Consider the following 60,948-nt stretch of genomic DNA (forward strand, 5'->3'; position numbering starts at 1 on the left):
TCTTATTACTTTAGTAAAACATAATTTATTCGATAAGGGATAAGAAGACATGTTTGGCTGCATGGGACTTAGCTATGCTCCCTCTTTTAGATGCTGTAGAGGCTCGACATGGAAGAGGAGAAATAACGCACGCCACACCTGACGACATCGCAGCGGAGAGTTTGAACGCATCTGACAAAGCGGACGCTGCACGCGAAAAGAGCCCCCAATGCCAAAACACAGGCAAGTCGAGGTCCAAATCGAGGCGAATCCGGACAGCATTCACACTGGAGCAGCTGCGCGTTTTGGAGCACAGCTTCCGCACCAGTCATTACCTGTCCGTGATGGAGCGCTACGGTATCGCTACGGCCCTCCGTCTGTCAGAAACGCAGGTGAAGATCTGGTTTCAGAATCGCCGCACTAAATGGAAGAAGGAACGCGAGGGCAAGACGGGTGCCGATCAGTATCAAAATGGACACATGTACCCCTCTCCCGAGGGCTTGTCGTGCGCTCCTCCGCTACCGTTCTACAGGACACTTCCTTTCTGCCCGCAACCAACGTTTCTGCCTTCCTCGTTTAATTGCCATCGATTTTAACATTGTCGCAATGTCCAGTCCCCACCGCAACTACCTGTATTACACACAGGCAGCATTTGTTTTTGAAGTCTCCATGGTTTCATTCGAGCTCTAATGTATTAAGCAATGAGTTTGGGTGGACGACTGACATGGAAATGATTTGGAATCAAATACTGTAAAACAGAAGTTACTTTCCATTCACTTTGCTGTCCAATTAAATGGAATTTAATTTCCATTCCACTTTTTAGCCAAAGAAGCATGAATTGTATGAATTCCTCCAGATTTGCCTTAAAACATATTTGTATATTTTCAGATTAATATAATTTTTATAATGAATTAATTACGGCTAATGATGAGATTAGGATGTTATTTATGACATTAATTTTATTGAATGGGAGAAAAAAAATTACTCATACACCTGATTGACAGGCCTTGTGAGAACAAGAATTTCCTGGTCCAAATTCAGACTGTCTATTCATGATGTCATAAAATATAAAAAAATCTGATTTCACTTTAGATCAGAATTATGTGAAATAAAGTCACGAATATTTTTGTATCAAATACTGTACTTTTTGACAAATAAACATTTGCTAAAATGATTCCATTTGCTTTTATGATTGACAAATTGAAGAATAAAAAATAAAAAACAGTGATACTAGGTTATGGTGCAAGACTTAGTCCTGGGGTCCTGCGGCACTAGTGGGCCCTTCCAAAGTAGGGTAGCACAATTCAATACAATTCCATACAAGAGTTTGAGTAAAGGGGGGGGGGGGGGGGGGGGGAAGATTAAGGAAGAGGAATCCTAAGTAGAAATTACATTCACAGAAGAATTTGAGTGTTATAAACACAATTCTATATATGGTGCACATAAGACTTTACTCCCCTTTATTTTTGCCCCCTTCCATTGATTAAAATATTTTTTTCTTGATGAGCCACAGTACCAGGCATTGTTTCAGTTGCTATAATTAAAGTACAACATGTGTATTAGTGCTTGGTTCAGACCAGGGAACCATTGCCCTTGCACCTTATTACAGTATACAATAGCTTAGGTACTTTGAGTGCAATCGGCAAAGTATGGATGTATGTAGATTAATTTCTCTGCATAAAGAGAAGCAAAAGAAATCACTTCCAGATTGTCAGCCCCTTTGAAAACAGGAAGAGCCTTTGTTCTTGTGCTTGGAAAAAGCACATATGTCATAATTGCTTTCATTGAATCCAGAAAGACTGGATGAATATCGAGAGTGTGAGTGTGGAACAGAATGGGTCTGAAGTCAATGCTACATAATCTTATAACACCAATATGTGCAAATGTAGCTAAATATCAAATGACTACTGTAATCAATGCTGAGTTTAAGATAAACTTCCACTCTGTACACATTTATGTGATATACGATGCAAATGAGTACCAGTTGTTTTGACATTTTGGAATGGGCTGCTAGCCAGAAATTATGATCTTGATAATGACCAGAAGATGGTTGAAAGAACATTTAAATGTGCCTGCCACTCTTTATCTTAAAATGACCACATTCCTCCTGTCCTTCTATTCTGTTCTGTTTGAGTAATTTTTACAGAATTTATTATCATCCCAGTTTCAGGCCTCTGGTATCACATCAAACAAAAAGCAGCTGTAAACACAAATGATTCATTTTTCCTGATGCAGACAAAAACTACAACCTTCCAAACACACCCGCAAACAAAACAAGATCTACTTTTAAAAGCTTACACAAATTTCCTCTCTGTAAGGTTCATTGTATTTCACTTACACTGCATAACCTCTGGCATCCACTCCTGAAGTGTCTGGCCAAGAAAGTCTGAAATTCTGGTTATCGTATCCGGCTGTGACCATTTGCAGATTTAAGACAGGTTGTGTGCACATGCCTCACCATCAGTTTAATCTTTCTAGAAAGCTGGGGAAATATATTTTCTTCTTCCCCTCTTTGTGTACATCCCTATATAAAACGTATAGATCTGACCATTTACACTCAGCTAATGTGAGTGTAGTGTATTCACTATGCACTGTATTGGGACGCAAGTTGCGTGACCTGACATTTGTTTGATTTAAAACAAGACAATGCAGACACATGAGACTGAGTTGTCATGCCTCAAGTAGTTTTATATCCAAAGAGTCATCAGCCAATAAGAAAATGCATAATGCAACACAACACAATGCATTGGCATTCACACAATAGTCACATAAGAGCCCACACATGAGTGCATTCACAAGCTTGTGTGCAGTCATTTCAATATTTACACATGAGCTGAGGAAGCTGATCCAGACAGGCTGTGAAATTTGTGCCACAAGTGGAGCCAAATAAATATTTTACTGGATGCAGGCCATATTGTGTATAATAAAATACAATTTAATGCTACCATTAAAAAATTACCCACATGTGGTTTGACACACCTCTATAAAAGTAAATTATTACATCTGACACAAGGCAATGTTGGCTGTATGAATTGCTCAAATATATCCAACAGACATTTAAAATGTAAGGATACAATGAAAAACAACTTCAAATGTAAATATCCATCTTTATTAGCTGTGAAAATACGAGTCTGTTTTGGACAGTCAGTCACTGGACCATTCATAATTCAAGGCAACAGCATTAGAGAGCAGAAGTCTACCAATTTTAAACCAGTCACTATCCGAGAAGGGATGTATAAATGGCTTTGATACAATTTTTATGAAGTGTTTTCTTTTACAATAAACCACAATGCACAATTTGAGTCCTGTTATTGTCACATGCATTACACACAAAGCAAAGCAGGTCCTACAAGATGCTGTTGACACTTTGGAGCATGGTGCGCAGTTGATATCCTGTACAGCCAAAGGACTTTCATAACCATGTGCCATTAATGTGCCATTACATTAGAAAAAAGAAAAAGGCATACATTCCTGGAGTATTATGTTATTTAATAAAGACCAATATCTCAAGATAGATATTTTTAACTGATGTCAAAATGGTATCAGACCCTTTTTACATTGTAATCTCTTACCCGTACTTGATTTAAGCTTGCTGGACTTTCACTCTCACTTATCTCATGCCCTGTGCATTTAGACACTCGCTTATCTCACTTATCCCTATGTCCTGTGATAGACATTTGGGGAAAGCCAGCAACAATGTGCATTAGAAAGAAATCTGTAGGAAATCTTATCCAGAGACTGAGCTCTGCTTGTGTCTTCCCAGAACATTCCAAAGAGGTCAATGTATCTGTGTCTTGTGGTGAGGTGAGACGGTGGGACCGGGAGTGGATTTACTGTACACTCATTGCTGTGGATTCTCATTGATGACGCATTACTCTCTGCAAACTGCATATTGCAAATGATTCCTCAGAGAATAGACACCTTGATTTGCTAACCCCTTCATCTCCACCTGGAGCCCCCCACAAGAGATCTCATGAAATACAACGATAGGGCAGGGATCTGTGGGACAGTGCTTATTTGTGGAGAGATCTCAAGAAAGCCTTTCAAGACCTCCAGTAAGGAAAAACAAATTCATTGATAACATGAATGATGAACTTTATTTCAGAAAAACTGAGAGTCATATTTATTCATACCCCACTCTTTTGTATTTTACACCTCCCCCTGTGGCATGGATTATACTGACAAGACACATCCTATAGTATTTCAGCTTCTGGGGCTTCCGAGGGGGCATTATGGACCATTCCTCTGGGCAGAGGGGGTGGTTAGACCGCACCATGGATGGAGAGTAGACTAATGCTGACATGCAGCTGTTTGCTCAAATGGGACCAAAGGGAGCAGCAAGGCCATCACTGTCCTTGAAATTTTGGCACCATGCCCACCAGTGTCTTTCCTCCCCAGAGCAGTTAAACATGTTCACTGTATTAACCAACCTATGAACCTATGCTCAAAACTGCTTAAACCTGATGGTCTGGAAAAAAGGGATGACAAGGTTGCAACAGCAGGAAAATAGGACTAAAGGTGAGGTCTGAGATTACATATTTGTATTTGATTTTATTTGGCTGTGTGAGACCCACATGAGACCCTCTCGTATTATGAAAAAGCTCACAAGATGGATACATAGTTTGCCAAGATAGAGAGCAGGCCTACTACAGAATGAGCTCAGCTGTGGACATGGACATGAAACTTGCTTTTTTTCTACAATGGACCTGTGTTTTTTAGATTCACTTTGAAATGAAATACTGACATTCATGCTGAATTAGCCTAGAGGAAGCACAGCTGTATGCAATCAAACATCTGGTTTGCATCCTCTGGAGGTGTCAGTCAAGGATAGCCAAAAAATAGTATCAGAACAGATGCGGCATTGCTTGTTAACCTCCAGGAAATAAAATTTTGCCTGTCAGCATAGCAGCATGCACTGTCCAATCACTGTTCTACTCCTGTAAGTAAAGGCGGGCCAACTGAACCCAATATACACACACACACACACACACACACACTAATGCCCTTGGTGTTTTGATCAAAACCACCAGTCATACTTCAAAGTATTAGAGAAAGAAAAGGGATTTTTGTTTCTCTTAGCAAAATGGTAAGCAAACACAGACCTATGTCCACATGCAGAGAGCTTATCCTCTCAGTGACCAAAGTTTGGCTCTTTAAAGATGTGTATGTGTTGCTTGAAAGAGTTTTTATTATGTTATTTTACTATTGCCTTCCCAGAAATGATTGCTGTAGTTGGATGGGAGTTAGAATTCCTCCTCAGAACTTTGGCTGTTTTAAATGTTACAGTCAAACATCACTAAAAACACATTTTCAGACTTTTCATGCACTGTGCCTTAGGCAATATTCAGCTCAAAAAGTACTCTTTTACACTAAAATGCAGGAATGCTCTAATGAAAAACATGATTAATTTAATATCACAACATGAAATATTCCACCAATATCTATTTCTATGCTTAGTTCTACAATTTGTGCCAGAGTATGACTCTTTAAATGAATGTTTTCCATGGGAGAGCACTTCATTATATTTGTTTATGTTCCAGCTGAGTTCTCAATTAACTAGGTTTCATGTAGCAGTTAATTGAATTCTTATGTTTATTTTATGTCTTTGCTGTAATTTATTTGTGAATGAAATACACATAAAGATATAATCAGGTATTGTTTGTGCTAATGTAAAGAAAAAACTATTTATCACATTTAGTTAATATTTATTGCTGTGAACAATGTTGGGCAGCTGTCTCAAGTTTAATTTTTTGTTCATTTTATTGTTCCTGGCCCTTCTGAAGAACTAATTACTTAAAGTTGAATTGAACTCCATGAAGTTGAATACTTGTCTCAATGCTGAATATTTGTCCTGGCTAATACTATATGTTTCAAGTGCAAGCATGCAGACACACCTTGACTTGTATGCTTCTGTTTGACCAAACATGCAACCAAGAACCCATACGTACAATGAAAAACTAGCAGCAGTTTCTTGTTATGTGATGTCAAATCCACATTAGCAGCAGCTCAGTCAAACCTTATTAATCAAGAGCTCAGTGGGAAAGAAAACCAGATAACACAGTGGATCCCCAGGACCAGGTTAGGGAAACACTGCTTTTAACTTATAAACTAACGTCAAGTACAATGTCTCCTGTTCATGTTGAGTGCTGACATGAGAGAAGAGCATTGGTTCCAAATGCACCTGACTCCTAGAGCCTAGAGGCAAGGGCAACCCTTTTCAATACCCCCTCTCTGTGGTTAGTCTCCGTCTCTCCCAGCCAAAGTCACGGTATAGTCAGATCCCCCTCTCATTATTGTGCACTGCCTGGAAGGCATGCTAATGAGGGGGAAACATCAATGAAGTTTTCAATGTTGCATACCTGGGAGGGAGGCCAAAAACACACCCCCTAAAGAAAGGAGGAAAGCCAAAAATAAATCCCATCAAGGAAGAGATGAGATGATTTAACAAAGTCTGCCTCCATTTGTGCCCAGAGAGCCTTCTGGTACAAAATTTCTCTCCCTCCCTCCATCCCTCCCTCTCTCTGTTTCTCCCTTTCCCTCCAATCCTGATCTCATTTACCCTCCCCCCTGACCCCCAGCCAGTGGCAAAACAGCAGTGGTGACTGCTCCCAGATCAGGTGAGAACCTGTTCTGAATAAATTAAAGGAGAGTGAGAAGCCTTTCTGATGCAGCACCACAGTGACAGCAGATGAGGTATAGGAACTTTACTGACTTTAATATTAATTCTGTCAGCTTTCCTTACAGTCCCTGTTGATCCAGCTGTTATTGCCCTGCACTTTCAGATGAGGTCCCTGGAGGGGTTGTTGACATTTGGACCCTTCCTAAAACTAGGCCAGAGGCACAGTGTACTGCAAAATGTTTTTACGAGATTATTCAGAGAAGGCAGTGTATGACATAAAGAGGACAAAGTGGGGCGAGTTTGATATTAAACATGGCTCATTGGTGTGCTGTGAGGACAACATGTGTGTTAAACCAGGCTCCGCGCCAGAAGAAAATACAGAGGGGTGCAATTGCAATCCATGGGGACACACAAGTCATAAATACTATGTAGACATTGGGATATAAGGAGAAAAGCGGGTGCACTGAGGTCTGCCTGGGGGGTGCAACACACCCCTAAGCATCCCTGAGATGTACACCTGGCTGCTGGCCTTCCAGTGCAAGTGTGGACCATCACCTCCATAAATAACTTGGATCTTAGATTGGTCTCTGAGATTCTGACCTTCCATATGAACATAATGTAACAACGAGGGTCACATGACTGTAGTGGCATATGCCTCAAGCTTAAATCCATCACAGCAGTGAAACTATTGCTACAAAATGTGTTTTTTTTCTGTTGATGGGGAATTTCAGATTCAGATCAAATTATGTTTCTCTTTATTTCCATACTGAACTAAGCTCATGCTGTCTGTGTACTGTGCTGCCAATCTTTCCTGCCCCATTTCACAGTACCTTTATGATGACTGGCATATTTTCCAGTTTTATATCTTTAGGGTAAAACAAGTTGTGCTCCCTCTCCACTCCTCCACAAAAGGGGCCTCAGGTAAACAGACTGGTCTGCTCCATATTCTGAGACTCCACCCCCTTTCTGAAAGGTGTCTGTGTATATTCTCAGCATCTAGCCTGTTAAAGCCACTTGTCATTCTGCAGACATGCAGCTTAAAGCTGTAGGACTGCAGGAGCTGTGGTGACCTGTAACTGTTGCCATTTGGTTGCCGCTAGGAAGGACTCCAATCTAAGGACCAAGCCATATTCTGTAAGCTGTTATATTCTGTCAATGTTTCCCTGTAGAGCCATAAACATTGAGAGGGCTATGTAATAAGGAAGATGAAATGCAAAAGAAAGACTCTTTTATCCCGCCCAACCAATCCCGCAGAGAAGGCCACGCCTGGCTTAACGACAGAGGCAAAGCACTCACCGCGCTTTGACCACCCTTTAAAAGTTTTAGCCCCTTTTCAAGACGTCTTCTGCACTGCTTTTTAAGTCACGTCGTGTCCAGACACGCCTGAGCCTGTTAGCACCTCACCCCTTCTGTTCATGTTTGATTCACCTCATGTCCTCTGTTAAATGCTGTCCCCCTGAAACAGAGGTGCAGAAACAGTGTGCTGTAAATATGTAATTGCTGTATTTAGTTACACAGAGTCTGAGAAGATCACAGTTCTTTGTGTCTTTGTAGGAGAAGAAGAATGGCAGAGGAATGGAGGGCCAGTTTTATTACATGTGGCAGCTTTCAGTAGCACTGTATAGCCCTTTGAGAACCACTTGCTTATTTTGCTTGGAAATTTATTGTTACATATCCTTGACCTTCACTGAAGGACAGAGGACAGAAGGAAATGCTAGGCCCCCACAATATAGGGAGGACCAGCACAGTACCTGCCAGGAGTGAGAGTGATGAGAGAGAAAACAAACAGATCAAATACGTCAAAAAAGTCTCTCTCTTTCCCTTTCTCTCATTTTTGCCAGTAAAGAAGGGATTCTTTTTTTTCAGTGTAATTCTGGCCCTCTTTGAATGTGATGCAGGGCAATTCTGGAGGTCTTTGCTCTGTCTGTACTGCTTACACATTATTCATGCACAGCAAGACTTTTCTTGGTGGATTTACATGAAGTACCTTAAAACAGCATCCAAGCTATTTGTGAAGAGGAAAGGTTATTTGGAGAGCCTTAGATGTAGGCAATGAAACTGAAAGATATTCACAATGAGATCACAACCTTTGTAGCCAGTTCTCCCTGGACGGGGGGCGACATAAGGGGGATGTGTGCACTGGTGGAACATATGGAGTTTAGATGTGTGAAGAATACACGGAGAGCATGGAAAATTAGACGAACACAGCAGTCCATCTTCCTGGTATTTCATCACATGTATGTACGTCTGATCATAAACTACTGCTCTATACAAGACATTGCGCTGTAAACCTGCACACATGGAAAGCTGAGAAAGTGCCTTGGAATAAAGTATCTCTACGGTTATATGCATTTCTTAATAGACTAATAAACTGCAGACATCACATGCTGTGTTTATTATATTCTTCATGGGAGTTTTGTGAGGCTGGGTTATACCTGTGGAAAAAGGCATGAGAAATCTTCAGTGTTGTGCCGTACATTTGGCCCACCATGATGGTCTAGGTGACAGAGGAAACAGCTGTTGGGGTGCCACAAAGTGCTGCACCAAATCAGTTTACAATCGTTGTTTTCAAGTTCACATTCCTTTCTTTAATTTACAGGTATGTGCCGGCTATCGTTGTGTGCTCATGCAGCAGTTACTTTTCATGATTAGTACTTTCACTTCGTAGATGACAGATATGTTGCATTTGTTTGGATGCAAGTGCTTCTGCAGTAAAAGAGTGGCCCTTTCGATCACTACTAATTGAGCAATAACTGCCACTGTGATGCATTACTTGGAAGTTTGAACTTGAGATTTAAAACATGACATTTTTTTTTCTTAAACAGTAAATTCTGGCATTGGAACACCCTTGTTTTGATGTCAGGGGCTAAATTTTATAATGGAGCCAGAAACAACTGGCCCATGATTTATTGCAACACTTATATAAATCCAACATTGTCTACTTAGTTGGCCTGCAAACATCATCACCATTTCCCAGCTTATAAACCATATGCTTTAGTGTCTAGCCAGGGCTCGTCCATTAGGGTCTAACCTCAAGCTTTTGCTCATTATACCAAAAAACTATGTGCCAGATTTGTCAGAAAATACACAAAGATATTGTAAGCCTACAGGAAAGGAATATGATTAAATTTTCTGAATGAATGTTAAATGTGCATCTCTTATTTAGAATCATATATGTAATTATATTAATTATATTGTGTAAAAAATAAGTCAGAAAATAAAGTATATTGTTGTTATGATTATGATGACGACAATGACAACAACGATGATGATTATTATTTGTTGTATGTTGTTTATTATTATTATTGATATTCCTCATAGGTCAAGAGCAGTTCATTGCTTATAGAACACAATACCAGCGTTACAAGAAGATGCAGCACATACGCTATCTATGCACAGAACTCCCCGTATGGCTTGCCACAGTTCTCAGCATCCCACAGGCTGCAGTGACAGACAGTTAGCTCTCAGACACAAACACGTCTGCCCAAATACCCTACTTTGCATCTGGACACCATTAGCAGCTCTATAAAAGTAGCATGGGTGAGTAATCAGAGATTACTCAACTCTAAGATACCATGTAGCTTTCACCACTCTTCTAGTGCTCTACTTATGTGCTGGAGCTAGCCAATAACTCTACGTGTACCTTAACCATTAGAGTGCAAGAGTAAAGATTTTCTTTGAACATCTGTTATGGTGCTTGTTAACTATTGACTATTTAAAGCTTTTTATTTTGCACATATTAAGTCAGAATTCCACTCTGCCCCTGATTTTATCTATCAGTCAAAACCGTATTTGGTTATGCTGCAGCAGAGTCCAGAGGTCAGGATAAGGGGAAAGGGAAAAAAGATGCCTCACTGTCTGCTAATGCCAGCACATTTCATTGTGGTTCCATTTAAGGAATGCTAAGGAGTAGGTTTCCATCTGATTTTAATTATTTTGGCTTTTCCTCTGCTCATTTAGATCAATCTGGCTTTAGGGATTGATGTTTTCTTAGGCGCACATCAGTTTACAGGTCTGTCCCTGAAATTAAGCCTTCATATGATTCTGCCTCCTGGGACATGACCTTGACTCCAGTCAGGTTTGATTCTTCTTTTCTCCTCTCTTTTTTTTTAAAATTTTTTTTTCCACTCTATACTGCAGAGTATGGGGCAGAGTTTAGATTTTGTTTTAAAATCCCTTGCACAGTTTCTAGAGATTTTTGGGGTGGGATTGCAGGCTGAAAGAGTACAGAGAGAGGGAAAAGGAGGGAAGCCCCTTCCCTCATCTGCCCAAAGCATTTACCGCGCTGCTGTTTGGACTGCCTGGCTCTTAAACACCAAAATGAGTTTTCCTTCCAATGGGACAAGCTACTAGGCATTTTCTGGAAAATTACTTTTGCCCTGACTGAGAGGAGAGCTTGGAGAAGGAGGTAAAAGACACACCGAGCCAGCTGCTCTTCGTTTCCAGTGCGGGCTGTTGCCGTGTCACTCTCCTTCCTGTTTAGACTCGGGATCATTAGTTGGAATTCCTACGTGTGTGGGTGACAGCGCTTAACCGCTGTCAACAGGACGCCGCTTCTTTCTTCTGTCCTTTCTCTCTCTCTCTCTCTGTCTGTCTCTCTCTCTCTCTCTCTCTCTCCTCCTCCTCCTCTCTCCCCCTCTCCCTCCCTCTACTCTCAGTCTCCACCTCTGGAATGTGACGTCCCGGGAGGATCCCCCCTCCTCTCGTGATAGACGAGGGGATTGTGGAGGAAATAAGAATTACGTTGGAGGAGAATCTCAGACACAACGGGACAATTAAGCTCCTGATCTCTGGAGGGGAGGAGGGGGAACTGCCATCAACCTTCTGGCGGGAGTTTCCAACCAGGGTGTCAGTTTTCTTTTTGATCTCTGGAACGAGGTGCCGTTGCAGCCACTACTTTAGACTGAAGCTGGAACATTCCTCTTTCTTTGGCGTGGAGAGAGCAGAGGACCTACAAGTGCTCTGCTGCAGCTAGGACCCATGCACCTGCTTCTTTTCATTTTTTCTTACACCAGAGAAAACCTGACTCTCTCTTTTTTCTGGAATCTTTTTTTGTTTTCATGACTGGCCATTTGTGTCTTCCCTCTTCTTGTAAGTTCATGTAAAACAAGGGAGAAAGCAAGCGTAATTTTGTTTTTCAGTTCCCCTGTAAGTAGAAACTCCTGGAGCACTGGAACCAAGGCCAACCAAGGAATTCATCATTTGATCTTTGAGCATCTGATCCCTTTTGGATGTAGTGTTGATTTTGACCTAATAAACTTTTGCAGATTATTGATTTTTTTTTTTTATTTGATTGAAAACAGAGCTGCTCTTCCTGGAACTCCGTCTTGGTGTGTGGTCAGTTTCAAAGATTCCTGCAGGGAAGTGCAGTGTGTGCATGCTGAACATGAAGGGGAGTGTGGCGGTGCTATGCGCCGCTTTGCTGCTCCTGTGCGGTGCCCTGGAGTGCGGGGGTAGCACGGGTTCAAGCACCGCGCTTTCAGGACGTGGAATCACAGGTGTCCAGCCAGGGCAGGGCAGGGGTCCGGAACAACGACGGAAAGAGGAGCCGCTGCAAGATCGGAGGGATGAGGGGGTCATGGATGACCCCAACGTAGAAGGGGAGGCTGACAAGCCCAAACCAAAGACCAAGAAGTCCCCTGAGGAAGTCCTGGCAGGTAAATGGGAAGCTGACTTAATCGTGATTGCTTAAACCCCTCTGCTACAATACAGGCAGAGCCCCAATGTGAACAGCAATAGTTGGCTTTCAGTGAGGCGTGCATTAACTTGAAGGGGGCATGCGGCATGCTGGTGTTAATGTATTGACAATGTAAAATATACTACAGTGGAACCTTCAAGAAAAGGTAATGAACCTCACACTCACACCAGACCCATCTCAGTAGATCACATATGGGTCCACACTTCGCACTTAGATGTAATGCATACTGCAAACTTGAGACATAGTAAACTGTGTTTCAGTTGGTCCTCACTGCTGTTCTATTGCTCTTACTGCTATTCTGTTCCAAATAATGATTAAAATAGCAGGTTAAGAAGGCCAGGAGTAAACAACAATCACAGCTGGCCCTCATCATGAGCACAGTGATAAGCGGGGTTTATGTGTTCCTCTACCCCTGCCTCCCCTCTCTGTCCTTCTCTGTTGCTACAGTCAGACTAAAGGATCTCTGTGGTTAAATCTGCACAGGCAAGCGATGGAAAGTAAACCAAGCATTTGGTTAAAATACCACACAGCCGTCTGCGTGTTCCAGCAGCCCTTGATTTAAGATACCCCTTGGAATTATGCCGCCATCCCTGCAGTTACTACATCTTTCTTCACTGGTGTTTAACAGAGATGTTTTTTTAATAGTGGAAAATGTGTGTGTGTGTGTGTGTGTGTGTGTTTTCAGTCTACATAGAAAAGTCTCCATGACCTGACAACAGTCTGGAGTAACAGGAAGGTTTAGTCCCCAGACAGGTCATTGTAGTCTACAATATTGTGTGAATGTATCTCCTGTGAACATCTCTGAAACTGGCACAGTCAGTCAGGAGTATTTTTCCTGGAACAGTCTCTAAACAGGCGGTTTCTGATACAGTGCATTATATAACTTATTACTATCTGGAGATTGTTCTTGAATTACTGTTTTTACTGGCCACTGAAAGTACTTTCAATTTTGGCATGCAATGCGCTGACACAACAATTTTGCATATGAGTTCAAAAGCATTTCCAATACCTTCTCTTTGAATTGTATTTGAATTGCTCACAGCATGGTGGGAAGTAAAATTACTACACAATACAATTAATATGTAAAAGAAAATATGAGCAAGAGAGACATTTTCTAACATATCTCTCCCCATTCTGTCTGTGGATATGTTTGTTTTCAGATGGTCCCTGTTAGAGTACCAGCAATTAAAAAGACTGGGTGCAATTATATGCAATTAGTACAGTACATCTGCTATTGTGTGCACCCTCTGCAATGCAAGTGAATAGGACACAATTCTTCTGTGCTGAAACGATGCGATTTTTTTCATTATAATGAGAACACCCCCAGGAACCATAATTTACTAATTAAAAGAACATGAATCCCACAAGCTTCTCAGTGTTATACATCAGAGTATAAAACGTCTCTGGATGAGCAACAAGAAACAGGATTTATGTGGCTTACAAGCACTAATGATGTTACAATGTTTCTGGGCTATACGCTCATTGTAGTTAATTAGAGCTCAGGGGAAGGAAAAAATTTTCCATGAAAACAAAATGACTGCCACTGGTCTACAGTGCTTTAAAAGAAACATTAATCATTAATAGTATTAATCACGGCAACTATGGAAAATGAAAAGGGCCAAAGCTGCAAAACCCACAGAATATTGAATTTCGTCTGGTCTAGAAGGAAGTGTAATGGGAGATTGCCAAGTTTGATTCACCGTAAATTAATATTGGATGCCTTGTTATGTAATAAGCACAAAATCCATAGATATTTGTTAGTAGGTTTAGGGGAAGAAGGGAGATCAGGTTCGCAGGCACCTGAAATTGTCTTTGGGGGTGGGGGGATGAAGGAGATTACATTTGCCATCTGATTCGGTCAACATTTGTCCTTAAGTTTCTCTCATTTAAATGCACAAACAAGCTTCGGTGCATTCGGTGATCACAAAAATAATGTCCATATTGACATTATATTACTATACTTGCATAAAGTAAAAGTGTTTGTTGTGATTAATTCCAAGCATAAGTGATGTTTTGGCTTTTCACTGCTCCACAAAGCTGTATTCTGCATGGAGGGAGTTCATTTGGGGACATGAGACAGGGAGGCAGCTCACAGAGCAGGTCTGTTGACACAGGATGTCACGTCAACAGCACAGGCCCGATAGAAAGCTAAATCACTGTGCTGATGAGGAGATTGTGTGTGTGTGTGTGTGTGTGTGTGTGTGTGTGTCTTCCTCCAAAGAGGCTGTGTGTTTCAGTGAAATGGAGCTGCCTTGTGAGGACATCTATGTATCTATCAATCTGTATCTATCTGAATTAGTGCAATTTACCTCAAATATGTAATTGTCTGCATATATTTTATATATGAAAGTGGCAGTAATTTATAATTGTTGTAATATATGCATCATATATTTTAATTTAATTTCTGTTTCAGCAATCCTAAATAAAATGGGAGGAGGGGTAAAAAAAGAAGTCTGGTAATACTTGGGGGTATATTATGCCTTTTATTCAGGCTGAAGTAGCTCTGGTCACTTTGTCTTCAGGGCTCATGCAGCACGACTGCTATTGGTCTTTGCCATTGACTTTGAGCAAAATGTATTCACTTAATTTCAGTGTTTTTGTGGATTCGTGCTGATGTACCAGACTAAAATTCTATATATCCATTAGGACAGACCACAATTGCAGATTGCCACTTTTAGCCCTGGCCCTTAATTTTGAAGGGGATCTCTCACCCCAAAGAGACCAGTGCAGTCAAACCTAGCAGGAGAGGGAATGGAAAAAGGGTGTCTAGTGAATAGACTGGAGCCTCTGTTCAGCTTTGCAGGGAAGCTGACGTTAGAGAGCTGAGTAATCCTGTGATGGCCTCATGGAACTGTTTCAGAGCTGCAAGAGCTGTTCCTTAGAGAGCACAGGGTGGGACTTGTGTGTGGGTCTGTCTGTGAGTGCGTGTGTGTGTGTGTGGATATGAACATGATGATGCGGTGTGATGATGAAAAATTATAATAATAATAATAATAATAATAATAATAATAATAATAATAATGGACAACACAAATCCATCATTGCCAGATATACAATGTGTATCATGAGGGCAGTCGGAACAGGGGTGTGGGTAGCTGCTGCAGCAGAGTTCAGTAACTGTAATGGTGAGCAAATGAATGTTCGCAACAGGAGGTGATGTCACCCCCTCGAGCGAGAGCAAGCTTTGGCTGGGGATCTTGGGCTTTGGCTTGGTGGAGTGTGCAAACAGTGAGGGGTGCGGTGCAGAACCCACAGCAAAGCCACCCTTGTTAGATCAGTAACAAATCAGTTATAAAATGCCAAACTGAAAAACAATACTGAAAGCTGCTCCAAACATGGTGCTTGAAATCACCATAGAAGAAAAACTTCTCATGTCATCTCATAAGATATATGGAAAAATTAACACTTGCATGCATTTGTAAGTTGGGCTTAAGGACATTATGTTGGTTGAGTCCAGGGGATAGTGCCTGACAATGGTCCAGATGTCAAAGGCTAACATTAACTTATGGTCAGCAGTTGTCAGACAGGACTATAGCACTGAAGAAAATACCACTGTGGAAAAGGCTAACAGGCTAACTGTCTGGAAACGTCTTGCTGCTACAGCTTTGTTATGTGGAGTGCCAAGGACACCATCACAGCCCAAAACTGAGAGGAGACATAACTTCTGGCTATGCAGCATGGTTGTTTTTTTAAGTGCCTGTGTTAACAACAATGACCAATTTTTTCCCCTCCGAAGGGGAAATATATAAAGCCAGACAACATGTGCAGTCTTTGACCTACTCTCTCTCAGAGGAAAGTTTACCCAGGCCTGCCTGTTCTTGCCTGTGGGCCTCTGTCTCTTGTGATGTGACAGGTAGAACACACAAATGTATGGATACTGCAGGTTGCCCTGGGGGGGAATGAGCTGTGTTCCATCTTCAAGGCAGACACAGCCCAACCTCCCAGAGGCCCTCTTCTTACAGGATAGGGTCCTGGGTTTACAGGTTCAACTCCTGAGATGTTATCACTGTGAGGTTAAGTTGTCAAGCAAACACACATGAATGCCCTGCAGGTTATGAAAGCAGATGATGCTGAGAAGGTTGCCATAGCCATCACTCATGGCAGAGAGGGATTAGTTGCCTTTGGTGACATTAGCATGACTGATGTGGTCTCCCTGTTGTTCCCTCCCCAACCCCCCGACTTACACTTACTACTCGCCAGCCAAAGCTAAGAAAGCAGCTGAGAAGGAGGCCAAGGCCAAGAAGCAGAAAGCCCCCAAGCCCACCAAGAAACCAAAGCCCCCGAAACCCACGAAGAAGCCCAAGCCCACCAAGAAGCCAAAGCCACCCAAGCCCACGAAGAAACCAAAGGAAAAAGTCACCAAGGACAAGGACGAGGGCAAGAGGGAGGAACGGCCCCCAACCAGGCAACCCAGCATAGAGGAGGAGGAGGAGAGGCTTTTGATTGAGCTTGGCTGGGACAAGTGTATGTACCACCTCCCCCCACGACACATAGACACACACACCACACCCCTTATACCCTTTGCTCAAAATCATCCTTGTGCCACGAGCTGCACAGGAGAGAGGTAAGAGGTGACCTTGAACATCCACTGTCCTCAGCTACTGAGGCCTGAGCAAACGCCACTTCTGTGGCTATTTCCTCTGTCTATTTTTGCGTATCCACAGAAAGCACACCCATTTATACCTTAGTGTTCGGAGACAGTGCTGAATTCACAAGTAATGACGCTGACTCTCATGGTAGTACAGTATAAGAAGGTCAGGCTAACTAGTGTTACCAACACCCCAGGAGGGACAATGCTGTCTGCTGCTTGTTGGGAATGATAATATGAACTAAACGCCTTGAATGTAATTTAGATTTATTTTCCAAAACATGGTAACACACTATAATCAACTCATAATTAATAGTTTAGGGGTTTGAAAGGATCTGCCAAAACACAATGGAGGCTGCTGTGTGAATGATTATGTACCGCAGCTGGCTATAAGGGCAAACCATTTTGTAATCACTGTGATCTGAATAAGCCATCAGAAGTATTCCCCATAAATTGCTGTAAATATAGTTGTAATCTACAGCTGTAATGCTGATACTTTCCAAATGAGCCAACTGTGAGGTGAGATGAAAGACATGAAAGTCATGTTAATGTTGAAACTAAAGTTGTGATACGAGTCTCTGCATTGGGTCATTTACTGATGTGTTCTGGAAGACTCTATGCATTCATGACACATGCTGTTTTTTCTCTATAGTGATTCCCACAGTGACACACAAGGAACCTGAAGAGGAGAAGCCTTTATACCCAGAACCTGGTGAGAACAGACATCCAGCAAACTCTCAGTGGCACCCTGTCCGACTTTAGTGTTCTACAGGGAAAAAAAGACATTTAAAAAGATAAATCTCCCTAATAGATTACAGCTGCTTTCAATCACAGGCAGAACAGGAGTGGAATGCAGTGACTAATCAGTGTTCTCAATTCAGATGTGTTCTAGAAACAAAAAGACTTGTATTCTCATTCCCGTGCCTTTTGAGGCATGCACACTTCCTTTTACACCTCATAGAGGGCAAAATGCCTTTAAACAGAGCTCTCTGTTCCTTCACCAAAGCAAATGTGAGTAAATGTGGTGTAGTTAATTAGCAATTAACTGATAACTGGTGAGTTCCATATTTGTAGGAAAAACTGAATGAATGCTCCATTTTGGCTCCTGATGACCTACCTTGTGGGAGCTAAAATGGTGACCAGATTTTGTTATCATCATGCCATAATAATAATTTACGCTACAGTAAAATGCTTGAATCAGATGTCTGATGGTGCTGGCGGTAACCAAGAAACCACAATTGGATGCATATTTTTGACTCTCCTCGGCGCTAGAGCACCAAGAACTTGCACAGCGGGCTCATTTTGCGCTGCTGTGGTCACATATGGCATCGTTGTAAGACTTTGTATTTGTTTTGCAGTGGAGCCAACACCACCAGCCACTGTAACCAAGATGCTGAAGGAGCATGATGAAGACTACTGGGATGCCAGATGCAAGTTTGAAACCATTTCCTTTTTAATGTTACCTCTAACAGGACAGTGTTGCATTCTGGGAAGCAGACAGCTGTATGAAAGGAAGGTAAACTGCAGCTTTTAACAATCCATTTATCCAGGTCCCATTCAGAAAGTATTGCTCTTACATAAAGGAGTGATTCACAATCTGGACACAACGATGTGTTTCACATTAGAAGACAATCAAACATTCCAAGATATACTACAAAACCCATCAGAAAATGTGTCCACTAATTGTCCAAGCTTACTGGACTAAATGCAGTTCTAGGGCTGCATGTTGAAAGAATAACATGCATATCTTCAGAAACTGGAACAAACTCCACTCTCTGCAGCATTTGGCAATGGCAGGTCCTCACAGTTCCATGTTGAGCCATTGAGACATAATTCTAATGTGAGCCCCCAGTTTTGAGCAGGCATTGTACTCTCACTTTCTGCCAAAAAAGTTACAATGTCCTTATTCCCCTCTGACAGATGAGGTGCCAGAACCCTTCCCTGACCGCAAGAAGGCAGTCCCAACAGTGGACTGGCACCAGCCTGTCCCAGGTAAACCTGTGGAGTTTATATGTGTGTGTGTATGTGGGTTGTGTTGATGTTTCACTTATCACTTGGAACTTCATAATTTTAGAGAAGCATCCACTTTAAACATTTGCTCACAGCAGAGAGTTTAGATTGCAGGGTTTGTGTAGTTTACACAATAGCTTGTTTGGATGAAAGCTATGTGAGCTCTCTGGCCTGAGGGACGAGGTGGGCGGTCTCATCACATTACATTTCAGATTGAGGGTATAGAGAATGTGCTTGCAAATCAAAACCTGTAATTATGATAGAAGGAGACTGGCAAAAACACTGCTGTGATCAAGTCACAAACTAACTGGTGCAACTACAGTCTTCTGCTGTGGTAGTCGTCATGAAAGACAGTAATGGTACTTATGGTGAACTCCACTTACTGTATGACGTCCATGCATAAATTACCTACTGTGGAAAACAGACGTTTCTGGACGCCACATTCATAACTGAACAACTGAAAAAAAAAGGGGTAGAGGAGGGTGCAGAATCACAAACATGGTGACACAATGGTGAAAGCATAGCGGGTATTAAATTTCAGTTTTGGTGCATTCAAGTTTAAGTTGTTGCTTTCTGAACCTCAGCAGCAAACCTATTTTAAAAACTGGTAGCAGTATAGAGGAGCAGTTAATGGTGCTGGCCTGGTGAGGGTATGAGTTTAGTGCCTCATGTGAGGGAGAGAAACATTCATAGGAAGATGTACCAGCAATCCCCCATGTTAAAGAATGTGCGTAGATAAAGAATCCAGCATGCTTCAGAGTGCATTCAACTCTTTTCCTGGAGGAGGTACTGGCAGACATACATGCAGACATCTCACTTGCAAGCTAGCACTTCTCCAGCTACTTCAAACATGCATGCATGCATGTGCAGATCTATAACATTATGTGAAATGTATCACCCAATAGGAATAGCTAAACAGGTAAAATAAATCTTACACTCATTTGCTGCTGGGAATGTTCTGCTGCTCAGATGACTATCAGAGGGTGTAATACATATACTATATACTGTATGTATGTCTTTCCTCTGTTGAAATGGTAACCACTGTCATTATTAATTCTCCTGTATACCATAATTATGCCAAGAGAATCAATCGCCTCACGTGTGCCATCTTCAGTTTGATTTTAAATTGTTCTAAATCATGTATTTTGTAGTAAAATTCACAATGTGATTATTTACATGATGTACTGACACTGACAGAGATCGCATTTAACGATATGCTGATATGCCATTTTTTCCATAAGGGATTCTGATGCTTTGCCTTTTATTTGATCTAGCAGGGTCAACTCCCCCACCCTATGAAGTTCCATGGTATGAAGAATATGACTATGGAGAAAGTATGTAAACCTCGCCTGTTCTCCACTCTCCTGCCTGTCTTTGTCTTATACCATGTGACTTTCATGTGAATACTGAAAACACTGCTTGAAGTAAAAATCAAAGAAACAAGAACACATATTGCAGAAAATTAGGTTAGAATTCTCCAGACAATCCGATCATGCAAAAAAGTATACCTGAGGGTTGTTGGTCAAAGACAATTTAGTGAAATTGATTCGTTTTGGGGCATTATCTAATTAATATACTGAAGAATGAATTGACTTTTAATAATAACCAAAGCACACACAGAGGATATAAAGTCTGACACCAGGTCAAATATGTCTGTCAAGACTGAGCTATTAAATGTTAAAGCCCAAATACAATTGTCAAGATTTATCAATGAAAAAATGCAAGAAACTCAACTTCTGCATTCTCAATAAATCACACTGGTGTACAGTACACATTAATCAAAGGATTTCTGGGACAAATTTTCAGTTATGGAATGTGCATTATGTGTGGGGTGTTATTGACTGCCTTTCAAAAATATTCCTGTTTTCTGAACACTTACCAGTCTCACTTGTCTGTGTCCACAGTCGCTGCAAGGAAGATGGAAGAAGAGAGGGAAAAAGCAAGAAAAGAGAAGGAGGAAAGAGGTAGTTTCTTTTAAAATGTGCCCGAATTTTAGGAAAACCTGCTTACAACACAACAAGCTGAAAAGAGGGAACAAGAGGGAAAAACAGACATCTATCTGAAGTTACTAACATCTGTAAGAGGCTTTTGGTATGAGGGACTTACTGCTGATCTGACTACACAGAACCACGCTGTGCCTGCACATTAGAGAAATATGGGGTGTGCTATTCACTGTTTAGACTTGGACAGAGAACAAAAGTGAAAACACTGTCAATTAGGGGAAAATATCACAGCATGTTAGCAGGAGTGTGAGGTGGTGTCTCAGGGTTATTAGGGAGTGGGAGAGGGGCTGGGGTTTCAGATTGTTTGGAATGTGGATGGCTGGATGGATGTGAAACTGTAAATGCTGCAGAAGGGAGAGGGAAGGAGAGAGACAGATGGAGAGCAGGAGAGAGAGAGAGAGAGAGAGAGAGAGAGAGAGAGAGAGAGTGGGGTGAGAATGTGGAGTGGCAGAGGGAGGAGAGGATATGTGTGAGAGAGAGACAGAGAGGAAGAGAGACAGAGAGAGAGAGAGTGGGGTGAGAAGGCGATATGAGAGAAAGGGGGGTAGAATGTGGAGTGAGGGAAGGAGAGAGAGAAACTGAGAAGATGAAAGATCTTAAAAAACAACAGCTGCTGCCACGTGTTGAGTCCTCACGGCAGTCAGTGAGAGGCAGAGAGAGGGCTTCATTTTGCATCTTTCAGGATTTCCTGTGTGGAGCACAGAGTGGTGGCTTTATAGGAGATATATGGTGTCTTCTGTAGGTTGCGGAGGGTAATAGAGCTGGAAATAGTGTCTCACTAAACAGAACTGCCAAAAAAGACCACATTTATACACTCACAGAAAAGATATAATATACAGTCACACTTTTTTAGCAAACAATTTATTGGATCTTCCACACAAGGCTGTCACATATATTTTGCAATCTGTTGTACATTTACTGAGGAAAGACCTGATCTGTTCTCCACATTTCTTAGCACAGAAATATTAAATTAATAGCATTAATATTTGAAACAGCCACCATACTCTACCAAAGTGCTGCTCACAGGAGACTGTTTTATGATCCTTATATTGCGCTTGGCTCTGCACTATAGTCAGCTGGTCAACTCTGCTACTTATGCCCTAATGCTGACTCAAACAATATTCTCAGAAATGCGCTTATACACTTGTGTTTTCATCAGGTGTGTCCTATGCAAGACATCAATGCATCAATTAATCAACCACTCAATCATAAACAGTTCATACAGTCCCATAGGAAAACCTTGATATATAATACAGAAAACCTAAATATTTTAAGACATTATGTAAGAAGTATTGTATAAGTGTCAGATTAGGGGTCAATTTCATTTCCATTCAAGAAACTGAAATTCAGTTCATTAATACATTGCAATGTATAAATGTAAACAATGTAAATTGTCCTTGGTATGGACATCAGTTTAGAAACAACACAATGTAATACAGTGAATATTAGGCACTGAATGGCATTAATTTTAAATCATTACTTGGAAATCCAGGGCACATAGATCCATTTTGTAAATACATCCACTTAATTATGATTATTATATATAAATAAATTATATATAGCAGGTCTTCTATCATTCTTCACCAACATATACATCTTTCACTTTAACCCAGTGAGTGTTTCCTCTGAGTTAAATCTGGAATATAGGTGTGTTTGCCCATGGGTACAATAGCAGTGGCCCACATGGGAATCAAACCAGTAACCTTTGGGTTATGAACCCTGCTCCTATGAAATCCACCACACTGCTGCCTTAGACAAACATGTCTACTTTAGGTGACAAGTTGGAAATCTGTGGGGCAGCATGCGGACTCACCTTGTTTTATGGCCATTTTCATATAGCGGAGAAACAGAGGAAGCTGTGGGAGGAGGAGGAACGTGCCAGAGCTAAGCAGACGCCTGTCCTGACTGAGCCAAAGAGTAAGGGCACCACTCCCGTTGCAACGGCCGTTGACCCCCAACTTCATTTTGTAATGCTGATAAGGTTGACGCATCTGCAAATGTTGGCAATCCAGTACACATATGTTCCTGGTATTTTGTTAGTTGTTAGTACCAGCCTCACTATATTAATATATTACTGCATTTTGTGTCAGTGCTATCAGCCTTTGACAGCAGGTTTTTAAGTTAGGTGGAAAACAATAGATGTGATGGACCTCTGCTCCTCGGACCCAGCTTGCTGTGCTTACAGAACAGGCTCTGAGTCACAGCGTCTTCGCAGCAGAAATTCTCTATCATTCCCAGCTGTGCTGAACATTCCAAAGGGGGAAAAAGGAAAAACACTGAGTCACCCTGCAGGGAGTGTGGTGGAAGAGGCGCTGATCTGCCGCAGACTTGCCAGCGATGCTGGCGTCTCTGTGATGCAGCAGCATTTCCTGTAGAAATCGGCACAGGCAGTCTACTGAAGAAAGAACACACCAGTGGACAGCAAGCTGAATACAAAGCAACTGACTTCAACTGTAAACACATACATAAAAAATGCATCAGCAGAGGTTCAGGTCTGGAGCTCATTAAGAGAAAATCTATCCCCCACCCCTACTGTATTTCTGGTGCTTGGAAACCATGTCCCCGTACAAACTGGGTTATGGAGCTCTAAACATGGTACATAATCTGAACCAATGAAGGTTTTTATCTAGACTTCTTTGCCAGGCTGCCCCCAGTTCACCCCAACAAATTCTTTGATAGACCTATTATGACCTCATCGATACTTTTACAAGTAATTTGAGATTACTTGTTTTGAAAATGGGACCCAATTTACCTGTGAAATCAGGGGTATGACAACAAGGACCTTCTGTGGCTTACAGAGACAGGTTTTTACTTAAGGAAAGAAAGGCCTTTTTTGTCTTGATGTCCATGTGTGATTTCATGTGAAGGAGCTGAACCACTGTAGGATGTCTGGGCCTCTTCTCAAAGCGAAAGAGAGTCAGAGAGAGAGAGACATGTCTTTAAGCATTACCCTAGTCCTTTAACGGTCAGCTCTGGAGCCGTGGTTTGGAAGAGCCTGCTCTGTTTTTGGCTCCTTCTAACCCAGATCTTGATCCACTTCTACAGTGGAAGTAAGGGCTGTAAAACCAAATGCAGCGAACACATAACATGTTCTAAGCTGTAACGACAAGTCTGGATGTCTGTGAGACCCATTTTATTGCTCATGTGCTCTTGTAAAGGCACAGAGTGTCGTGCAGACACACGAAACAAAGAGAGCCATGGCTCAACACAACAAGAAACCCGCAACGTCATATGAGCATAATTTCAGCTCGCGTCTCGACTGCCTTCAAAACCAACTTCCTCATTTTCTTTTTAAGATGGAGAACACCGTGGAATGCCAGCATTTAAAGTAATTTTGTTATCCGTTTAATGAGGAAGATGAAGAGCTTCTCACCAGGGCCATGGACTCACTGCTCTGATTGGCATCTCCTACGGTCTGCCTTACAGAGTGCCCCCCGCTTGGGTTGGAGTCTCACCGGGTGGAGAATGACCAGCTGCTGGCCTCATCCATGTCCCATCACGGCCTGGGCCCACAGAGAGGACGCCTCAACATGCAGGTGCACAGCCACACCCACACACACTCCACACGCTGGTTTCCTGGAGACAAGCCACACGCGCTGGTTACCAAGACGCCTTACACGTTGTTTGCCCTGACACATGTAACACACACTATTTTCCTGGAGTTGGAGTACACACAGTCGTCTCCTAAACATGTTCCACACACTAGTCACCAGGACACATGCAACACATGCTGGTTTACTGGAGGCAGGCAGCACACACTAGTCACTTGGATCTAGGTACTCAGGTTAACAGGACCTGACCAGCATTGCTACCCCTTAGCTGGTCACTGTGATATGGAAAGATTGTGATAACGTGTGCATGGCTGTTAACAGCCCTCCGGGGTTAGAGCCATTTTTCCATAGCTCACTGAAGTTTGAAAAAGATTTTTTTGGAATTCTGAGCATGAAAACTGCAAATAGCTATTTTGCCCAGATTTCAGTAGTGCTATGGCACACTGCATCTTGGTAAGACTCTGTAGACATCTGCTCTGCTCTGCTCACCCTGTGATTGACCTTACGGAGATGGGAATCTCCCGCAGGGTTCAGACGATGAGGATGATGTGTACGGGGGAGCCTGGTGCGCTGATCCTGAGGAGAGGGACCACTGGTTTGAAGTGGATGCTCGGCGTGAGGTCCAGTTCACTGGCATCGTTACCCAGGGCAGGGACTCCCAAATACAGTAAGGACCCCCTCTTCCCCCTGTTCAGAACAATACGGGCTGTCTGCCACTGGATGACTCCCAGAAAAAGCATGCCATTGTGAAAGATTGAAGGTTTTAGTGATGCCACGCATCAGTGCTAGATGAAAGGAGTGTTTGGTATGCATGAATGAGGTGGAGCTTAATCTAAGCATAAATTTTTGTCAATGAGAAATGAGACATGGAAGTATGGAATTGCAAGGCTGTAATGCTGACAGTTTGTGGTAACGTGTTTGTGTACGGTTCTGTTCTCTTCAGTGAAGATTTTGTCACCTCGTACCACGTGGCCTTCAGCAATGACAGTCGAGATTGGACAGTGCTTCATGACGGCTATGCAGAGTGGGTGAGTCAAAATCATCCAAGTTAATTTCCCCAATGACTACTCAAAACTGCTGAGCATATGTATCACTGTGCTGTTTCAGTGTATACTACCGGATGGAATGATTCAGTGATTTCTTTTTTAGCCATGTGATTAACATTGTTGATAGAGGAATTGTTTTGCATGCCAGGTTAATGTCCACACTCCACATCCTTGGTAATTATGGGATGAAGTAGTCTCTGGTTTTGGGAGGGGTGGTGGTTGAGTGGCAGGATTCAAAACCCCTCTCCCTTGTCCCGCTCCACAGCTGTTCTTTGGGAATGTGGACAAGGACACGCCAGTGATGTCACAGCTGGCTGAGCCCGTGGTGGCCCGCTACATGCGCATTTTACCACAGAGCTGGAACGGCAGTCTGTGCATGAGGGTGGAGGTGATGGCCTGCCAGCTGACCAGTGAGTGTAGCCTCTCCCCCATCAGTCATGGGCCAACAGCTCTACGCCCATGAGCACTGCCTGTTCAGCCCCACCCTTCAGATCCAGTCCTGAGGCTCTGCCTCCATCAGCCTGCTCCTATTCCTTTCCCCCACCTCCACCCACAGCACCAAGAGCAGTGCTTCAACACATTCCCCACAGTGTGATGCTTTAACGCTCCCTCTTAACCATGTATTCCCATCCTCACAGGCCGCTTTCAGAGCGAGAATGAGGTCACACCTGCGGATGACTTAGACTTCAGGCATCACAACTACAAAGAGATGAGACAGGTGAGTGTGACCTCTTCTCTATTCAATCTATACACAATGTGCTTTGACCTAAACTTTGCTTTGTTGTTCAGTGAACTGTTGTTTTTTTCAGTTCTTATCCAGTATCATGACTAATGCGGTCATGTTGTACAAAGATAAGAAATAAAGCATGTGTATACAATTTACTCAAAGTTAAAGAAAAATGCATAGCGGCTAGGTTCAATAGAGCCATAACTGTCATACAAACCATTCATTCCCAACAGTTCCAGCATGGGTTCAGGGGCCCAGCATCTTAAGCAAAGGGTTAACAATAACTGTGTGTCAGTAGCTCAGTTTCAAATTCAAGAAACCAAATTCTATCAGCTCGGCCTTGATTAGAGAAGAAACTGCTCTAACCTTTTCCTCCTGCTCCTTTTCCCTCCCCCCTTAAAAACCCAGCTGATGAAAGTGGTGAACGAGGAGTGCCCCAACATCACCAGGATTTACAACATAGGGAAGAGCTCCCAGGGGCTAAAGATATATGCCATGGAGATCTCCGACAACCCCGGGGAGCATGAAACAGGTGGCCGGGAGATGCCGTTACTCTGCTGGGAATACTGTGCGGACAATTGCATCCATCTGTCTTTCATTTAGCTTCATAGAGATCTGAACAGCACTGACATGTCTGTGATAACTCTCCATTGCTGTTATGAAAACAGCAATATGTGTTTGGGGTGTCAGATACAATCGAAACAGAATCGCATCTGAAATCTGTAGAAAAGAGCAGATGAAAAGAGAAGTGCAGATAAGTGGTGGTATTAACCCTGCCGTTCACAATACGGGACCTCTGTCCCATTTGATTCTTCTGAGACAACTCTGAGCAACATTCCTCTGTCTCCACCAGGTGAGCCGGAGTTCCGCTACACGGCTGGCCTCCACGGAAACGAGGCACTGGGGAGGGAGCTGCTGCTGATGCTCATGCAGTTCCTGTGCAAGGAGTACAACGATGACAATCCGCGAGTGCGCCGCCTGGTGGACGGAGTGCGCATCCACCTGGTGCCCTCGCTCAACCCCGACGCCTATGAGCTGGCTTACGAAATGGTCAGGGACAAGTCGTTTCTGCCCATTCAGGCTTAAGCATCATAAACTGTGGGGTTTTTTTTGTTTGGTCATTGTGACGTTCTTATGTACTTTTGCCTTTGCTAGGGCTCTGAAATGGGCAACTGGGCTTTAGGCCACTGGACAGAAGAAGGGTATGACATCTTTCAGAACTTCCCTGACCTCAACAGCATCCTGTGGGGGGCAGAGGACAGAGGCTGGGTCCCAAGGATCGTACCCAATCACCACATTCCCATTCCGGAGAACTTCCTGTCCCCAAATGGCTCGGTAAGCCTTGGTCAGAGAAGCACAGATCAATAGTCCTGTTAAGGGCAGACCCTGAGTCAGTTTGGGCGTTGGTAATGGTAGTGGTTAGGATAAGGGCTGCGTTAGCAGATATGAGGTTGCTACTTGGGATGACTGTTTGCAGAGAAAAAAAGGAAGTGGGACGTTATTCTGCGATGGACTGACAGTTTTTACATTAAATCAGGCCTGAAAACCAGACCCACAGACCGCATGCCTCAGCTTTCCATCAGACTGCTCTTTTAGTCACATCCACAATGATTCAGTGATTCAGACAATTCAACCAATTCTTTCATAGATCTAAATTTAAAGTCCAACCAATGCGTAGTTAACAAAAAACAGTGGTCAGCAAAAAATGGCATATTGGTACTCTCAGACATACATATGATAGAGCAGAGCTGAAAATAGACCAGAGATGCAGATGTTAATTAGCTATGTTGTAAATACTTTAGGCACGCTAAAGTAAGAGCATCTGCTAAGTTACTAAATGTAAATGTGAAAAGGTGTATATATATATGTGTGTGTGTGTGTGTGTGTGTGTACGTGTGTGTGCTTGCATGTGTGCTTGCGTGCTCGTGTGTGTGCATTCCAGGTTGCTGTGGAGACCCGCGCTATCATTGCCTGGATGGAGAGGAACCCGTTCGTCCTGGGGGCCAACCTCCAGGGAGGGGAGAAGCTGGTGGCGTACCCCTTCGACATGCAGCGGCCCGCCAAGGCAGGAACGGACAGCCGGGCGGGCCGGCGCAGGGGGCGCCAGGGCGAGGAGTACGAGTTCAACGAGGAGACGTGGGCACGGATCCAGAGGCAGAATGAGGGCGAGCTCCGGGAGACAGCCGACGATGCCATGTTCCGCTGGCTGGCCACGTCCTATGCCTTCAGCCACCTCACCATGACCGAGACATACCGCGGATCCTGCCACACTGACGACGTCACCGGCGGACAGGGCATCATCAACCGTGCCAGCTGGAAGCCCGTTGTGGGCAGTAAGTGCAGGATTAAAAGGGTTTCTTTATTCCAAATATTAGCTTGTCTTACAGCAAAAGCACTGGCCACTGCGATATGGATCAATATTTTTCTGGTCCTAATGATTTTATTTTTTCTCTATATGAACCATTGTTGTCACATTGAATACAATGATTTCATGGTAAAATTTAAAAAATGATTCAGCTGTAGGTTTTGTCATACTCTCTAGGCCCATAAGGTGCGTGACCCTCAGGGACATAAGAATTTAAAGATCTCCAGGGGAGAGACACTGTAGACGCATGCTGCATACTGTTGAAAAAAGAACTTTGTCCAAATGATGAGATATTGATTGGAATATCCATGTTGCCTCTTGTTCATTTTAGTAAGTGCAGCACATGCCCCTTCTGTGCTTTTTGCATTCATTTCAATAATATGCAAGTCTAACTAGACAGTCCTCAAAGAAATTATTTAAAATGATTCAAAACTCACAGAGCTCCACCGACTCGCCCAATGAATGGTCTCATCCCAGGTGTAGCTCTGGCACTATTTTTTCTCACCTCTCATTGGCCTGTTTTCATTATCCCTTCCTGTAGGCATGAATGACTTCAGCTACCTTCACACCAACTGCTTTGAGCTGTCCATCTTTGTGGGCTGTGATAAGTTCCCCCACGAAAGTGAGCTGGCACAGGAGTGGGAGAATAACCGTGAAGCCCTGCTGGCCTTCATGGAGCAGGTGAGAGAAATAGGCACTGATCATAGAACAGCCTCAGCTTGTTGGAAATAGCGGCAGGACTCTGGAGGAGTAAGGTAGGAGTAACCTGATCCTGGACAGGCATTGTGGACAGGGGGCTGGAAGAATCCAGAATTCTTTCACAGTTGATTGAAGCATCATTACGCATGTAACACACAGAGCCATCATGTACCACCAGTTACTCACCCATTTAAAACAAAGTTCAGATCAGACAATGATTGACAGAAGACTTAATCTCCAGCTATGAACTTTTGCCTGCATATCTGAAAATGTGTATTAAACACAGGACCTTACGTATCAATGAAGAGACTAAAAACATTGTACTCAGGTAATATTTGGTGGAAAGGAACACACAGACATATCTTTGTTAATGCTGATTATGCTATAATTAACTTATAAGTAACTAATTAAATAAATAAATAGTAATAATTCTGTATGTCGATGTGCAATAGTTGTGTTGTGAGCCCTGGATGTCTTCTCTGTCCTTTTGTCAGGTCCATCGTGGGATCAAAGGCGTTGTGAGAGATATGGAGGGGAACCCTCTCGCCAATGCCACAGTGTCTGTGGAGGGGATCAGGCATGATGTCAAAACAGGTGAGCGCCCCCTGGGCCCAGTCACAGCACTTGCAAGGTACAGAAGTCAGAAGTGGACACAAGCAAGGACTGCAGTCCAGTTCCATCCCTCTTCCATCTTGTGCAAATGTTAATTGCGGTGAGCTTTGTATATATGCCATAAAAAATTGCCTTGATGCTTGCCTGTTCTGATAACTGTGTATTATGGGGGAAGACTTCAGTCAATACCACCTGCAAGACTGTGTATCTGATGAAGTCCATCCACATGCTGTTGATAGCTATGAGAAAATTAAAGATTAAAGTTGTGAGTACAGATCCATGGAAGGCATAGAAATGTATAAATGTAATCCACTAGTAAACGTTATGTTATTATGTATGTTATTTAGTGTTGATGGTCACCCCCTATTCCTCTACCCCACAGCACCCACAGGTGACTACTGGCGTCTCCTGAACCCAGGAGAGTACCGGGTGACAGCACGTGCTGAAGGTTACACCCCCCAGACACGGCTGTGCATGGTTGGCTACGAAGCAGGGGCCACGCCTTGCAGCTTCACCCTGAACAAGTCCAACTGGGAACGCATACGGCAGATCATGGCCCTCAACGGGAAGAGGCCCATCCGACTGGTCACCCAGAGTGCGGGCAGCGCAGGAACCGGAAACAGGGGTGGAACTGGGAACACGAATGCGAACGCAAACGCGAACAGGAACGGGAATGGGAACGGTAACGGTAACGGGCAGGTCGTCAGGGCAGGCACCGGCGTTGTCCCCGGCTCCCGCCAAGCCCGTCTGCGTCGTCTGCGCATGATGCGTTTACAGCGACTGCGGCTGCAGAGGCTGAGAGGCAACCTCACTACGACCGTGCCACCAACCACGACCACCACCACCACCACCACCACCACGCCCATCCCCTCCACCACCACCACCACCACCACCGAGCTCCCAACGGAGACCACTACTTCCTGGTATGATTCCTGGTTCCCCGTGGATGATCCCGTAACCACCGGCGATGCTCTACTCCCTGAATCCGAGCCCACACAGGACTACAACTTTGAGTACAGAATAGACGACTATTAAACTCCCAATTAACAGCACACCACCTTCATGCCATGGCGGGCGTGCAACAGGGCCGTCCCGTCAAATGCCCGTCACATTTGTATATGTATGTCTTAAAGCGTGCCCTGCCTCCAGATCTTTGAGCAAAAATACTTTTCCCACTGGCCTACACATATGTGAGCACGTTCTTGTAAAGAGCCTGTAGATGTGGTTCCTCCTTTCTGTTGAGCAGAAAAGAGACATCTAAATTCCCTCCCAACCCGGTCAGATGGTGGCCTCTGAAGAATGAACTGAAACTGAAGTGGACTCTCGTTTCAGGCATTGAACAAAGGCCTAACCCATGAATGTAGTTTATAGAGACTAAAGCAGCACAGTTGATATAAGAAGATTTGTCTAGTAACAGACAAGAGGAAATCTTGATACAAATTTGAGAATCTCATTACTTGTGAGTTAACTCCAAGCAAGCCAAATACACAAGCAAAAAAAACAAATCAACAGCAGGGGAAATGCATCATTTGCAATTGATTTAAATAACTTTTCCTTGTTTGCTTCAAATTATCTTCCATTAAATTCCTTTTTCTAGGAAATTCTTGGACTACCAAAACCATGAAAATGTTTATTTGGTTTTTAATAAAAGCAGAAGTTTTAATCCAACTAATCTCATTTACCGTTTTACTTATTCTATTAGAAAAACAGAAACGATTGAGAGTAGATTTCTGAAGCTAAAAAGATAAAAAAAACACATTTAATGCTTGCTTTTCAGCAGTCACACAACTATAAAAAAACTCATGAAATTACTAAGAGGAATTTCACTATTAATAAAGGTTGGGTTTTAGTCTGGGTTTGTGTCACATAGTGACACAGTCAGAAGCTCTAACAAATAATGAATCTAGACAATTACAGGAGGTAACTGATAGAGAGGAATTCTGGAGATACAATATATTTAATTATAACAAAAGAACATTACAATGACAAGAACATGCCTTTCACCCCTTCATCTTGACTCCTTGTTTTGCCTATTTCTAAAAAACTATAACATAAAGGACATTTATATATCATAAAATAATCTGAATCAAGACAAAGAGAGACAAAACTGTCAATGTAGAAATGTGCAGATTAAGACACCACACCAAACACAACACACTCCTACCTTAGGGGCCTCTTTTTAAATGGAAAAAGCTGCAATGCTGACTTAGTCCTGATCAAAGCACCAGATGGATTTCTACAGAAACTGGGCTCCTCCTGCTCTCCTGTTTCTGATGGATCCACATTGGAGGTAGAGCCCTCTCCAGCCTTGGGACTGTTCATCATGCTCTCTGACTCAGACCTGTTAATCACACCCTTTTGATCTTTTTTTGTCCTAATTCCTAAATTATGGTTATTGCTATGCCAAAGTGTATTCCATATGATATATAAGCTGACACTGATAGCAAAAACACAAAGTATCTGCCTCCAGCCCCCTGCTGTCTGAAGAATCTGTCTGATCACATGTGGAGCTCAACGGACTGTAGCCTCATGCCTTATGCCTAACTGCCCAGTTCACACTAACACAAGTAGCACACACCGCACTTAACAAGTGCACTGCTGCAGGGGGCCAGATGTTGCCTCCAGAGAAGTGTCCGATTTGGTGAGCAGGAGCGTTTCCTTTGAAGTCACTATAGGAGCCCCCTCTTCCGGATTACAGGGTCTTTCCTGTGGAAAGGGCAGCAGTGCTAGTGGTATGAAGGAAGCAGTAGAGATTGGCCATGGAACCAGGCACATTGTGCAGCAGTGGCGAGGAGCTTACTGTGAATGCCTTTGGGTCTGGAACTCACATTATCTCAGCAGCGGGGATAATCGGAGAGCATATCCTCTTCCCCCTTCCCTGATTTGTGCTTCGAGGTTTCTTTGGGTTCCTTTGTGTCCAGAGCAGTGGCCTCACTGTTGTGCTTGGTGACATCATTCATATCCTGCTTGGACATCCCCTCCAGATGTCCCCTGACAGCAGGCGGTGGACAAGATTGATTTGCCAGAGCTCCAGAACACGAAGAAGAGTCAGTTTTGACTTGTTTATGGAATTACACAGTCAGACTGGCTCTGTTTCAGGAAGGATAGCTCACTGCCTCCACACCTCCCTCTTTGACTATGCCCACCTGAGTCGCCGTGGCATCTTGTGGGACTGGCTGACCTGCTGCAGGGAGGACAGTGGGCGTGGAAAGCAGCCTGGGATGTGCTTGGGCTGGGTGCCATCGGTAAGGTCATCTGCGGGGGCATAGATTCCAACACCAAGTTTTGAAGGAGGAAGGGATACAGGAGCATCAGCTTAGATGTCAACTGCAATTTTTTGCAAATTGACTGAGTAAGGAGAATTGGCTTGATATTGATCCACCTCCACTTTCTTAGCTGATGTCACCTAGAGTACCCTCCCACCTCATCCTTATTTCCCATTATTTAAAAGACACAGGATTTTTTGACCAGTAGGTTGGACATACCTAGGTAGTATATGAGCCCTGCGAAGGAATCGGTGTGCTTAGAGTGTCCATCTAAAAGACTTTGCCTGGGGTTCATTTGCAAATACCTCATAACTTTAAAAAGTAGCGCTAACATTAAACTCAAAATGACATAAGAACAAGAATAAATAAGAACTGTAAATGCAGCTGATTCGTCATAAAACAACTCAGCTGTCCTGTAGTGGTTCACAACCAGAATGAACCAGAATGGGAACCAGGATGCCCCTGATTGTAGTCACACTTCTTATGACTTCATTGGGTGAACTAACTGAGTGATGGAGGTATTTAAAGCTCTTCTTTACAGTTCTCAGATCAGCCTATACTGACCCGATAAAGAATAAGAATAAGGGTACTGTTCTGGGGTCAGGGACTGCACTTCTGCCACCCTGACAGTAGATGTCTTTTGCATTTTGTATTAAAACTAGAGAAGTAAGTGAAAACTGTACATACTGCACTGGAAACACTGCATTTCAGTTGAAGTCAAGGCAAGTATGCAAGGAGCAAACCAGCAGTTTTTTTTAATAAGATTACAACACAATTTCCAGGCTCAGAGGATGCACATGCAACACATTACAACACTGTAAAATTTACAACATCACATTATGGACTTTACACAAATGATTTCTCACTATTGACATACATTTTACAGTACAAAACACAACTGTTGCTTAGAAAATGAAAACAGCCTTACATATTTAATCAATCTTCTTCTCCCTTGACAAAGTTTGAGTGTAAAAAACATTTTGTTGCTCCAGCACTCCAGTGGAATCACAATGCTGAAAAAATCACTCTCAGATAGAGTACATTGGAATTGACTGGTGACTGATTTTTAGATGACCAAATTCAGATGTTTTGATTTGTGCGCTTAACACCTTTTCTGTACATCAGACGGGCTGTTTTCTGATAAAGCAGGATTTTATAAACCCGTAAATCTGTAGTAAAGTGCAGTAACTACTCACTGAAATACACACGCAATAAATAACATGAAACCACCAGCATGTTAGCTAAACTGTGTCTGGCTTGGCTGAACTACCTCAGCAGAGGATTGCTTTAGTATGGCAGGATCTGTCTGCCTGCAGCTGACAGCTCTTTGAGTGTCCCAGCTAATCCTCTCGTGTGGTACATGGCTCTCATTAGCCGCAGGGATTTCCTTTCTGCTACACCCCAGAATACTGCTGAAAGGGTGAGGGAGTCCTCGCTTGATGAGAAGCTGCTGATGAGTGGCCCATTACATGCCAGTCCAATTAGATGCTCTGAGGCTCCCCCTTGTGGTGGGAGGCTGCAAAACACCCTTCACTGGCTAAGCATGCTTGCAGCCATTTTGCAGGCCACAGCAGAGATCAGCGCTGCTCCCCGTCCACTCCCTTCTTCAGAATGGATGAAGGTGATGTCACAGCGAGGGGTCAGTTCCCGAACTATGTTGTGAAACTTGTCTTGGAAACTAAGGATAGAAAACAAGGAACAGAAAAGACCGTGAAAAAAACATCAAAGAGGGCAGTGCAACATATTTCTATGGACCTGGGGGGAAAACAGAGGCATGCGGGGAGAGCATTCTTAAAAATGAAAACTGGGCTTGCATATGTGCTGGAAATGTCTTACAATGTTTGCTGGTGGGAAATTGTTTTTTTCCTGTGGTTTTACCCCTGAAAAGAGCTCCCCCAAAACCCTCACCACTCCTCCCGTCTCTCACCAAGGGTGCAGCTTGTAGACAGAGCCATCGACACCCACGGTGATCTTCAGGGCCTCCTGGTTGCGGTGCTCTCTCATGCGGTTGATGATGCCAGCGAGCCCTGCCCCACACATGTGGGCGGCCCTTGTGGACACGCTTTCACAGGCCAGACGCACAATGTCGCAGTCAAGCTCCGAGGGCAGCACCCCCAGCGTGGTCAGGATGTTGTAAATCTGCTTCCTGTCCCCAGAGTCACTGCCGAGAGAGGAGGGCCATGTGCCGATTGAGCTCGGCGCTGGTGGCTAATGGTACACTATCTATCCTGACAGGTGCTTGACTTTTCAGCCAAATGTGTAACTAGGGAACATTTCCTTTTCCTTTTTTCAGCCTAATATTGCTTGTGAAATCTCATAGATGTTAGGGGTCAATGCCATTTTAAGTCCATTAATTCAGGAAATGATTTCAAATTCAATTCATTAACTGAAAAATCTTTATTGAAAATGAGACAGTTTTCAATTCATGAACTGTGTTGCTTTAAAATGGAGCCATACTCAGCTTAACTCAATGTATATGACATGTATATACTATGGATTATGAAGGTCTATGGTAGAGGTTCTTACCTCTCGATCTGGGAGACGAAGCGGGTCTCGAAGCTTCCCCGGGTCTTCAGCAGCTCGGAGGCCTCGCCCTGGAAGAGCAGGTTCTCGTTGACGAGCTTCAGCAGCACCAGACGCACCAGCTCGCCCATGTACTTCCCGCTGATGAGCTTCTCGTAGCTTCTCAGGGAGGAGAGGGGGCGAGAGCAAAAGGAGTGTAAATATGTCATTTAAGCACATGGATCTGCGTCAGACACCTCTAAAGCGCTTGGAGGTTGGGGGGGTGGGGGAGCAAGAGAACGCTTCCTGCTTGCTGTGTGCTTTATCAGCAGCGGGTCTATGAAGGTCTAGCCTGGCCACTGTCTACAGTAAACATCCATTAGAGCAAGAGCGCTAATGATGGGCATTAGTCTGCATCTCTGGGCCAGATTGATGGGTGCTTTATGGTGGCAGTGACGGGGCACAGCAGAAAAATAAGGCGGCTGCCCGGAGACAGCACAAGGGCCCTGAGGGGTGACGTGAGCTCAGAGCCTGGGAGATGGGCACTCTCTCCAGTGTGGCACTTCCCCACTTGCTCACGAGACCCCGGGACACAGAGGGACATTGCTTCCTGTGTACTATGCTTTAACCTGCTGTACTGTACAAAAGTGAGCCCCAAAAAGTAATACAGCCAAATGAGAGAATGCATTTTCACATACGGCAAAATGCACTGAAGCACTATCTGAGCAGACAAGCAAATCGTTTTTACTCAATAAACACACATATAAAACAGGAAAGGGATAGATGGCTAAATTGATAAGAAAGCCAACAAGGCCATATTTGTGCACTAAGTGCAACAGCATTCAGGAGGACGGGGTGACAGTGACAGCAGTGGATAGGAGGGGTTATGATAGGGTGAGGGGAGAGGACTCACAGCTGCTGTCCCGGGTTGAGCGAAGTCTCGTCCACTTTTCGGTCGTACTCAAGCCGAAACTCCTCCAGTTCACCATTGTCTCCAAAGGCCCCCCACTCGGTGTTGACACACATCCGGCCCTCATCGCCTTCCACCAGCTCTACCGTGCGCATCTCTTCCATGTAGCAAGCGTTGCAGCCCGTCCCTGAGGGAACGGCAACCAGTCAGCACTCAAGTGCCACGCCATAAGGATATATACGTTATGATAAAAAACGAAATAACTAAAGAGTTTCTCCTTACCTACTATCATCCCGACCTCGCAGCTGCGATCCTCGTAGTAGCAGGAGATCATGGTGGCCACCGTGTCGTTCACCATGGCAACCACATCCATCTCAAAATCCTAAAGAGAGCGCAGTGCTGTGTCAGATTGGAATACCTGTTCCTCATGATTCATACGAACATACGTGGATATAGCGGATATCATCAGTAGAGACACTTTCGCCTTCTACTGTTTTTACACACTAACGCCTCCTTGATATTGATGATAACATTAATCTTTAACAAGGGCGTGTTGCTTTTTTCTTTGCCCACAGTGCAGACTCTTCAATGATTGGCTAAGATGTGTCACATGGATGATCTAAACCAATCAGAGGTGAGTGTATCTTTTGTAGCAAAGAGGAAAGCAATAACTAGCAGGAAGCATTAGCACTAGCAGGTACTGAATGCAGGGGGGGATAAATAGACTGACCCCTCTCCTTTTTATGGCGTCTCTCAGCAGACCCACAACATTGTTACCCTCCGCCCCTGAGGCCTTGAATCCTTTAGTCCAGTTCAGTAGGATTCCCTGGATAAGGGGGAGAGGATTGGAGACACTTGTTAGAGGACATCTCAAACTTTTGTTTTTTTGTGTCCATAATTGATTAAAACTAGTCACTTAGCATGTGTGTCTAACTGGGACTTGAAATATTCAATTTTCAATATTCTATGTTCAAATTGAAAATGTCAGTAAGTGTTTCTAAATCAACCTTGGGGAAAGTGTCACCACCAAGCACACGTCAAAGCCAATCACACTGATTTACAAATGCCCCCGACACATTCCCTGTGTTTTTTCTCATAATCCCTGGTGCATTTGTACAGTAGGAAGTGCCCTGTTCCATGTGCTACTGCACATGCTGTGTGTCAGGGCATGATTTGACACGGCACGCCTCTCACCTTGTCGATATCCTCGTGTCGCACTGGAAAGGAGAAGGTGAACCCCAGGGGAAGCTTCTTGTGCTTGAGGTTGTGTTTGACCAAGAAGTCGGAGATGCACTCAGCAATGTAGTCAAAGAGCTTCACAGAGCAGATGGAGAAAGGGACAGGGAGTTTACATCACCGGACGGAATGATGGTGATTTCTTTACTTATGGCAGGCGAAACTGACAAAAGCACCATATCCCCCATCCTTGTATGCCTGTGGGGATGGCACTCACCATTTCCGCTGTTCCTGTCATGGCATCTTCTGGGATGGAGTACATCCGGTGCTTGGTCTCCACCTTCCAGCCCCTTTCCTCGTCTTCCCCCACCTTCACTAGCATCACACGGAAATTTGTACCTCCCAAATCCAGGGCGAGGAAATCTCCCACCTCTGAGGGGAAAGCACAGAACATACAAAATCATCACTGTGTGCAGGCAAGCACGTTCCTTGTTTTGCCAAATATGTCACATATTACTTATGTTTTTTTCTTTGACACTGTCAAAGTCAGGTGCAGTTCCTTACTGAAGAGTACAACTCCATGGCTGTTCAAACTGAATTTGTACACATTAGCCAAGAGACATAAGAGATGAAAACTTCTCCCTGAACTTAATCTGTTGTCCTTAACTTCAACATAAATGCTAACATTACTTTCAATGCAATCCGAATGTATTTAACACAAATGTCATTAATTTTGGTGACTCCTAGACTTGCCAAACCTTGGGTGAGAAGAAAACAAAACATTTCCTTTTAACTGAGTAAAACAACCAATGTTATTGAATCCAAGGGTAGATGTGCTCCCCCATTTTTTCCCACACATCTCAGAGATTTCATTACAGGAGTCATAAGGACATTCTGCTGGCTCAACTGGTGGCCAGAGGTTCCAGCACTACTTACCAGATCCCTCTGGGGTGGAGCGCACATAGGTGGGTAACATTTTAACGCTGGCTTCATCATGGGTCTCCATACGCAGTCCACGGTCCATCTCACGCTGCATCCTCCGCATCACTTCCTTTAACCCCTCCCTCTCCAGATGGAACTCAGAAAGGATCTGATCCACCTGCAAGGGGAGACAGAGAGAGAGGGGCAACAAAGTGTTAGTGAAGATATCAATTTTTATTTGGTACGGTACCCTTTCTTATCAGATTGTTACAAAATGATTTATAGTGCACTACTTCCAGATGGATTAAAATGAAAAAAAAGAGACCAAACTGGAAAAATAGAAAAATTATTTCTAGAACATCTTCAAGAGGTGATCAAGACAACTTGTGAGAAAGGATATATTACATGAATGTGAGTTATTACTAAGCTATTAAGTGACAGTGAGTCTGCCATAGAGTAATGAGATAAAGGATAAAGTGTGCTTTTGTGTACTTCAGAAAAGATCATTCATTAACAATAGCCTACAAGCTCTACTTTCTTCCCTGATTGAACACACATGACATTTGCCTCCCCAGATCATCTTCTCAATACTTAAATTTAAAATGTTACATTTTCTCCATCTACTCTGAATAATGACCCTTCTGTGCTGGAGTTAATTATGTAATTCTAGCAAGATTCTGAAAATATTTTCCATCTTTTCTGGATATAATAAATTTATCAGTCTCAGTTCCTGAACATCACACCACTGGGCCAAGGGACACATTTGCAAAATAACCTTTTTTTTTCAAGAAAAAATATTTTTGACCTTAGTTTTCCTAACTCCAATAGCATTTCTCTTACTGGGAGAGAATAATTGGTCTCAGCATACAAAATGGATGCAAAATTTCTTCCATGAGTATGTCAGCACCTGGTGCAAGCCGCTAACATGCTCTCTGCGACTTGTGGCTAATATGTTTTTCACAAGATGAGCACAGGGAAAGAATATCAGAAAGACCAGTGCGCAAAACATTACCCCTCCATCAATGAGGAGACAACTACATAGATCCATACACTAAAGGGAATTTAGGGAAAAGATAGGGAAACCTGACATATTACTGTACATTTGATTATTCTAAAATGTAAGAGAAAACTGAAATGAACATAGTCGTGTATTTGTTGTGTGTTATACTAACCCACGTAGAGAATCCTTTTTCTCTAGAAAATAGGCTTATAATGTTCCAAAACAGCCTAGGAGCATTTACATGCCTGTCCCAGTTCACTAATCCAACATAAGTCTGCCATTACATACATTTTTGCATCACTGAGATGTACACAGTAATTCTAACCCGTGGGACTAAGACAGCACCTGGCCTTGCTTACCAGCTCTGGGTGTCGGACCTGCCACACACCAGGTAAAATAAGATTGAGGGCACCTTAAAAAAGCAGATTTCTTACCATCAGAACTCTCTCTACTATGGAGCTGTGCCTCCTGAACGCCTTCATCTTCAGCGCCTGGCGGGGACTGATGCGAATCATCTTCATGAATGCGTGTGTGTTTGCCACAGTGCAGCTGCTCCCAGTGAGTGTGTGCGTGTCCTTCTATGCGTGTGTGAGTGCCTGTGTGAGCGCAGAGCACTGCGGAGGACTGCAAGTACACGAGGAAAGGAGGCTCTGCCGTTTTTATGCTTCACGAACGGGGGCTGGCCAGACAGCCCCCCCCCCATCCACACACATACACACGCACTCTTTTTCTCTCTGACTGACAGCTGCACATCACGCCATGCACCCACCTAGACTCCACCCCTCAAGGGCAACTCTTATCTTAATCAATCTACTGGACTTGATCACAGGTCAAACCTTCAAAGTTGAATGACCTGATGGCAAGAGCTAATTTTAGAAACTTATCTCCAGAATTTACTTAGTTTTCATCACTTCTTCCCTGCCACCACCCAAAAGAGGTTTCTATTTCTGTCCTGGCACTGAAAATTCCCAAGGTCATGCCAAAACAAGTGATGCAACAAGTGATGATAAATGATGCAATATAAAATACAATCACTGCTATTAAATGCCTATCAATATAATAGGCCAGGTGTCTATATAACTAACGTAAAGATTGACTTGAAGTAACTCACCTGACTGCCCAGATTTTGAATCTGCAGAAGTATTAGAAAGGCCCTTTCTGTACAAATTAGGGAGGTTTGCACATATATGCTGTTACATTTGGCAGTTGTGTCAACCTTCTCATAAAATAGTACAATGAAGGGTTAACGTATACCATTGTCATACTTAGCCACTCTGTTGTAACACAAAGAAACCATGGTTTTATTTAGAAAAATTTGACAGTGTCAGACTCTCAGACATTTGTGCAATACCTGTGAAGCAACTGCATTGATGTGGACACAAAAGTACACACTTTCAACCTCAATAATCTTGCCCATGATATGCATGGTGTGATATAATGTGATTTTAGCACCTTCAGTACTAAAATCCTCTTTTTTAATTTAAATAGTTGCACCAAAGGTATCTGTTCAAGTGTTAAACAGCCCCTAGAACTAGATAAATCAAATGGTATCTTCTCAGAATTTTGTACTGGTAATTGATTGGTTGACTAAATTATTTCTTTGACATCTTTGTGAATATCTGAGGTTGCCTAGATGTCATATGCAATTATTTGTTACCTGCTGTTTATTCAATCAAATTAATTGCATTTATCCTACAATCTTATGTGAATGCTTTTCTGCACTGGAGGGTCAGAGGGTTGAAAGCTGAGAGATTGCAAAGGCTGCAGCTGGTGAAGTAGAGGGTCACTGTGTCAGATGTTTGTGCTTATCAATACAAACAGAGGTTTATATTTAGATTTGACCCTCTCATATAATACTTAACCAGTTGACCTGACCTGCATGTGAGAAAGACAGGTTTAAGTATAGGTTCTGAAATAAACCCTGATCAAACATAAAACGATGCATTAGTATGTTAAAATAAAACGACAAAAAAATAAGGAATATACCTGTTTGAATATCAAATCATATCATATATATGTGTAACTATATATACATTTTTTCTTTACTGAATGACATCAAAAACAACACTTTCATATATTTATCCTCAGCATCCTTTATAAAATTGAAAAATAATGGCACATATCAATCTAGATGGCTGTATTTAGTTACAGGAAAGGGCAAAGCACATGTAAAGTACCTATTAAAAAGTAAAAGGAATCACTCCATAGTTCATTCCTTTAATTTTTTCCTTCATGTTATTTTTATTCAAACTTTAAGAAAGAAGGATGGAATATATATGGGAAAACATTTCTGTCACATATCTAATCAATTTATTTTTATTAATTAACTAATCTGAGCCTTGCTAATTAACTGAGGACATGTTAATTGCAGTCATCGCAATAATATATCTGAAATCCACACACATATACATTTTTTAATACTTCTATTTACTTTTTACTGTACTTTTACCTTATGATAGAGTAAATAATTGTTCTAACACTGGGCCGTTCTGCCTATTGTTAAAAAGCAAAGCAAAACTGTCTGTGTCCATTCAAATATGAATGTGGCTTGGACATGTGTCTATTAATTACAGTGAGTTTATGCTTACTGTACAGCTATGGAGTTCGCCTAGAGTTACTTTAGCTCAGTGCAATAATTAATCTGATAAAAAGAGACCTTAATCTTGACCAGAGGCTTTTAGCTTGAAACAGTTTTATGAATAAACTTCATTTTCTCTGCAAACAAAGAAGGAATGGGGCACACAAACATAAGCCAATATGCCATTGTAATGAAGTTTATTTGGAATTCTAATAATACAATGACATTTTACTTAATATTTGAGCACATTCATTAATTGACTAAAAAACTTAGATTGGCTGTGTGCTAAAAATGCTATAATCTACCAAATTATTTAGAATAGTGAACTGGGTTACATTAAAAATGCACAAATAATGAGGTAAATAATAAATTTTTTAGGGAACACCAGGGGGCATGTTCAGCTTTCATTCAAATATCTATTTTTTTTACTCTGTTTTCAAAGAGGGGAAGCTCTATGCACCCCTCAGGTGGCAGGTTATCCCACTACTGACCATATCTCCCCTATGAGAAACCTTAACAAGTGCATCACTGGGTCTGCTCTTTGGCACAGCATACAACCCACTGCTGATACAAAAAGCAAACATTGTTTTAAAAGATGTCTACTATACATTTACACTGGACTATGACCATCAGATTTTTTTGTTCACAGAGTAAAATTAGTGTCTTGTTTGCTTTAACTTAAATGGCCTTTTCTTGTGTGTATTTTCTGAAAGTGGTGACTAATGTCCCAGTCTATTCTATATATCGCCTCTCAGTTTACTCTGACATTCCACTGTTCCACATCGCACACAGAAAGTGTACTTACACTTACTTGAAACTGTCAATGATGGCTTGCAGTCCTATATAGTATCCCGTCCTGTAAGTGGCTGTTAACACACCTGTACTTTAATCTTACTCTTAATGCCCCCACAGAGCTGTGATTACAGTGATCTGCGCTGTCTCAGAATATGCATGGTCACATTTAATCACAAGGATCACAATGCCATCAATCAATCTTTGTAGTACTCTCAGTTCAACTTATTATACTACCAGCACTTATTGTACAACTTATTATGCTACTACCACTTGAACATAAAACAGTAATTCAAGTCCATAACAACTATCATTATGGAGCTGTGTTCTCAGGGGCAATCTCGGCATCATGTGGCGTTGCATTTGGGAAAGGATCTTTGAGTACGACGTCACTGTTTGAAATTCCAATCAGCATAAAGTTCCATGATGATCAACATGTTCAGACATTGCTTTTAACCATGCTAGCCACATGCGGTGAGGACTGGCCTTCCCCTTACCTTCTCGGTGATACGGCGGTCCATTCTGCGTCTCACACACGTCATGTCTGCTGCTTTCTAGGACTTCAGTATGCCTGCTCGGCTAAACATACTTAGTGCAGAATCTACTGTACTTTATCTATTCCAAAACCATTTGCAGAACACGTGAACCGTAAATTTACGGACATATAAGCCACTTTCTCCTTGATGCACAAGTATTTGCATCCATATTTATCTTTCCAGGACCAGCTAAGATCTTCTCAGCTTGAATTCTTGGCGATGATCAAATAACCTGCAACTGCATCACTGTTGTTCTGCAGAAAAAATAGTCGAGCAGTTTCATTTCCACCAATTAAATTGACACGGTGAGGAAAGTAATTGAGCTTTATCATCCCAAGTCTCTATCATTGGTTCGATCTTTTATCTGGTCTTTTATTTTTTTTACCGTCTTAAACTTTCATCTTGTAAAACACGCAAATTATCTCCATAAAATAACAGAAAGACCAGCTTTTACATGCGCCACTTTTTCTTGCTTTTAAACCGTTCGTCCTAGCAATCTTCGTGATTCCGTGACTCTCGTGTCCCAGTAATTCCCATCTGAAACGGTGCGTGACTGTACCATCATTTCCGCGAAGAGTGCTGTTTTAAGTGACGCGATGAGGGAAACCGGTTGCAGATTGAGTTGTCATCGACTATGTTATTCAAAACATTTCAATGTCAGGTGTGTATGTAGAGTAATATGATGAATCAAAGAGCGCGGCTGTATTCTGTCAAAGTTGACTATATTTGTCCACCCTCAGGCACCTGAATTTCGTTTGGATCTGTGAATGTCTGTAGTCCTAAAATGGATCATCTGCCCTTTTAAAAAAGTGAACGTGCTGAAAATAGACGTTTGTTCATACTGCAAAATTACTTTCTCTACTTTTAGTGATCAATACCCGACTGTCATCCGACTTTTGCAAATTCAAATAGGGCCATATCCATCTTTATTATAATTTGGAGAGGAATGTAATCGGAGAGGAATTACGCACCATCAACTTTTAAGGGCTTTCCCTGCATCAGCCCTGGTGTTTCCTCCTAAACGTTTTAACTCAGTTACCACAGCAACCGTAGAGCGCTGTGCTACCTAACGTGTCCTCATCCATTTCCATGAAAAGCACTCAGGCCTGTCACACTGCCTCACTCCAGGCTACAGGTGCTCTCTAACAAATCTACCCTGTAAGGATTAATCAGTTGCCATGGCAATCTTTCAATCTGCTCAATCCTAGAAGGCATTACCTGTGTTTGGAGATGGTAAAATCCTTAAATTGAGCAACACTGGAAATTCTGGCATCTGACAATCACTTTGGCATTTATGTGACAGAACATTCTTACCATACAAGGAGGTAAACATGCACAACTACTGCTTTCAATACCAAATGCCTAAGCTCTGCTTCTCCCGAGACAGGAAAAAAGCCCTACTGCTCAGTCAGAATGATTAATACCTATAGTGTCAGCAGTGTGATGTTCAAGACTGTCCCACAGTATGATACATGATTGGTAAAATTGTAGAACCAGAAACTGGAAATCAAAACATATAGTTTATGAAATGATAAGTATCAGCACAGGAGATTTTTCTTAAGGCCAACTGTTAATGTTCTGGGAAAAGAGGGCTGCATAGTGTTTTAAGTTGATCCTTAATCTTTCTCAATTAAAGGTTGTTTGGATAAAGTTAAAGTTCATATGTTAAAGATAAAGTGTGAGATGCCACCAGCATGCATTTCCCACACTGCCAGGCTGAGGTGTTCCAGTTAGGGATTTTACATGGTGTGGGCAGCTTCCACACACCCTTGTCAGGGTTGACTCTGTATACAGCTGAATAGTAAGACTGTAGCTTGGAACCTGGAGCTATGAGGACAGTGAGTGCTGACCCAATCAAACACACAGAATGGTTTGGGCTATGGCTTAGTGTGTCTTGTCTGGACATCACCTCATTTGCATTGGTGACTGCAGCACATTGACTATTTGCTGAAGGTCTGAGTCTGTCTCAGGAAAACTTAAGTTCTTGCCCAATCATCAAACATGCAGGAGTTGGTACACACAGTGACTGGGCCATTCATAGCTGCCCAAAACAGCAGACCATTACAGTCAAGGTGAGTAACTGGCAATACCACCACATTGCAGTAAGTCAGCAAAGAGGTCAAGGCTGGGGAGGTTGGCATCCTGCCTTGTAACGTGGAACAGTCAAAAAAGGAGAGATGGTGGCGTAACATGCTGGCAGACATTATGCCCCGCTGTACTGAAGATCATCAATAAACCGTCTTCTCTGTCTTTCCTTCAACCGGGGTCCAGACTGAAATTTGTGTTAACAGTTTTTATTAGTTAGCTTACAAGCACATTCAGTTTCACCAACACTACTGATACTGCTACTACAAGTAAAGCATGTCATTTGGGAACAGGGTAGAGAAAATCACAAGTTTGTATATATTTCAAAATGTTATCTTTGATCATACAGTGTGGTTATGTAACAGGTTACAGCTCAATCTTCCTGTATATTAAGACGGTCTTATTTGACTGTATTTTGTTTCATCACTGTTAGGTTATATTCAAATACACAAAATTGCATCGGCATTCGGGAAAATCCTATAAGCAATTCTTCAGAATTCATGCAGGTCTTTACTGACACTAGGAAAATTTAGTACCATTTGTCATTATATAACTGATCAAAACACAACAGAGAGTGGAGAAACTGTCAGTTGAAAATGTGTCTACTTCAGGACTTGAAACGTACTAATAACAGAGTCCACTGTGCAGGGAAAGTGGAATTTACATTTACCTACATGGTGAGACCTACTAATTATGTCTGAAAAGCAGTCATTAACAAAGTCAAGTTGGGAACAGGTGTTGGACTGTTTTTCTGAGGTGTGTGTGTTTGTTTTTAATGTATGAGGAACTTGCAGAAGTTGAACTTGTTCCTGCAACGGTTGTGGAAAGTTATTCCTTGGTCAAGAAATTGGAAGAAGTCTGAAGTAAGACTTTAAATTTGTACAGCTATGTTAGCAATCAACTGTGAGCAGTGGACGGTGAGCTTTTGCAATGGCCCAGGTAGAAAAATACTGGTTATTAATGTAAAAAGCTGTCATTTCATAAACTATGCTGTTTTGGAAGTTGTAGGACCACTGCAGGAGTAGCACGTCAACTGCTATTCCAGTTTTCCAAGCTGAATTTATTTATTTTAACTGTGTAACCCCGTGCAACCGCTATTACACTTTTAATTAGTAATATCATTCCCGACTCAATCTACACACGAAGGCCGGTGAATTTTCACTCACTGGTGTTTCTATGTCCAAAAGAGGTAGAACCGCCGCTTTGCAATAATTCACAGCATGCACATGTACCGTTTACACGTCTGTGCATGTTCCTACTTTCCACCGCTTCAACTCCCCCTCGTGGCAATCCCATCCCAAACACACTGTTATTCGCCCTGAGCTAACACTCGAGCTTGTGTAGTAAATTGGAATCAACGAACTGAATTAGCTCATCTGTTTGTTTGAAGGTGTCTCTGTGGGAGCTAACGCTGATTTGAATGATGTAAAGTAAGTGTTCCGTTTCTCCTTGACCTTCTTGAAATTCCCAAGGTGGCGTAGTCCAGATGAGATTATAAATATTGAAGTCTAAACGCAAAAATGTTACAATATTCTGTGACAATATGGGAAATAATGTGAAGGATATGTTGTGATTGCAATGCTTAGAATGAAGATGTACGTGTAAGACTGATCCCTTTGGAGACTTCAAACGAGAGTTTTCCCTCCAAAGTTAATATGAATATGCATAGATAACGATGATACGGTGGAAGTGTCTGCATTACATTATTGTCGTCACTAGAAATATAAAGAAAAAGCGTTATACTGTGCAGTCACGGAAATTTGCGCCAGGGCACAAGTTATATTGGACGAACTATACCACCAAGGAGAAACAGCAATAAGAACGTTTGGGTGGAACTATACATGCAAGTGCTGCATGTTGGTTGGTGTTTTGTTAGGGTAGGACCCATTTCCGCCAGTGACGTGTCTGGGAGAGAAAGGGAGTTTTCAATTTTCCTTTGGTTGAACGTTAGCTGTTTTGAAGACCCACCTAGTCTGCCTTTCGTGAACAGCGCCGCTTGTCTTTTTCAACATCAGCGTCAGCCTTTCTAAGACTGTTGTAACAAATATTATCTATTCGAGTTTGGGGCGGAGTTGAATCTTGGACGGCTAAAGAAAGGTTTGTATTGTAGCTAAGCAGCTCTTGCTCGCTAACTTCCTAGCAAGTAAGATACTCGGCTCACGCCACTGTCTCTTGGAATTGTGTGTCAAAGAAAAAGCAAATAATTTTAAGACATGACAGCCTCGTTCTCTCGTGGGGTAGTTTGCTAGATAACTAGCTGGCAGTGAAACTACCATTGCTCACAGCTAGTCAGCTAGTTTGCGAACCTTCACTAACTTGCCGGAATGGCTAGTTGTTGTTACGGACAAACAGTAGATCGCTCGTAAGATAGCAAGCTATGTCACACGCTTAACACACTTACCCAATAATGTAGCTAATTAAATTACTCGTCCCAGACGCGATCGAGTTTGGCATCTGGACACTGATCGATTGGACATAAGGAATGTTACGAAGACAAACGCATCTTTTGGAACATTTAGCTTGACAACTAACACTGTAGCTATGCTAAACAGCTAAAATGCTAGCAAACTAGATGTCTAGTTGTGAAAAAATGGAAGTGTCACTGCCAGCTAGTTACCTAGCAAGCTACCCCACAAGAGAACGAGGCGATCGTGTCTTACAATTACTTGATTTTTCTTTATCTGACAAACAATTCCGAGAGACAGTAATGTGAGCCGAGTATCTTATTTGCTAGCTAGTTAGCACCAGGCTAAACAATCATACTTTCGCAGGTTCGCGAAGTAGTAATCCATAACGGCCTTGGCAGTTGCCAGTGACAGGCAAGGCAGTTAAGAGTAATCTACATCAATGTCTTAGTATTTACTTTAAAAGATAATATTGATAAAATAAGATGGAACTTTTGTATAAATCCGTAGAATGTCTACCGTTACCTGCTGAGCAACGCTGTGACACTTTGTCGAGTCATGATGGCTTGATAAGCTGTTGCACCGCGAATACAATATGTTACGAACTCACGGAATTTAGCCTTAGTTATTTTTGCGTTTTGGCATGTTTTTGTCTACTGGTGTCGCTTCAGCCCCTTGTTAATTACATAGCCTACACTGGTTGACAAACTAAACAGTATTATGGAGGCTACACAGTTACAGAACGTTGCTGATGATGGACTCCGCAGTGATTCCTAGAAGACTACCGTTATTGACACACCTCGATGATACATTTGTAGAGCGAGCAGGGGATGAGGCCATTTTGATCCAAAACACTAAGATTTGTCCAACAGTCAGCTATGTTTATTAAGTACAGTACTTGGTTAACATCGAATACGTCTGCTTTTGGATTGACCCAAGTACAAATTGTGACCTTTAGATCACTCTTCTCCAATTTAATATGGATTTTGGTACCTGCAGGAGATATTTGCACAGAAGGAATGATGTCATTTGAAAATGATTTCCCACTACATTCTTTCCAGACCTTAGAGCATACGATGTATACAGGTTTCTGTTCCAACGTAGTTCTCAGGCAATTCTTATTGATTGAGCTGTTCATTTAAAACTGTTGATTGTCAACAGTCATTTATACTGTATATTTATGTTGTATAACTCTTTGTAACAACAAAAATGCCATTGAGCTCATGTCTGTGCTAATACTGTACAAAGGGAAAGTTCTTTATTAAATATATTTTGGTAATGAATGAATTTTGTGCAGCTCTTTAAGTTAATCTTATGTGTTTATTCAGTTAATTTTGAACAACTGTTTGCTTTTAATGAATAATGTTGAATAACTTTGTAAATTTCTAAATTAAAGAGCTGAAATGAAAAGGTAGCTCACAGAAACCCATGCATTTGTGTCTCCCGTGTTGGAATGAACACATTTCAAACAACCTGTGTCCGAGACAAAGAGCTCACAGCAGATTCTTGTTCAGTGATGTGAAATCCAGACCAGGATTCAATTCAAAAGCTCATTCAAACCTAATAAGCTGAGAGCTCAACTGGAATGAAACTCAGCCTATGTGGTGGGCCCCCAGGACCTTGGCTGTGACGCACTTGTCCTGCTCTGGCTGAAAGTGGTGGATGTGTGTGAGCCAGGCATGACGTTCGCTCTGTTGTGGCTTTGCAGGGGCAGCTGCAGACACCACGAGCGAGATTCCCATCTCTGTAGCACCATGAAGCTCTACAGCCTGAGCGTTCTGTATAAAGGCACCACCAAGTCCAACTTGCTCAAAGCCGCTTATGACCTGTCCTCTTTCAGCTTTTTCCAGAGGTCCAGGTACGTTACAGCTTCTCTGCTCTGTTTATACAGTGCCTCTGTTTTCCCTTTTAAAAAAGACTGCACTTTAAAGAATTTGTAAGCATGCATTTCCTGTGTTCATGTTGATGTAGATATGGAAAAAATTGAATGTTTTAGCTGTAAAAGAAACAGACATCATTTTCAGACTAAAAAAATGGATGTTTTTCTGTGCATATTGCAAGAAAATGATGTCTCCTTCAAGCTCAGCATTACATGCCCCCTTCCTCCTCCCACATTGATTCTTAGGTCCATTACAGGTGCTAACTGCCAAGGAGTGTCTGCCTTTGAAACTCTTGTTTGGAATTATTTTGGTTGTGGTGGATGGAGGAGTGATGTATTTTTTGTGTGTGTGTGTGTGTGTGTGTCTCTTTGTCTGTGTGTTGTGTGTGCACATTCCAGTGTGCAGGAGTTCATGACGTTTACCAGTGCCTTGATTGTGGAGCGCAGTTCACATGGGAGCAGGGCTTCTGTCAAAGAGCAAGGTGAGAGAACAACATCGTCTGATATCTGGAATGGCCACTACAGCCAAATACAGACAGGGCTCTGTTCTAACTGCCTGCACACACATGTGCTCACAGCAGGCGTGCACGCAAGCACATGCACACCCACATGCTCACCTATGCATGAACGGCCACCACTCAGAAACAGATGCACATACACACACACACAACACATCCACGTCCTGCAGGTGTGTTTACCAGTAGGATTGCATCCTTCGGAATCTGGAGTGAAGACACCGGACATAAAATGCAGATTAAGGCAGGGAAACGGCCAACTTCCTCCAGAGCCAGTCTATTAAGCTCTCTGTAATGAGGGGTCTGGCCAGCAAATGACACACAAATGCATACGTGTGACACTGGCTTCCCAACAGGGCTACGGCATTAATTATGGGTTGTTCATTGCAAGAGGAAGAAGAATAAATTGTGTGTGTGCATTGCCAATATATGCTTCCGTAGTTGCATGCAATTGGAATGGGGGAATTAGAAGCGAATGAAAATATGAAGATTTTGTATAGTTTTTGGAGCATAAAATTTTAAATTTTATTCAGGGCTTACCTCTGATGTGGTGTTTTGAATTTAGTTCCTGTCTGGTCAGAATGAGTTGCTTGTTTGGCAATAGCAGGACGTCATTCATGTACAGTACTCTCTAATAGGATTACAATACAGTAGTAGAATACAATACTAGTAGTAGTAGTAGAATATTGTACATAGTGAAATAAAATATTATACTTCACTCAGAGGACAGGAAGTGATGCCAGCAGCTGATTGTTGTGTTGTATCCCTACCAGAGTACCTGTGTCACGTGTACGTGCGGAATGACTCCCTTGGTGCGGTTGTGATAGCGGACAGCGAATACCCATCCAGAGTGTGCTTCACGTTACTCGATAAGGTCTGTCCCTACCTGATGCTCGGTGCTCATTGGTCAGTGTGCAGATTTTTTTTTTTTTTACCCTTCCATGGTCATGTGAAGGGGCTCATGTTAAGAAATTCCGCTATATCCGATTGGAGTACAGATGAGGTCTGGAGAGAGAAAATCCTCATGAAAGGTCTTTGTGTCTCATGCACTTGCTTGTGCACTTTCTGCTCTTGTAGGTGTTGGAGGAATTCTCCAGGCAGGTGAGCAGCATAGACTGGCCCTCTGGGTCCCCAGCCACCATCCAGTACACTGCTTTGGACAGCTATCTCGCCAAATACCAGGTAAGAGAGACAGAGCAGGGCCTAAAATAGAAGTGTAAATTGAGAAAATTCCGCATAAGGTTCCAACCTGACACCCTGGTCGTCTGTGTGATAACACATTTATTAGCATTTATTAATGCTGGACTTAACATCAGCCATATAGAAAGATTATGCACAGCACAGATTTTAATGGTTCATTAAGAATTCATGAGTCCTCTGTATTCTAAAGTGTTAGTAAAACAGCTCCACATGAACGACCTTTATTTATTCAATTCAATTCAATTCAAATAATATTTATCACATGCTGTGGAACAATTGGACTACTCGCGGCCTCTTTTTACTTATTATTATTTATTCATATTATTTATATTATTTTTTGGAAGTGTTAGTGGTTGTATATATTATATATTGGTTGTCATTATAAGGTAACTATAGAGTGTATATTGAAAAAGCTCAAGAACAAAGGCATATGTGCTATTGTGCTAATGGAGAGAGGCAAGATCATATAACCATTCTTGTTAAAATAGTGTAATTGTGCTTAAAATTATCATAAGAACAACCTTTCTGAATCTCATGGCATCAAAACTGCCTCAGAAAGCTTTGTAAGTTTATATCACATTAACATATACATCATGACTAATGCTAATCTACAGCCCTATGTCAGACTTTAGCCATTAGACTTTGTATCCATGGAGACTCTGTGTTGGTTCCAGAATCCTCGGGAGGCGGATGCCATGAGCAAAGTGCAGGCTGAGCTGGACGAAACCAAAATCATTCTGGTGAGTCTTAACATGAACACTGTCTCCATCGCTTCCAGTCTCTCTCCATCTACCAGAATGCATTCGTGCAACATGGTTCTTACAGGTCGGGTTTTTTCCGCTTTTTTTCTTAGTCTAGTTTTTTAGTCTGGGTTTCTCAAAACCTAGAGTTGCAGTGGAGTTCATTGTTTTTCAGTGAGAGCCATGTTAAAGCTCAAAGCATCTGCCATCTTGAAGCAGGACCCTACTTGGCTTTGGTGCATCAGAAATTGGCAGCGAGTCTGATGCGCATCCCAAAGCTCTCCTAGTTATAATTCTACGCATGAATGTTGGTATACAACCACCACGAGGATGTGCTCAGCGTATCTGTTGTGACTTGTCTAGAGAGTGTGTCTTCCTCTTTCAGCACAACACAATGGAGTCCCTATTGGAGAGAGGAGAGAAGCTGGATGATTTGGTGCAGAAGTCAGAACACTTGGGAAATCAGTCCAAAGCATTCTACAAGACTGTGAGTACATGGCCGCAGACCCCCTCCTGTTTACTCTTGCAATGACGGTCACAGTGTGGGCAGATCGATCAAACTCATCATCCATGTGATGTTTGGTACTCTGGGCCACACAGTATACAGTTGACGCAAGCTCTCAATAAAAGTATAGAGAAGGGTAGCAGGCTGTGACTTTCAAGATACTGTAGTCTAAACAAAATGAGACTCAGGTGGGGTGGCAGAACAAAAAGGCACTAGGGGTTGTGTTTCCACAGAGTTAATAATGAATTGAATAGCCTATAGTTTTAGGGGAAGCAGAGACCTTTAAAATGTTGAAGACTAGGCTTTACGCAGTGCAAGATACAAAATGAGGAGTCTGCATGGGCCGAATGGCCTGTTCTATTCATTAAACTTCTTATGCGTGTCCTTTTCTCTCGGTTCATTCTGTGAAGGTGCTTTTTTTATCTCTGTCTTGTGCACAGCATTTGATTCTCTATAAGACACTGGAAGATAATCAGTTTCTTCTGCTAAAGCTAAAATGTCAGCAAACAAAGGCTCATGTCTTGAATCCATATTATGTCTTGAAGTAATATAGTGCAAAGGAATGGAGAATGAAGGAAAATTGTAGTCAAAGGGACAAGAAGACATACAATCAATGTGTAGAGAGCAATAATTAATGATTTGTAACAATTTTGGAGGTAATGAGCGTATACTCACCAGGCAGAGGTCAACAATGCAATACTCCTCAGAAGAAATGTTGCTTGCTTTTCCATGCAGATGTAGCTGCTTCTATTGTTTTATCTCTGTTCCATCTCTGATTATGGTATTGTGGTGTTTATCTACACTCATTGAGAATGTGCTTATTAGCTCTGTTAAATACGTGGCTGTTTTTATGGCTGCTGTCCACTCTAAACACTTGAGAAAGTCCAAAAGCATAGGAACAGTGTCTGGACAGAGCAATATTGTGAATGAATAAATGAAAATGTTAAAAGTTGTTGAAGTTAATTTTGGATTTTACACAGAAATATTCCAGTGAAAGTAGTTGTTCTCAATTTCTTACAGAGCTTGCCTCTGAGCGGCTGATCAGCATTTCAGTTCAATAGATTGGAATTAGGAATTAGGAAAATTAAGAAGTGAACCCAGGCCTGGAATATAAGTAGAGAAGTCGCACAGTATACACAGGAACAGGAACCAAAAATTGCAGTTATCTCTCCAGGGATTTGCCACCAATGGGATTACCTCTTTGAATTGGAAATCTCTTTCATAAAAGAGCGGTTTCTGTTCTACTTATGGAGTGTTGCGCATCATTGTTATTTCATTGCAGCTATGGCTTTCCGTAGAAAAGTTGAACTAAGCTGTTGAATGCAGTGTGGCTTTTACAGATATCTGTGTGGCTCGCTGCTGTCATCTGTTGGTGTGGAGAGTGAATTACTAAAGCATAATGACCAGCTCTAAATCACTGGAGGCAAAGCAGGCTGTAGAGTTGCCCTCATAAACTTAAAAGACATTTTATATTACTGGTAAAATCACAAATTTAGCTGACGTTACTAGACCAGTAATAGGCATTCCAAATTTCATCAATAAAATTTTATATTGTAGGGGTTCACTTAACGGGTTTTGTGATTTAAGAGGTTGAAATAGTCTAATATAAGGCTTATTTTAATGAGGATCCAATATTTCAATATTTAGCATCTTATTTCATCAAGAGCTGGGGTGTTACCAAAAGCTTTTTTTTTGTCATTTCGGTTAGGTTTGAAATGCTATATTTAATTTTAAATATATGTAATTTTTTTAAAAAATTGCTGATTAATCAGAGAAATTTATTAATGATACTCTAAAACTTATTTGGAAGTGTTATAAAAAAGACAGTCTTAAGAGGTGTATGTTTGTGTGTTTCGCACAGGCCCGGAAGCAGAACTCTTGCTGTGAGGTGATGTGACGTCACTGGACTCCAGTTGCTCCTGGGCTCTTCTCTCCCGGCTCTCCCCCCCTCACCGGCCTCCAGAATAAATTCTGGGGGGCAGCAGGGTTGGGGGGGTGCTCTCGGACCTGCCACTCTGCAGTCCTGGGGGTGAAGGGGAGGTTTAGGGATTTGGGGGTCATTTTGGGTTGTCATTTACGGTTGTCGTGGAGTTTTAAATCTCCAAACGTCTGAGGGGGTGGGATTCCAACAAATGCACATTTGGTCAGTTGTAAAGTCACAGAAATAGTTTTTTAAAGGTTTCGATGAAGGGGGGGCTGATTTCCTAGACTGCACCACACTCGAACTGTCACTGTTTGGAACATTCGTTTAATTCTTCTGAAGTCAGTTGCTGTCTGTGTACTCAGGGTTTCAGCTAAGCTGCTAGGAAAGTTTCAAACCTGGGCTGCAGTGATCGGGGAATACAGGCTATTTTTGTGTGTGTGCATGGGTTATTCTGTAGCAGCTGTGTTGGTAACCACAGACCATGAAAGATAGTCTGCACATAATCTGTTTGAAACGAGCATCATCTTTATGTGCGTAACTGACTGACGTAACTCAAGACATATTCAAGTGCGGTGCAACTCTATGGTATTTTTTCCCAGATTTTCCCAGATCTGAGATTAAGTAATCTGCCACATTGTTTAAGTGACTGATTAATGGACAGGCATTGAGTTGCTTGTCATACTTGCTGTAAGTGGGGAGGTCACTTGTGTCTAATGCCGCAGAGCAGGTGGTATGTCAAATTCAATTGAGTCTTATCAGTGATGTGATTATATTGTAATTAAAATCCAATGGTTATGCGTATACTGTTTTGCAAAATGATACATGAACAGACTATTTCTGTCTAAAACACTGCAGTCAGCCCTGTCGTTTCAAGAAGAGCTGAAGACTGTATGTATGCATTAATCTAGTGTGTGCGCGTGCTTTATTTAAAGTCACTGTAGATAATATCTCATTCAATATAATATCTTGCCAGCTTTTTGTATTTGGTCTGGTGTGACTGCTAGATGGTACTGTGTTATCAGTCCTGCTTACGATTTTTTTTTTTTTTTTAAGTGAACCTGGGTTTTCTAGTCGAAGGCTGAAAACCAGTCAGATAACTGTTTATTGTGAAATGGAAAATGAAGACATCTCTGCTGTTTCACCCCTGTCTGCATACACTAAACACATTCTGAAGCTTTGCACATGTTGTGAGAAAATGCTACAGTTTTAGCTGTTTCTGCTCAGGCCAGCTCGAGGAATGGTAGAAGCGTAGTTTGTTGAATTGGGGATTGGAGAGTGTGTGAGTGGCTGGTTAGTTAGTAATTTAAAAATGGAAGTATTAACTTTGGAACACAACGGTCCCATGTGAGTTCCTGAAGGTGTAATTTGTGGAGGGTGTGCAGGGTTCAGAGGGGCTCATTCTTTTTGTGTATTTCACTAACGCGTATGAAAATGTAAACATTCCTAATTGTTCTGTACAATTCAGTACAGATTACAATATGTGAAGCCTTATCGCAGAGTGTGTGTTCATTCATTGAAATCAGCCTCTTCCTCTGTAGTGTTTGACAAGAGATCTCACTGAAGTCCCCATTTTTACCACCAAAAGCATGTAGCCCTCCTCTCAGTCATGTCATTCAGTGACACTGATGGACGTCATCTTTACCTGCTTCAGACTGTGCAAGCTCTGTATGGACTGTGTAAACTGTATGAAATAGTCTGTTTGTAGGGACAGTGGTAGATTTTTGGTTAGTATTCATTGCTTGCAGCCAAATTGTAACATCTCTCTAGGGCCAAGCTGGTACCTATCTAGGCTGCCTAAACACCAGACCACACCAAAGAGTGAAGGTTGTTGGGTTTCCAAAAAAATGGTCTCATTCTTTTATGGTCAGTAGTGTTTCTGTGCCATGCTCCCTGTCGCCATGTGACATTCTCCCTGTTGCTAGAACACCCAGCTCTTTTTTCTTTGTGTAATGACTGGATGATTTCTACCCCACTAGAGCAGAAATCTGTTAGCAGCCTCAGGGGTGAGCAAGTAGACCAGTCCCAAAATCACATGCGCTCCATGGTGTGTAGAGAATCGTGGCGATCTAATCCTCCTGCTCCTGTTTCCATTGGCTTGACAGTACATGTAGTACTTGTCAATGACAAGGGCAGTCCACGGAATACTTATACTGTTTGTGAAACTGCACATTTGAGTGAATAGGTGCAGTGCTGATTCTTATCCCTGAATTTGTTTCCTTTTTTTCCATGAACTGTAGGTGGTACAAATGGGGACTTCAGGTTGTGGCAATGACTTTTTTTCATATGTGCATTGCGATTAGGAATATATGCTTGCAGCTTTCACTACCTCTGAAGGAAGTGGGATTCTCTGTAAGCATTCTCTGAAGATGGACGCAATCTAAGTACGTGGGTAACTGTGTCTCTGTGTACTCTCATTGAATCACCTCATGTGTCTTTTGCTGTGATGTTGTACCGTGTGTTGATCTGTTTGAATGTAACTGGATTCAGGCAATGGCTGCCATCTTCTGTCTTAGATCTACAGGGTCTTTTAGCCCTGTGAGAAACAAAATATTCTCCAAGTGTGTATGCACCCAAAATACACACAGCCCACAGTCACATGTGTCCATCTATAATATTTTTTTTCTTTTTTCTTAAATATATCCCTACTGAACTTAAGGACATTTGCTTGGTAATCATGTACTTTGGACATTTATCTTCTCTTCCTTGCAAGCAAGTTAATATTTCCACACAACCTTGAGCGTTCCCTTGTCTGGGAGAACAAGACCAAAAGGCATTATTTGCGATAACGGTTATGTCCTATGATAAAAGTGGGATTTTTTTTTTTACCCTTTTTTGGTCTGTAATCAGTTCAGGACAGGATAAGGTGTTGGGGCCCAGAAAACAATTTGCTGATATATTTGTGGAGTGGTTCCAGCAGACAGAGATTTGTTACACCTCTGTTGCCTTTAGTTCAAGCTCTGTCTTTCCATCTTCTGTGAGATTGTTTGATTCTGTGTGTGTGTGTGTGTGTGTGTGTGTGTGAGAGAGAGAGAGCGAGGTCACCTTGTGAGCTTGTGCACATGCTTATGAAGTGGACAACAGTAACTCTGTTAACTTGCTATTCAATGGTATTTTCTCTGTGCACAAATGCACTTCAGTCTCTATTTGTACTGGGGCTAAGAGGTGGTTTTGTATTTTTTTTTTCTTTTGCCAGGGATGGACTAGACACCTCTGGGCAAAGGGTTCAAGTGACCACATGGTTGCTTATAAATGTTGTTTTCCTTAGACCCCAGAGAAGGTTTAGCATCTGTAGGGATATACAGTATACAGAAGATGCAAGGGGTGGGCACTGAGTTTATTTTTTCGTGGTGATTTTACTCATGTAGAAACAATCTTTGTGTATTTCTCTTTGTCAGTTAGTTAGCCCAAATGCAATGACACCTGCAAGCCAAACGTGTAATCAGTAGAAAAATGTATCCTGGAAAAATTGCATAAATGGCAGTAGTCAGAAATTTTGAAGGGAACAGCTTGAATGAGTGCTGTCTGATTTCAGGAAGTTTTGGATGTTAAAAAAAAACTACCATGCAGTAAGTATCTGGTTTTTACTATACTGCTGTCAGATGTATTTCCTGTAAAGCTTTAATGCTCTGCAGTTGTATTAAATGTTTAAATAGAGACACAATTGGGAAACTTATTATTAATTTCATTAATTTGTATATCCAGGCTATAACGGTTGTTGCAACTTGGAGTCATGTTTTTGTTTCAGTCTATTTGGATTTTGCCTGTATTTGGGATTTAGAGACCGCTTTGAATGGGGAAAATGCAGGGCTGCTGGCAAATAGAATTGTATTTTTACATGTGTGAAATCATAATGCAGTAGTAACAAAAGTCTTATTGCTGTTGTAAGAGCATAGATGTTCTTTGTTCAAGGCTTGCATAATCTCATTTCTTTTTACTGTGTATTGAATGTGTGTCCAAATCTTTAGGGGGATGGTCTGCAGTACCATTTTCTGACACTGGGAGGCGCCTGATCCAAAGTTAAGGATACTTGTCTTAAAAGACAGCAGGGTCTCTACAAAGCCTAGGTCGTTTTCTGGCTGCCTCTGAAAAATTTCATTGGGAAGTCAGACTTCTCATTCACACAAAAAAGCACTCCTGAACATTTTTTTTGGAATAGAACAGGTGGTTTTTAAAAAAGTTTTTTTCCACTCCATTTTATTTTGCCAGCTCCTTCTACAAAGCCCTTCCACAGCAACAGTTTTGCCTAAGTTCTGTGTTATTTTCTAAGCAGGGTGAATTGCATACCTTAATTTTTTACAACAACTTCATTTATACAGCTGGGTGTTTACCGAAACCATTCAGGTCAAGCACTGTGGTCATGCTCGACCTGAGACCTGAGCCTGTTAAGTTCAGGGTACAAGCCCAGCTTGAAAACCACAACACTACATTGCTGTCCCAACAGTGTTAACTCTAGGCAGGTCATAACCTTCATTGTAATTAACAGCTGCCAATTAAAGTCCTACTTCACCATCATCTGGAGGAGCAAAACCTATGATTTTTCGAGAGAAGAGTGGTCTTAATAGTGCATAAGGTTCCATAACTGAAGGTGCATCTTTTTTAGTCACTGCAGTCCTATTTACTCTCTGTTCCTTTTGTATAATCACATTTATTTTAAAATGTGCTATATTTTTGTCTTTTTTTTCCTAATCTGGCAGACATCTCATGTCAATTGATGGAAAAAAAATGAATAAAAATTGCCAAAAAAAAAAAAAAAAACCTTTGACAATTTGTTGTTTGCAGCTTGTGACCTTGCATATTTAAAGTGTGAGAATTTGTCTGCAGAGACTGGGGTTTTTAGGTTGTGATAATGGACAAAGTGAGGCAAGTGTGTTGAATCATGTTCCATTTATAAGTTATTGATAATCATGTGGCAGTGCACCAAAGGAATGCAGCGTCTTTCATGCATGGGCCTACAAGAAACAGACCTCAGTCTGTAGACATTTTCGTTTGTGGAAGACAGTCATAAAGGACGAGGTAGTACACTTATAAGTTATGAAATGGGAGGAGGTACTCATGTAAAGCAAATTTCTCACTAGTCTCTACAATTGCAACGTTTACTTTTTACCCAGTGTCCGTTTCCAGGAGGACTTACAGTAAAGTGTATTTCACGCAGTCTTTTACCGATTTAGCTAGCTGGAAGTTGCACGCTTTACAGTTCCTGACTACTCTGAATATATTCGGGGAGTGGGGTCAGTTGGGGTGTGGGTTTGTGCTGCATTAGATTTGAATGGAGACTGTAGTGACGCTCCAGGGACAGGCTTGTGTAAACTGTTTACTCTCCCACAGTTCCTCGCCGCTCGCCGGAGATTCACCAGGCTTGGAGTAGCGGGTCACGACGTTCTTCAACGGAATGCACATCTCTGTCCGTCCTTACGTTCTTATGCTCACTGTGAAATGGAAGCTTTTCCAGACTTATGTTTTTTTATGTACTGTAATTTACACCTGATATATTTCGTGGACATATGTTAAGGTTGCCTGGCGAGGTGATTTAGAGATTAGGTATACTTTATTTTCTCATACAATTAAGTTTGGATTAATATTTTAGTTGAACAATCAAGACTTTTGGAAATCATAACCATAGAGATAAGTTTCCTGTGTTTTGAAGTACGGGAAATTGTTACTTACAATTAATGTAGGATTTCCATGTACATACTTTTTTATGATAATTGTGTTCAATTTGAACGCTCTCTTTGTTAGTCTTATTTATTTATTTATTTATTTTACAACGTATTACGTAAATAGTGGCAGTTTTGCCATGGATGATGTATTGAATATCTTTAAGTTTGGCACAAAGTGCGCACTTGCATTCATTGAAGGAAGAAAACGTTAATGTGATTGGCCGCGGTCTTATTTCATACAGGCCACACCCCAAACACCTATTCACAGAATCACATGGTTAATTCGCCCAGCTGGTTCTGCGGAGGGTATGGGGCCGTGGTTTTCAGGATTTCTTTAGACTTCTGAATAAAACGTCTGTATAAATGGATGTTTTTCGGCTTGCGTGTACGGACACGAGTGACTCCGAGGTATAGATATAAACTCCGAGCAGACTACCTTAAGCAGGGATGAGCTGCACGA

At 42.2% G+C, this 60,948-nt stretch overlaps 3 protein-coding genes across 4 annotated transcripts; 2 read left to right on the forward strand and 1 right to left on the reverse strand.

The window, feature by feature from the left end:
* Positions 1-11,886: 11,886 nt before the first annotated feature.
* On the forward strand, positions 11,887-31,408 carry LOC118777724 (inactive carboxypeptidase-like protein X2). 2 transcript variants are annotated; one of them, XM_036528844.1, is made up of 20 exons: positions 11,887-12,255; positions 16,497-16,760; positions 17,537-17,596; positions 18,243-18,314; positions 18,805-18,876; positions 20,169-20,228; positions 20,799-20,858; positions 22,737-22,814; positions 24,324-24,433; positions 24,976-25,115; positions 25,392-25,476; positions 25,760-25,904; positions 26,133-26,212; positions 26,630-26,753; positions 27,075-27,271; positions 27,377-27,556; positions 28,164-28,554; positions 29,128-29,267; positions 29,780-29,879; positions 30,280-31,408. In XM_036528844.1, the coding sequence occupies exons 1-20, from the start codon at positions 11,976-11,978 to the stop codon at positions 30,930-30,932; spliced, it is 3,291 nt and encodes a 1,096-aa protein (XP_036384737.1). In that variant the 5' UTR covers positions 11,887-11,975; the 3' UTR covers positions 30,933-31,408. The 2 variants fall into 2 exon arrangements, with proteins under 2 accessions (XP_036384737.1, XP_036384738.1); XM_036528845.1 differs by having other exon boundaries at positions 20,172-20,228.
* Positions 31,409-33,947: 2,539 nt separating this feature from the next.
* On the reverse strand, positions 33,948-40,286 carry LOC118777504 (hexokinase-4-like). The gene is made up of 10 exons (XM_036528508.1): positions 40,107-40,286; positions 38,688-38,850; positions 38,029-38,183; positions 37,770-37,889; positions 37,306-37,401; positions 36,858-36,957; positions 36,579-36,762; positions 35,690-35,845; positions 35,091-35,324; positions 33,948-34,841 (listed from the first exon to the last, which is right to left on the reverse strand). The coding sequence occupies exons 1-10, from the start codon at positions 40,191-40,193 to the stop codon at positions 34,694-34,696; spliced, it is 1,443 nt and encodes a 480-aa protein (XP_036384401.1). The 5' UTR covers positions 40,194-40,286; the 3' UTR covers positions 33,948-34,693.
* Positions 40,287-47,570: 7,284 nt separating this feature from the next.
* On the forward strand, positions 47,571-57,817 carry LOC118777778 (synaptobrevin homolog YKT6). Its single transcript, XM_036528929.1, has 8 exons — positions 47,571-47,760; positions 49,777-49,926; positions 50,347-50,429; positions 51,236-51,336; positions 51,540-51,644; positions 52,337-52,402; positions 52,788-52,889; positions 54,769-57,817. Exons 2-8 carry the CDS (start codon positions 49,823-49,825, stop codon positions 54,802-54,804), a joined length of 597 nt encoding a protein of 198 aa, XP_036384822.1. The 5' UTR covers positions 47,571-47,760; positions 49,777-49,822; the 3' UTR covers positions 54,805-57,817.
* The last annotated feature ends 3,131 nt before the right edge of the window (positions 57,818-60,948 follow it).

Source organism: Megalops cyprinoides, chromosome 5 (assembly GCF_013368585.1).
Source record: "Megalops cyprinoides isolate fMegCyp1 chromosome 5, fMegCyp1.pri, whole genome shotgun sequence".
Lineage (NCBI taxonomy): Eukaryota > Metazoa > Chordata > Actinopteri > Elopiformes > Megalopidae > Megalops > Megalops cyprinoides.

Excerpts from the sequence above, each read along its gene's own strand:
- LOC118777724 (XM_036528844.1), top strand. The coding sequence starts at position 11,976 with ATGCTGAACATGAAGGGGAGTGTGGCGGTGCTATGCGCCGCTTTGCTG. Across the intron at positions 25,116-25,391 it reads GGCAGGGACTCCCAAATACA|TGAAGATTTTGTCACCTCGT; the intron begins GTAAGGACCCCC and ends TGTTCTCTTCAG. Across the intron at positions 26,213-26,629 it reads ACTACAAAGAGATGAGACAG|CTGATGAAAGTGGTGAACGA; the intron begins GTGAGTGTGACC and ends TTAAAAACCCAG.
- LOC118777504 (XM_036528508.1), bottom strand. The coding sequence starts at position 40,193 with ATGAAGATGATTCGCATCAGTCCCCGCCAGGCGCTGAAGATGAAGGCG. Across the intron at positions 38,851-40,106 it reads TAGTAGAGAGAGTTCTGATG|GTGGATCAGATCCTTTCTGA; the intron begins GTAAGAAATCTG and ends CTCCCCTTGCAG. Across the intron at positions 36,958-37,305 it reads ACGCCATAAAAAGGAGAGGG|GATTTTGAGATGGATGTGGT; the intron begins GTCAGTCTATTT and ends CGCTCTCTTTAG.
- LOC118777778 (XM_036528929.1), top strand. The coding sequence starts at position 49,823 with ATGAAGCTCTACAGCCTGAGCGTTCTGTATAAAGGCACCACCAAGTCC. Across the intron at positions 52,403-52,787 it reads ACGAAACCAAAATCATTCTG|CACAACACAATGGAGTCCCT; the intron begins GTGAGTCTTAAC and ends TTCCTCTTTCAG. Across the intron at positions 52,890-54,768 it reads CCAAAGCATTCTACAAGACT|GCCCGGAAGCAGAACTCTTG; the intron begins GTGAGTACATGG and ends TGTTTCGCACAG.